We start from the raw sequence: 72,089 nt of genomic DNA on the forward strand, positions 1-72,089 counted from the left end.
GTGTTCCCTTGGTAATTCTGAAGAGCTTTGACATGGACTTAGTCTCTTAGTCCGGTGTGCCTTCAAAGGAATGCTCAGAACCCGATAGTTAATGTAGTTTTTGCGGGCCGGTGTTTTGGATCAAGTGATACACATTGTTTAGTTTAGTTTTGATTTTTTTCTTTTCTTAGGTTTAAAGAGACTTTCTCCATTTGTTGTAATCAGATCTACCATGTTTTGGTCCTGTCATCACTTGACGGATTACCTGACGTTGTTTTTCACCTATCGTCACTGAATACAATTTCATCTCTACACTGAATTTGGTCTTGCTCTGTTTGTGTTTCACAAATGTTGAGTGTTAACTAGGAATATCAAACATCAAAATCGTTGGATAAATTACAGTTCTCACGCAAGTCTTTACAAATGGCAATTTAAAGTTAGACTATTGACAAATCTTCAAAACTGCTGACTAGCGACCGGGTTGCTGTTGATGCTTGATACTTGCAGGTATTTCCAGCCCTAATAGGCTTTAAACAGGGCAATAGATGGGCCTGTGGGTGATGTGTAAACAGAATCAAGTATTCCAGTTTATTATTGAATAATGTAATCTTTATTATTATAATAGAATACAGTGAGACATTAGAGTAAAAGGTTTTGCTAAACGCTGTAAAGCAAGACATGCGCCTGCCATGAGCTATCTTGACTCAGTTTGGGTTTTATTGCCACGTCACTGCACTAAGGTGCATAAACATTCAGTGTCATCTTTAAAAAAAAAATTCCTGGAGTCAACAGGAACTGTCCTCTATGAGAGTGTATCTTCATTTTCTCAAGGAAGACTTAACTAGTATTACATGGTTTAGCAAAGCACGGTTGTAAAGCTACATAGAATAGTTTCTTTGATAAGTTTGCAATCAATTTACACAATAGAATGCTACTCACATATACTAACAAACTAAGAAATGGTGGCCATACGGTCCTTGCAAAGCAGTAATCAGACTAGGAAGAGATAGTTACATCTAATGAGCAAAGTACAGACCCAAACCTAGGCACGAGGAGGAGTCTGGAAGATAAAATGCTTGCACTAAACATGTTAGGTTAACGTCGGAAAATAACAAGATAAACGGCAACATGGATGTTAGAGCCATAATTTATTTTATTTTCTATACATATCTATACATGAAATGTCCTTGGTTCAGCCATTTTTTTTTGGCATAGCTCATGAAATTTAGGCAGGACCAAATCAAACAATGAAGCACATTTAAGATGAAACCAGAGATTTGTCGTTTTAGGGAAACACAGGCACTGTGTTTTCCAACATCATTGGATAGCAGCTTTTTGAGAAAAAAAAACAACATTGCTCAAAACTCAGGTGTGGATTCTAATTGTCTTACTTGGCAATTATGCTAAAAGGCTCATGTCACGGTCTTATAAGTGTGATTAGACCATGATCGGTGGATTCTGAACTAATGGTAGATATCTGTGAAAAATCTATCAGACAACAGGAGACTTCAAAAATACCTTCTTTCATAAATATTTACTTCTAAAACATCTGGGCAATCATGAAAGGCTAGAATTGTTTTTTTAAGGAATATTAATGGACCTCTTTTATTTAAAGCCCTTACATAGTGTACCTACAAATATATTGCTGCAGTATAAATGAAATGTAATAATAATATTACTCGATAAAAGCTAGTTCCTGTACATTCTCCCATGTATTTTATATTGGATGCTACACGTGGCACAGCACTTATTGAAATAGTTGGTTTCAGCAAATAGAGAAATAATATACAGTTGGTTCTCTAGCCCCAACTACTCTTCCCTATTTTTTTCTCTTTATCACAATAGCCTAAAACAGGAAAAATATGGTATGACATCATTCAAGCAGATAGCAACTGATCTACTATTGAACACTGGGCAACAGTGAAGTTATGAGCGTCCTCGGTATAATTGGATTTCATACTCAATATGGTTTAAGTGGCATCTGTCTCCTACAGGCTGTTCTGTTCTTAAATGCAGGCTCTAAATGTATTTCCATAGCATTTAACAACATTCTAACAGCTAAAAGTGGAGATCCCTCATGATATTTAAAGAACGTAAGTTTAAAAAAAAATTCAATGTACAATCTCATGCTGAATATTTACATATATAATTTATATATTCTATTTTTTGTTGGCTAGTCATAAATTTCAATCTAAAGCTTTTGATGTAGTTATATAAAAGAATACATTCAACAATTCTAGAGCTTGCAAAATAGATTTGCCCCTCTGAAAGCATCTTCATCATAAGAATAGAGAATTCTTGGGTGAATGGGCTGTGTGGGAATAAGAGTAAAAAGAAAGATAGTTTTTAAATTATCTAATTTATTTATTTATTTATTTCAGCTTCTATCAAGTAAACATCTGTGTTAGGCTGGCTCATCTCCATAGAGTCTACTGGTAAAAGTTCAGATGATAGCAATGAAGCCCATTGAAAGGGTTTTCTTTTTTCCTCCATTGGATTCAGAATGCTACAATGACAGCCTCACCTTACCCTATTTATTAGGCTTTCATACATTCTAAAATAGCATTGAACAACAAAATAGTACATAGTGAAATTTAACAAGAGAAAGCCTAGGGAATTTTTAATTTGACAAACCAAACATTAAATCTCTATATCAGCTTAAACATTGACAAATAAAAACATAAGCACACTATATCATTTGTGCGATAAAGACATAGATTTAAAGTTCATTAAACATTTGTTATTTGCCCTTTTAAACACTTCACACAAAAATATTTTTGACGGATATATTTTTTGAGAATATTTGGAAATATATATCTACAAATGACTCTGTGGTTATAGTTAAGCTCTGTTTTTCTTCTACTTTCCTCCTATCTTTGGACCTTCTTACCCTCTCTCCTCCTCTTGTCTGTCTCCTTCTGACGTGATTTTGCTCTCTGGCTTCCTCTCAGAATCCTGTCCCCGAGCTGAATACTCTGCCCTGCTCTGAACTGTCAGACAGGGGTCTCTTGTTCGTATATGAAATATGGAAATAAGGAAACCTTCGAATTCTTTTAAGACAGAGGCAGTAAAGCAGACAGGAATCACTGCGTTGAGAACAGAAAGCGATTCTCAGTGCAGAGGACTGAACAACAGAATACGACTAAAAGAACCTATTGATGGGGTGTGGGGGCTTTTAGCTGAGGCTCTCTGTTTAAATACGTGGCCCAATAGACTAAGTTAAAGATTCCAAATAGCAGCGGAAAGGCTATTCTTGACAGTCGGTCGATTTTGCTGACGCTGTTAAAGGTTTTCTTGGGTTCTGGCGGTTTTGTCTCAGGCTTGACTTCTTTCGGTTCTATGGTCGCACTTTTAGCAATAGTTGCCAAGCCGGGGTCACCCCTGGCTAAGTTAGGGGTATAGCTGGTTGCTGTAGGAGCATATGTGTTGTTTTTCTTAATGAGAGGATCCTTCACTTTCTTTGGCTGGAGGAGAAAAAATAACTTACTTTAGCATACAGTGAGAAGCAAAACGGTTTTTCTGAGCAAAACGGTAAGTACTTGCTGCAAAACCTCTTTTCTTGATTTAAAAATCTAAACTCTGTAATTTGTGACTAATGCACTAGGATCATTTGAAAAGCCAGAGGATGTTTTGTAACCTTGCAGATCAAGAGGTGGAATCTGTTTCTTCCCAGGTTGAATGCAAAACGGACTCAGAGTAACAGCAGCGATGTTACGTAAGCTTAGGATACTGCACTCAAAACACTTTTCGGCCTCAGACTTCCCCTTCTAGAAGCAGTATTCCGGACAAGAAAAGAAGCCTAGGCTAGACTAGGGAATGGCTTGAGATTGGGTACACTGTTAGACTCCCTGACAGCCAGTTGAGGCTACAGATAGGAGAGGACACCAAAGATTTCCCAGCTTTTGTGGGAACTCCAGTTAACCGTAAATTGTATGAGTGACGCCGGGTTACTTGAAAGGAACACTCCACCCACAAACACAGAATCATCAGCAAGTATTCAGGCCACTTTGCAGGCCGTCCATCAGTAGATGTTCCTAAACAATTGTCCTTTTTCAGGGTTGTGTGAGCTCACACACTTGCCATTATTCACGTTTAGGTATTGAGCACTTTAAATGTATCTAGACTAACTAATGGTATACTAGAAGAAAAAAGTATGCATGGGATTTTGATGATTTATATACATACAGACTGTAGTATAACTCCTTGATGGGTTACAACTATTAAACCAGTTTGTTTTCTGTATTGTATATACTAAAATGAAGTATAGCCCTCATTATTATTATTAAGAGTTATTTATACTTTGTTCAAGGATTATTATTGTTGATATCATCATCATCATCATTATCATTATTACTACTTTTCTGAAATAGTGTATGGCTACATAGCTTTGGTTATTATCAAACTCATAGAGATCTGCTTGCTTCCACCAATCAAGTGCTAGAATTGAAGACACGTGTGCCAAGGTACCTGGTTGCTTACATTTTTAAAATAAGGCTACTAGAAATTGTTACGTGATCTGTGTGGCTCCCATTTGTGCATTACAACATTTCCACAAGGCAGCAGCTATAAGATAGTGGTTCTGATTGATACACAATATATCAAGGGAATGTCTGTTTGGGACTTGGAAGGTTTGCCTATTCCTGACTGCAATGAAAGCTGAGGATAGTTAATTTTTCAAACATAGCCCAACTAAAACATGAAAATAATTAAACTCCTGAAAACAGCTGAAGGAGTATGCATTTTTTTAAAACTACAAAACTTATACCAGAAGAGGAAAATTATAGTTTTCATTTGCATTTGAGATCAGATAGTTAAGAAAAAAACAGAGAGGGCACATTTGGACAGAAATTTTCACCTTAGAATGCCCCTTCTTCTTTCTTCTATTCTCTACGTGCATAGCAATTTACCCAAACAACCTCCGCTATGAACAAAAGCAAAGCAATCCACTGTACTTTATCATTTACAGCCTAAGAAAATAAGAAAGGAGTCCTCATCTCTCCTCTCTCGCATCTAATTCCACAAACCAACTTACTTATTCCATTTAAAAAGCTTAAGGTCTCAGAATCCTCATATAACAAAAGAGCCTTTGTGGTGTTTACCTTTTCTGGAACCACGCTTTTGCCATCCCACGCATACCCTCTCTTGGTGAAATAGTTTACTGTGGCAAACTCAATCAGAGCCGAGAACACGAAGGCATAGCACACTGCAATAAACCAGTCCATGGCCGTTGCATAAGCCACCTTTGGGAGGGAATTTCTGGCACTGATACTCAAGGTTGTCATGGTCAGAACGGTCGTCACTCCTGAAGGGAGAAAAGGTAAATAAATATACTGGTTCTCCATAGAAATTTTATTACAGCAGATCCGGGTTCATTTCCGATCAAAGGGGAACCAAAGGCATCATATTCACATTTTAATTCACCCTGGTTTGATTGTGGTGGTGGAGACGGGATATGGCCTCAATATAGTTTGTGATCAATAGCACAACAGTATTTAGGGTCCTTCAGAAGAAATAGAATACTCTGCTAATTGAAAATCTGTTACCAAAACAGTAAACTTCATTAAATAGCCGTCATGAATGCACACCCTATATAGGAGAGGAAATAATAGCATTCAGTGTATACAACTCTTCACATAAATATCTTAGATATCTATTACCTGAGGTGCTCTGGTAATATCTATGGCACTGTTTAATAGTCTCTGTCCCAAATGTAGAAATAGGAAATTCAATTAGTCCTTGGGAGCAGAAAGGTTAAGTAACAACTTGGGGAATGGTAATTTACCACACTTGTAGCTTTTCTCATACACTAATTCTCGTTCAAAAAGAGTTCACCCATTTCCTGCATGTGTCTGGATAAATGCAAAGCAAGTTACGTAAAACTTGCCGTGCCAAATAGCGTGCACATGTACTTGCATCTAGAATGTACATGCTTTGCTTGAAATCGAATGGCTATGGGGAAAACTTGTCTTTAAACCTGTCTGATTCAAGTGTCCGTGGTCTTCTCTTCATTCTTTGCTGCCTCATTCTTCCTCCTCTCTAGGGATTTAAGCGACCTATATTCGGAGTAAAAATGGTTTGTAAGTCGGTTCTATTTTATGTAGATATTTTTATGAGATAGAGTGTGGATAACATCTTTCCTGCTGTTTGAACTACCATGTGGCACACACTGTATTGGTACCATAGAGTTTAATGCTGTGAGATTTCTTCAGAAAAAAAAATTTGCAAACGTTTAAAAATAGTTCAAAGCAAGCCTGCCAGGAAGAGTGAGAGATCACCACAGAGCAGCCTTGAGCTATTCCAAGGACCGGACCACACATTTAACACTCTGGTGAGTGGATTCACAGACCTCATCCACTGTTTCTGCAAAATGGCTGATTCTCTCTTCATTCCCTCATGGCCCATGCCATCAGTGAAATTCTCAGGAAGGAAAACCTTTGCACAGTCACTCAAACCTCATTGTGAGGATTATGTGAGAATTAGCGCATTCCCAAGGAAGGGGCTGACAACCTATGACTCTGAATCGAGGATTAGTTCCTCCTGTTGATAGTTTTAGACAATCAGCTGGACTACGCAGCTGTTGGAAAATTTTTGTAAGCGGCTTTAAACCAACCAATGTTCCTAGGTTTTCCAGGAATATCAAAGTAGATAGTCTTTTAACTACGCTAGAAAATGAAATGACTAAGAAGAAAGACAGTAGAATATTTATTAAATGGCATATGCCCAGGACTGTAGGAAATGTTTATTTTGAGATTTGGATAACATTGGGTTCAGAAAATACTGGGGCAAGTTCCTAATTACATAACCAACCTAAAGAATATTAACTAGTGAACTGCGCCCAGATTTACATATCAATATCAACTAGAGCAGATAGCAAGGTAATTAAAAGTCAGTAATTGGGGAACAGAGAAGCCCAATTCCAAATCCCAGCTCTATAATTGCCAAATAATACCTTGGGAAATGACCTTGGGAAATTTTCCCCCACAGTCTCAGGCTTCCATATTGTTGCTTTTAATTTCTTCCTCACTAATTGATTTTATTAACTTTAACACATAAAGTTATTGAGAATATTAAATAAGATAATACAATAAAAATACTTAATTCTCACTCTAACGGTTAATGGCTATTTAATAACTATGGAGAAAAATGCCTGTGTTCTTTACTATATATTACTGTGACTACAAACTCCAGTTTTCTGAAGTTCAGTTTATGTATGTAAGCAAATGTCAAGAATAATCCAGAAACTAAAAATCTTACCCTAAAACTCTGTAAACTAAGACTAGTACAGGGTAGCTTAAGGAATATGCGTGTGCATATATGTATGTGCATGTGTGTTTATGATTTGAAACCCCTACCAATAAAAATCCAGAAAGGAAAAAACCTCCAAGGGTTAGGAGTGATAATTTACATATTTTATCTTTCCTGTGTGATCAAGTTAAACGTCGGTTTTCCCTCTTTGTACTTGCATTTGACTGGAAATAGCTCAGACTAATGAAATAGACCAAAGTTGTATAGCTGTTACTGGGTTAAACTAAACCTAAAGCTTGGGCCCTTTATAGCAGAAAATTTACATGACATTGCCTGAAAATAACTGAGAGCATAAGAAGAGAAAACAATTAGATTTTCAAAGTCATAGAATAGACTTCAGCATTCTATGTTCTGCATTGCTTTGATATAACTGTTATAAATCTAGTGTGGCTGTTTTCTCTTTTCTTTACATACTAGTGACCTGCTTAGGCATTCAGGGAGCTCAGAGGAAAGTGCTAAGTTCACGCTAAAAGAATAGAATCGTGTACTGAATAAATGTTAAAGGGCGAAAGGGCTAGACAGAATGTATTTGTGATTTTTGTTGAACACAAACACTATAACTATATGACTTTGTACACAAAAATACTTGCTATAGCCGAGGTTACAGTCCTACAGCTATGTTTGCCAAAAGGTCATTGGTTGATTGTGGTATAAGATCATTGAAAATGTTACAAGCAGTATTTTTTGGACTCATAAAACACTGAAACGCTTTGGCGAATTTCCAAAATAAAAAGGCGAGACTTGGCTGGAGCAAGTGAGGAAAAAGTAGTCATTAGAAAAAAAAATGCTTTCCAAGATAATACTGGTTCATACTTTTAAAATAAAATAAAAAAAAAAACAAACCACAAAACCTGAACGCACATCGTGTCTTTAATTCAGTGTTTATTGCCTGGTAAGATAAGGGCTCAGATGGAATGCCCATACAGAGGCCAGCATCTCTCAAGAGGTCTGTCTTTAGTGGATTGAATGGTTGTTAACATTGACAAATGGCTGTAAAGAAAACTGGACCTGAAATGAACCACTTGTTTACTCTGCAGCTGGAAATCATTTCGCCGCAGGTTAATTTGGCTGTGTGCTTAGACTGTTGTCAGAAGATCAGAGGACAGATCATGTGACTTTTTCAACATGGAAGTCTTTGCCTAGTTCAGAAGACAAGGCGCTCCGAAGCAGAGGGGGCAGTCGGTGTCTCTTTTTGAGAGAACTGGTATGGCAGCGCTTGCACACTGTGGATAGTAGGGGTACCAGAATCTCTACACAGGAATTAATGGGAAGCATTCAAAGATTTTTCAGTGTGGAGCATGTGACCTTCAATGCTCACAGTAGTTATTTGTAGGAGAGACCTGGATAAACATGTCTTCCAGCAATAGACATGTGGCTATTACGTCTAAGTAAATGACACAGACCACAGTGAACCCAGTATGTGCCAGCCTAATGCAGCAGGACGAAGCAAAGGTGATAGCTCGGGGCCATTAAGTACAAGGCATCTGGAGCTCATATCTTACCTGGACTCCTCTGTACCTCACCTAGTAGCTCCTAACCTGAGAAGTATAATCAACAAAATTAACTTTATGTTCATTTGGTTTCAAGTTCACATGCTGTTCACAATAATACTGTCTAAATTTTAGTTTAAATAATATAATATGGTGAATCATGTTGAGAATGACTGGTATCAAATCACACAATAACTATTCTTCATATTTTATAATTTTATGATGATTAAGATTTCAAGTTCAACCATACATGTCATGAAGGGAAGGGTATGCAAGCAGTTTATTACTTCATTTTATTTCCAGAACACAGCCATGACTCAGTGTATTTCGAATAAAAAAGTCATTGGTTATGTGAATTGATAAGTTTACTGTTGCGAATCTTGTTTTCATTAGTCTAAAAAGTACAATTGTGCTGGTGCCACTGGGATTCCATCAGGAAACTTTCCTTTCTATGGAATCTGAACTCTAAAATAATGTATTAGTAGGTTGGTTTTCACATCAGACAAGGTGTTCACTGTTCAAATACGATTCCATTACATAGCCTTAACTTGCAATGTTGAGATTACTTTAGAGGTTCTAATAGTGAAGAGTCCAGTTCTAACTTTTGGCAGTACACTTGAGAGGTAAAAGGAACTATCTGTCTAGGGCTAGGATCACTAATGACCTCCTCTTAAGAAAATTCTGGTTTCTCGGTCCCCAGCTCCGAAAAAAAGAACAAAAAAAAAAAAAAGAAAAGAAAAGAAAATTCTGGTTTCACCAATGTAAGAAAGTAGTCTGTTGCTATTTCTTTAAGATTCTCAAAAAAATATATACTATGTAGGATTTAAAGTTTTAAGATGGTTTTTTTTAATCTAGTAGTTGCCTTTGATGTCTGTCTCACTGCCTTTTATGTCAAAATTTAAAATTAATTTTTATTAAGCAATCTATTTGTGTTAACAAAACAGTCTAATAAGGACAATAGTTTGTAAATCATATCATAGTGAAAACAATAATTCTAGAAACGTTTTCTTATTGTAAATTCAGATTTTGACAGGTAGTAACATCTTTTTTTCATTCTCCTTGCAATGACACAGTCATAAAGTGAGTGCCCTCTATACCTGTCCACATGCATATTGATTGGCACTTACCAAAGACAGTTCTTGCTGGTACTGACTCTCTGTTAAGCCAGAAGGAGACTTGGGAGAGAATGACTGTCATTATGCATGGCAGATATGTTTGAATAACAAAGTAGCCGATTTTTCTCTTCAAGTGAAAGTGAGTCGTCATAACCACATATTCTCCTAGAGGGTGAAATGCACAGTATGGTTGAATAATGTGCCCTTAAAAAGAAGTTATTCCTTAGGTTTTCAAAAGAAGCAAAGTTATAGAGGCTAGACACATCTTGTTTCCACAGGACACCTATAACCTGGAGGGAAAGGCCTTTGCCCTTGTGAGAAAAGCAACATCTTTTAATGCACATTAACTGTTTCTAGGCATAACATAAAGGGATTAAAATCTTCTAATTCTCCCTTCCTTCTTCCATTGTTCTGTCATATACAAAAGGGATAAAGCTGAGCTTATATTTCCAGACTGAATCTGAAAGCGATGTGATAGTCAATGACCCCAACAAACATAACTAGAATAGGTTTCCAGTGTAACTTGAGTGGATTGGTAGAGCACACTTCTGGAGTCTCAGCAAGGGCATTTCTAGAGATGGGAAATGACTCAGGGAGGTAAGGAGTAGTTCGATCTGCTCTGAATGTAGATTGAACAACCCAGTGGCCAAGAAGGGGGAAGCCCAAGTACAGGAACATGTACAACTCTCGGAGAGTGATTTTGCTGCTGTACTGGTTCATAGGCACTAGACTGCTGCTTCTGCAGTCCTTGAAGGTGGACTTACACTATCTCAGCTCCTGGGAGATTTAAATCTTCTGTCTTGGACTGGCATTTAGACATAGTACATCTTGTTTTGAGACACCTAGCTTCTTAAGATGAGCAGATTTAATCTGCCTCAGGCTAAGGACCTTAACTTTTTTATGGAACATATCCATGAAACCATCTAATCATGGCCAAGGCATACATTTTCCTATTTAAATATTCTCCTTAAGTACTTGTTTTTTCATAGCAATAGAAAGCTAACATACAGTTCTTGTCTCCATCTGCACCTTAGAGCTGGGACTGTCCTATAGCCCTCTGTACCCAGTCCTTCGCAGAGAGAGCTGGTCTCCCAGGAGTGCTCTTGCTCCTGGGCCTTCAGATGAGACCCCACTTTCTCTCCAATAACTGCTTAAAGAGGGAGACGCCAGGAGCACACAGGGCACAGGAACTGCAGAGTAACCTGGTATAGGAACCTGCTTATCTCCATGTGTGCCCTGAAGTTAAGGCTGTCCTACAGCCCTCCATAACCAAGTCCTGCCTGGAGAGAGCTTGTCTCCCAAGAGTGCTCTCACTCCTAAGCCCACAAGTCAGACCCAACTTTTGCTCCTATAACTCTCCAAAGAGGCACTCACCAGTATATACAGGGCAGTGGAAGCATGGAGGAGCCTGGGAAAGGATCTATTCAGTCTCTAAATGTGCCCAGAGCTAAACCTGTCCCACAGCCCTTGATACCCAAATCCCACCCAAGAAAGCTAGTCACCCAGAAGTGCTCTCACTCCTAAGACCATAGGCTCACATGCCCAAAGGAGGGACAAGCTCCAGTGAGAGACAGCAAGATCAATTAACACCAGAGATATCGAGATGGGGAGAGGCAAATTTAAGAACCTAAGCAACAGAAAAAAGGCTGCTTGGCATCATCAGAACCCAGTTCTCCCACCACAGCAAGTCTTAGACACCTCAACACACTGAAATAGCAAGATCTGGATTTAAAAATCATATCTCTTGATGATGGTAGCAGACTTTAGTAAGAACATAAATAACTCCCTTAAAGAAATACAGGCAAACACAGGTAAACAAGTAGAATCCCTTAAAGAGGAAGGACAAAAATCCCTTAAAGACTTACAGGAAAACACACCCAAACAGGTGAAGGAATTGAACAAAACCATCCAGGACTTAAAAATGGAAATAGAAGCAAAAAAGAAATCACAGAAACAACACTGGAGATAGAAAACCTAGGAAAGAGATTGAGAGTCATACATGCAAGCATCGCCAACAGAATACAAGAGATAGAAGAGAGAATATTTGGGGTAGAAAATACCATAGAAAACACTGACAGAATAGTCAAAATGCAAAACGCGGAAAGCTCCTAACCCAAAACATCCAGGAAATCCATGACATAATGAAAATACCAAAGCTAAGAATAATGGGTATAGAAGAGAGTGAAGATTCCCAAATTAAAGGGCAATAAATATCTTCCAAAAAATTATGAAAGAAAACTTCTCTAACCCAGAGAAAGAGATGCCAATGAACATATAAGAAGCCTACAGAACTCCAAATAATTTGGACCAGAAAAGAAACTCCTTCTGTTACATAATAGTCAAAACACCAAATGCAAAAAACAAAGAACGAATGTTAAAAACAGTAAGAGAAAAAGGTCAAGTAACACACAAAGGCAGACCTATCAGAATTACACCAGACTTTTCAACAGAGACTATGAGAGCTAGAAGAACCTGGGCAGCTGTTATACAGACCCTAGAATAATACAAATGCCAGCCAACTGTACTATCTCAATTAACACAGATGGAGAAACCAAGATATTACATGACAGAACCAAATTTACACAGTATCTTTTGACAAATATAGCCCTTCAAATGATGAGATGGAAAACTCCAACACAAGGAAGAAAACTACACCCTAGAAAAAGCAGGAAAGTAATCTTCTTTCACCAAGTGCAAAAGAAGATAGCAACACAAATATAATTCCACCTCTAACAACAACAACAACAACAACAAAACAGGAAACAACAATCACTAGTCCTTAATATCTGTTAATATCAATGAAATCAAATCCACAATAAAAAGACAGACTAGCAGACTGGATCTATAAATAGGACCCAGCATTTTGCTGCATCCAGAAAACACAATCAGTGACAAAGACAGACACTACCTCAGAGAAATACGCTGGAAAAAAATTTCAAGCAAATGGTCCCAAGAAACAAGTTGAAGTAGTCATTGTATTATCAAATATAATTTTCTTTCAAACAAAAATTGTCCAAAAGGTAAGGAGGGACACTTTGTACACATCAAAGGAAAAAATCTGCCAAGGTGAACTATCAATTCTGAATGTCTATGCTACAAATGCAAAGGCACCTACATTCATAAAAGAAATTTTACTTAAACTCAAAGCACATTTTGCACCTCATACAATAATAGTGGAAGACTTCAATACTCTACTCTCATCAACAGACAGATCGTGGAAACAAATTAACAGAGACACAGAGAAACTAACAGAACTTATGAATCAAATGGAGTTAACAGATATCTACAGAACATTTCATCCAAAAACAAAAGAATTGAACTTCTTCTCAGCACCTCATGGTACCTTCTCCAAAATTGACCATATAATCAGTCACGAAACAGGCATCAACAGATACAAGAAGACTGAAATAATTCTATGCATTCTATCAGATCACCATAGACTGATTCAGGTCTTCAATAACAACAAAAATGACAGAAAACCCCCATACTCATGGAAGCTGAACAATGTTCTACTCAATGGTAACATAATAAAAGCAATATACAGCAAACCAGTAGCCAACATCAAACTAGTCAGAGAGAAACTTGAAGAAATGCCTTTACAACCAGGGACTAGATAAGGCTGCCGATTCTATCCGTACCTATTCAATATAGTACTTAAAGTCCTAGCCAGAGCAATTAGACCTAAAAAAATGGTCAAAGGGATACAAATTGGAGAGAAAGAAGTCAAAATATTACTATCAGCAGATGATATGGTAGTATACTTAAGTGACCCCAAAAATTCCACCAGAGAACTCCTAAACCTAATAAACAATTTCAGCAAAGCACCTGGATATAATATTAACTCAAACAAATCAGTAGCCTTCAACCTCTCAAAGGATAAACAGGCTGCAAAAAACATTAGAAAAATGACACCCTTCTCAATAGTCACAAATAATATAAAATACCCCAATGTGACTCTAACCAAGCAAATAAAGATCTGTATGACAAGAACTTCAAGTCTCTAAAGAAATAAATTGAAGAAGATCTCAGGAGATGAAAAGATCTCCCATGTTCATGGATCGGTAGGATTAATATACTAAAAATGGCCATCTTGTTGAAAGCAATCTACAGATTCAATGCAATCCCCATCAAAATTCTAACTCAATTCTTCATAGAGTTAGAAGGAGCAATTTGCAAATTCATTTGATATAACAAAAAGCCCAGGACACCAATGCTAAGAAGTGCTTGCTGACAGGAACCTGATAGGAATGTCTCCTGAGAGACTCTGCATGAATCTTACAGATACAAATTAAGATGATTGCAGCTAGCCATCAAACTGAGCATTGGGACTCCCTATGGAGGAGTTAGAGAAAGGACTGAAGGAGCTGAAGGGGTTTGCAACCCCACAGGAAGAACAATGTCAACCAACAAGAACCCCCCAGAATTCCCAGAGACTAAACCACCAACCAAACAGTACAAATGGGGAAACCATGACTTCGGCTGCATATGTAGCAAAGAATGGAATTGTCTGGCACCAACAGGAGGATATGTCCTGGGTCTTATGAAGGTTTATTTTCCCAGTATAGGGAATGCCAGGGTGTTGAGGTGGGAGTGGGTGCATGGGACGGGGAGCATTCTCATAGAAGCAGGGGCAGGGCTGATGGGAGAGGTGGGAACCGACAAAGGGGATAACATTTGAAATTTAAACTATCCAATAAAAACTATCCAATAAAAAATACAAAGCTAACATATACACCCATTATCTACATCAAAGTCTCTCACATGTACAATTGACATTTTAGACTCAACAATTGTTCATGGCTAAAGCCTGTCTTGTGAATTGTGTGTGTGTGTGTGTGTGTGTGTGTGTGTGTGTGTATCACTATCTCTATCTCTATCTATCTATCTATCTATCTATCTATCTATCTATCTATCTATCTATCTATCTATCTATCTAGCCTGAAACAGGGAACTCTAAAGCAAGAGGCCACGGAATTAAATTTACTCAATAATTCTATACCAAAGGAGAAAAGACCTATCTAACACTCTGGTTTAAAGGAGGGGGGACTTGCTTCCCAGAAGGAAATCTCACAGTGTTCTGACAGCTTATCTCTGATTATCACTAGCAAATTGGCATATAGATATATCCATGTCATTCTCTCTATAAAATTGTAGTCCTGTTAAAGGAGAAACAGTTGCTTCCCAGGTCTAGCCACATCAGTTTTTTCCTCTGTTATCAACTTGTGTTTTCATATTTCTTTGGAATATTTGAAAAAAGCTTCTGTGTTTGTGCAGCTAAGCACCAAGTAACATATCTGCCAGATAACAACATCTGGTGATCTTTTCTTCCGTGGGATGAGGATGAAAATGGTATGCACTACACACAGTAGAGAATAAACTCTTTCCTGTAATCAAAGCTTTCTTATAGCACAGACTTAACATGCAATACAGGCTCATATCCTTTCATACATCTTAACATCTTTGTACCTTGGCCAAGCAAACGCTATATGACTTCTGTTGCTAAACATGTTCATGAATGGATTGAGAACAGCCCAAATACCAGATCCTCAGCAGGGTAGCCAGAAATATCCTAAGGGGAAATTTTATTAGCCTCTGAAGAAAATGAGTTTGAGTTTAATACTCAGATCTATTTTCTTGTTGTATAGCCTTGGGCACCTCAAGTAGATTTTTTTTCCTCTGAGTTTTCTTGTCTATAAAATAGTAAAAACATGATGTGGCTGAAGGAAGGTTAACTGCTCAACCAGGACACTCCATAAAAATGCAAAAATACCTTTTAGTTACTTTCTCCACGTTCTTTACTATTCACTCGCATCAGAATAGAGAGAAGTATTTGTAAAAGAAATACAGTGTTATAGAAGAAAACCATTCTTGCATTCATCATCAATTGGTATTAATGGCAACTTCCATTTATGGAATGTGTACTAAGTACTTTATACTTTAATTACAGCCCCTCTTTATACTCATTAATAACATGTTTGCATTTTAATATATATATATTAATTGTATATTGCTGGTAATGACTTCAAGGTCAATAGAAACAAAATAAGTGATCCTAATAAGATAAAAACTCATTTTTCTGAGACCTTTGCTAAAACCTATAGCCTATGTTCCAATGATAGGTTTCACCATCCCAGAGGTATGCTTTATTATTCTTAACAATTCATTCCATTGTGATCTGAAAAATGTCATCAGCGTCAAGGAAAAACAAATCCCATCTTTCATAAAATGTCAGGAAGATGAATATCTACATATATTCCATCATCTTTTGTTATTTGCACTGTGACATTTTTGTGAAAAGTATGTAAAGAATATGGTTCTGGGACTTATTGTTTGACATTATACATATTATAAACAACATATTTTTCGGAGTGGTTGAGAAAGAACAGAAGGGCTTCTACTGCTTTGAAAGCATTTTAAATTAAATAAAACCTAAAGAACATTGGCATAAAACCTTCAAGTAAGTTACAGAAGTGACAGCAATAACAGAATCAAGTTGTAATAATTTGAAAATCAAAAAAGAATGAAAGAGAAAAGCCCATATCTTAATATTCATTGAAAGTCTAGACAACAAGTGTATATGCGCTAAGCATATCAAATTAAAGAATAGAAGGATTGTAATATCCTGAGAGAAGCTTATAAATTAAAAGTGACAATATTTCTGATACATTACAGAGTAAAATTTAGGAGAATGTAAGAAAGAAAGGAGGTTATAATTTGGTAAATTAGCATTTCAGGTCATTTTAGAGGTGGCTTTCTCAAATGTTTGTTAAACATTTGATTGCTTTCCTTGGGCTTCACTCTCCTATTCCCTGGGATGCTATGAAGCGAAAATTTAACAGCATATATGACCATACTTACTATACTAAATCGTATTGAGATTTATAGTGTAAGGATAGAGTAGTAGATATCTAATCTCATTAATTAGGGAAATGAACATTCAATCAATTTGTAAAATGTTATTAAACACATAATCTAAATTGAAGGTTTTTTTCCACATTCCACGGAAGTAAGAAAACATTTAAGCACTAGAATTTTTAGCCTAACTATATCTTTTCCTTCGTTTTAAATGTGAATTATTGGACTAGGAAACCACAAAGTCGTCCCTGGAGATCGTGTTCTAGCCATTATGGATGCTCCATTATGATCCACTATCAGATAAGATGGTTCCTGATGATGCTGATCTGAAGGTCATTGTTCAGACACCATCTAGAAAAGCCTCCACATCTAAACAAGATGATCCCATCATTTTTCTTAGTCATTTTTCTAAGGGCAAAAGATAGTGATTCAGAAGAAACAACTTACTTTCCAAGCTTATCAACATGTCCTATGACCAAATTTCCTTTGGAAAAAAAAGCACTGTCAAGTCATACTTGAACATTTTAAAATCATTGGATGAATTACTTTCTCATTCCTTTCTGGATACTGATATTATTCTTGTCCTAATGGTCAATGCAATTACTTCATTTTCTGTAAATGATTTGTAATCACTGACTTAAAATCCTGAGTATTATGGTAGTATCTCTCCCATTCTCTTTCTCCCATTATCAAAGTGATGCAGAAGTTTTTACACCTGAAGCATGTCACTGGGATTGCAAGATGTGTGTTTAATGGGTAAGAAGGACATCACTTTCTAAGCTCATAACAAGCTGTCTAAATTGATTAGACTCCTGCAAATGACATTAAGGTGGACAAAGTTGTTGTTTAGATAGATAGATAGATAGATAGATAGATAGATAGATAGATAGATAGATAGATAGATACTGGTGTTTTGTGTTTTAGTGACATCATTTTCTGGTTTCCTAGAAGGAACATGGAGGTAATTTCATTTAGTGTCATCTATCTTATGTTTCCTCAATGAGGTATGAAACATAGTCATTGATGATCATGCATAGGATGTCTGTTGCTTTCCATTGAAACCTACAGATAATCTTGATGAGCTAAAGTGGGCCCAAAAGAAGAATAATTTGGTTTCCTATTGAAGTGTTGAAGCTGAACAACACACTCAGCTACTATATCTGAGAATTTACTGTCATTATGTTTCTAACTATTTACTACTAAGGGGCTCTCCTAGTGTGTGCAGTTATACTTATTTTTCAATTACAGAATGATTAAAGTAAGCCTAACATATGGGATTGACCAGCTCAGTGACCCAGGTCTTAATTTTTATTCCTTGGCTCAGCCCCCTTTCTTTGAGAATATGTTACTTTTTTATGAACAATTAAAATATTGGTGGCATGACTATTTAGCAGCTAAATGGTCATTTGATAAAAGAATTAATTTTAAAGACATTGGATCTGGTCCTAGAGAGAGCTATCAGGGCATGCTCAGAGTCATTAGAGGTAGAACTTCATTAGAGTCCTTTGTCTCTCTACACCATCTTCCCCACTTGTATATATTATTGCATGTGCATTACTACAGTGAAGTTGCTTCCTTGACATCACCTACCACTGTCCTAATAGATTAAATGCCCCTGTATGTATGATACTAAGTGAAAAGTATGTAAAAAAAATGGCTACTGTTTTCCAACCGAGGTGTAACACTAACAATGTGAAAAGCTACCTCTGGCAGTAATCCTTCCTCAGCATAAGCTGCAGTTTCTCTTATTTACTCAAAATATTTATTCAGTGCCTTCTCTGGCACAGCTACTAAAGAAAATAATAGGGATAAAGAAAACAGACGTGATCTTTGCCCTCACAAAAACATTCACACAGCACTTAGCACCCATTTTGATAATTACAGTTTATATTTTCATCCACTCTGGACTTCACCTTCCAGGAGAGCAAGGTCTGTGCTGTGGCATCATTGAAACTCCAGTGCCTGTCATGATCCTAGATTATCATAATGCTCATTTTAAAGAAGTAAAGAGAGCATATTTGGGTGTCATTCTCAGCACATGATGTGAGATTTTAAAAAACAGATTTAGGATTGCAATGACAGTCATTGTGCAATAATTTGAGCAACAATTGTGGGATATCCCTCAGTGTTTTAACTAGAGCCCCAACCCTATTTCTAGGTATCTTTTTAGGTATAATGATAGACCAAGACGATTATGCATGCTATGCAGTAGTTCTCACATATTGAGCTACATCTCCAGCCACTATCTTGCCTTAACGAAAGGTTTGCTATTTCTGTCTCCTTAGATGAAGGAAAGATCTCTGTCTGGATAAAGAACTGGTCAAACATCCCCAAGCTTGTAAGTGACAGGACCAGGATGTTTATCCACATCTTTCTCACAGTAAAGTGAGGCTTTCCCCTATGCTGTTTGCATTTCTAATAAAGGCAAAGCTGAGGACAGATCTTCTCCATCTTATAGAACAAGAACCAAAATTATTTATGCTCCTAAAAATGGTATGGGTATGGGGGGTTTTTTGTTTGTTTGTTTTTTGTTTTTGTTTTTGAGAGAGAGAGAGAGAGAGAGAGAGAGAGAGAGAGATCTTCTATAAAACTTGAGTGGCTGATCAAAAATGTTATATTCTTAAGGTCCCAAGATAAAATCTGAAAACAGAACTTTGTTGTTATTGTTGCTGTTTTTGTTTGTTTGTTTGTTTGTTTTCTGAGAAAATTAGCATCACTCTTCTTGTACAAGAGTAGGGCATTGTCTTTCAAAATTACAAAATAAGGAGCATTAAATAAATGTAAATTCTGTAAGATGTGCTAAAACATTATTATCAGTTCAACAAATATTTTAGGAATTGACCTTGTTTAAAATACAGAGCTTTAAGGGGAAGCATAAATTCTGATTTGTTGTATCTGAGATTTAATTCATAATTACTTTTTTCCCATTATCAGATTTCAAATAATACAAGACAGTCCCTTGTATAAATCGGAGTTCCTTGTATAAGTCTTTGCCACAAACTCAGAACCTTCATGTACACTTTAATAGTAATGTTTCATGTAATTTGAAAATACCACTAGTGTTGGTTTCAACACTAAAAAGGATCACACATTATCTACTTTTAATTTAAAAATGGAGTGCTAAGTAGTGTATATAACTCATTTGGCTTCAGCTGCAGGATAGTCTTAGCTATAGGAAAAAAGCAAATTGGCTTGTGGGGGGGGGCAATAAGTGGGACCTAGAGGATACAAAACACCTAGAATTTTTGTAATAGCATTGCCTTCAAAGACTTGTAGACAATCATCTACATGGTTGATGATTCCCAACATACTGCAGAGTTATTACATCCAATTGGCAAATTGAAGGCATAATGAATTAACACAAATGTTCATCCCTCAGTTTATAGCCCAACTCCTGTTTATATCCCAGGCTGCCAAGATCTTATAGAACCAGATTCTTCTTGTACAATAAAGAGAAGCCAGAAGATACTGAACAACAGGTATAGCACTGTGGGCTCAGATTTTACATTCTGCTGCTCTATGGTATTCATCTTTCGGCAATTTTCTCATTCTCTTTTCTGACTTCTCTGTCACTGAGAGAATTACTGAATTCTTAAATGCTTACAATACATTTCCCTCTTCCTTCTATTATTTCTTGAATAATCAAATGGAACTTACCAGTACTGGACTGAACAATTCCAGAGTCAACTGTTTGCCCAAGAAGGTCATACTGGTTTAAACGTGACCCATCTTCTGCCACAACCACTGAGCGGGCTGGCTCCCTTGTCCACTCATAGACAACTTCTGCTCTTGTATAAGCATCTGAGATTAAACAAAGAAGAGTACACTTATGCATCTGTGCTATGATTCTCCTAATGAGCTGATTGTCCCATCAGCTTCATATTTCTTTCCACATTGTTGCAAATGGCAAGCTAGAAATGAAAGCTCATATTCAGTTGCTTGGTAATATAAATATACATTTTTCTGAAGTTTTCTTTCACTCATTTGTTCACTCTTACCATGTTAAGCACACAATAAGGATACAGCACTGTGCCGGTGATACAATAAGAGACATGTGCAAGGTGGGTGACTTTATGTGACTTAAACTCTTTATGTAAAAGGGTCATTAATACACAGGAAAATAAAGATATAATTCCACAGAGCAAGATAATGCATACACAGCTGAGTGAAGGAATGGAAGGAAGGCTGCATTTTAGATTTAGAGAAGCTTGGAAAGGCTCTGAGCCAACACTTTTATAAAGCACAGGACCAAAAAGAAGATCAACAGAGGTCATAAGAAAGAGTTTCTTCAATAGACATGTTTTTGTTATTGTTTATTTATTCATATTTATTTCAGGCAAAGGAGTGACTCAATTGAAGATGATTATTGTGTCTAAAGTAGGAAACATTAGATCTACAGTAAGATTAGAAACAAAAACCCTGCATTCGCATGAAGTTGAGCCATGGAAAGTGCAAAACTAACACTGGAAATGTTGCTGCAGGGCACTTAGACCAGAGGCTTACACTGGAAACCTCTTAACATTGTGTATATTTGGAGAGGTTAGCATGAGAAGTTATCTTATAGAACCTTCTTCTCACTCATTTTCATTAGGCAAGTCAATCTTACTCAAGGAATCTTTCATATTAGATTCTGGCTCATGAATTCTTAATCTGTCGAGATTAGAAACAAGTGGAAAGAAAGGAGGAAATGAAGAAAGTGAGAGAGGAAGAATGGGGTAGATGGGAGGAAGAAAAGAAGGGAGCAATAGAAAATGGAAGATTACGTAGCATTTCTATTTTCCAGTACCAGAAGACCCACTTCACATGGGCTGAGATGCTGTCCCCTGTTTAGATGCACAACAATTTTAATAATTTAAGGGGTATCAGATGAGGAAAAGTTAGCTGCTTTAGATTATTTGATGGAAGGTCACAATAGCAATGGTTGGCCTTATGATAGAAGGCTGATTCACTGGCCAGTGGCCAGTTTATCCATTAGTTACATATGGCACACTGCCCAGGGACCAAAACACTTTCTGAAGGCCATGAAAATGTTTTAATTTATTTAAAATCTAAGATCAATATAACCTAACCTGGCCTGTAGTCATCTTTAGACCACCAGTTATGAACTATAATTTCAATTATGTTTTGGAGAACTACGCTCCCCCACGCCCAAGATAAAACTGTTTCAAGCTCATTGAATTCTTAACACTAGTCTGTTCAATAGAACTCTCAAAACAAGGTTTAAGAATAGTGTACAAATATGTATTTGGCCAAGCTAAAATATTTTAAGATTCTAAATTATGGTTGCCCTTTACATGAAGGTGATGTTCCTTACATAAACAAACACTGCCTTTGAATCAAAACTTGGAAAGTCACTTTACTCTAAACTGAGTGAAGCAGAAAAACGGAGATCTTGCTCCCCCATTATATGCAGGCACCCTGTCTGCCCCATCATTAATTATATGTGTCACATCAGCTATCTCTTGAAGAAATTTGTATGGAAAATTGAGAGAAAATAATTTAATGTATTCTGAGACACATTTAAGTGGTACATGGGTAATCTCGCTTCGCCCCTGTGGACTTTTCAACATTTCCTTCTTTTCTTGTGGTTATTTTTTAGTAGGTAAAAGAGAAAAGCATTTCACTGTTGTTCAGAGTAATATAATTTTATCAATGACGAAGGTATAAAATGTGATGTTTAAAAGACTCTTAAAGAATCAGAGAAAGAACTGGAAGAGCTTGAAGGGGCTCGAGACCCCATATGTACAACAATGCCAAGCAACCAGAGCTTCCAGGGACTAAGCCACTACCTAAAGAGTATACATGGACTGACCCTGGACTCTGACCTCATAGGTAGCAATGAATATCCTAGTAAGAGCACCAGTGGAAGGGGAAGCCCTGGGTCCTGCTAAGACTGAACCCCCAGTGAACTAGATTGTTGGGGGGAGGGTGGCAATGGGGGGAGGATGGGGAGGGGAACGCCTATAGAGAAGGGGAGGGGGGAGGGGGATGTTTGTCCGGAAACGGGAAAGGAAATAACACTCGAAATGTATATAAGAAATACTCAAGTTAATAAAAAAAAACAGAAAAAAAAATAAAAGACTCTTAAAAAGGGGGCAGTGTACAGGAATTGGAGACGTATAATATTACTTACAACCCATGGATATATATTTCAACAACATAAATTTTTCTGGTCACAGCAAATCCTTGTTTTCTTGCCGAAGTAGACACTGTATGTGTGAGAGTGTGAATGGACTGAATGTGCCTCTTGGGAAAGCCTCAGTGGCCATGTGCTTTCATCACATTTTATAGAGAGCAAACTGGGCACAGAACTAAGGGAAAAAGCAGCTTACAATGCTATTTGTTCTCCATCTTATTTGAGACATGTTTTTCTCTAGAAAAATGTCCACTCTGTGCACATAAGCCAAGGAACTACATTGGTTCTGTAAATGTCAGAGAAGCTAATTCTAGCGATCAGGTCATTTTGGAACAAACCAAATCTCCTGCTACTTTATTGTACACTTGTTGTCAAGAGTGGCTAGATGGTAGCATTTTGTATCTGAGATTGTCTGTGGAATGCTAATATATTTGGAGTGGGAGATTTGGTACGCCATCTTCACTGTCTTGTGCTTCATTTCTTAGAAGTCCCATGGTGTATGGAGACAAGACAGGCCTCTGCTACAGTACAATGAAGCTTCACATCACTCAGTACTCTTGGCTTCTGCTAAAAACCCTCCCTGAATGAGGAATGCACTCCTATCATGCAAGCTGGTGCTTTATGGAAGAGAAGACAGAAGGAAGGAATCTCGGTAGTTTATTTGAATGAATAATTCTTAAATATGAGAAAACTGACAATCACATTCAATTACTTAGACAAATACTTGAGGACATGATTTCAAAATATCTAGGAAGTAATTTTAAAGACAAAATGCACTAGTTGAGGTCATGAAATAGCCTCACAGTAGTACTACATACAGTCAACCCTAGACTTAAATCAACAGAGAAGCCGTCAAATGAAGATGTGGTGTTTGTTGGCTTCGGTGCCCAGGTCTTCCAGTTTCCCCTTCATTCCCCACACCTCTTCCATCCCCTCAGAAGTTTAAATGTGGAAAAGCAAAAAGGCCTTTAAAGCCTGTTAGAACAATTTCTCTTTATTCCATAAATACTTATTTATTGAATTGTGTTACGCTGTGCCCTAGAAAATGCTAATTAAAGCATACCCGGCTCTTACAAAAGTAGTAGTCTGTAGACAGTAAAAAAAAAAGTATTCATAACACAAATAAAAATGAATACAGGGACAAATGTTATAAAATAAGTTGGAAAGAGAATCAAGAAGATCGATAGTGCTGTTTACAAATTACTACAGAATCATCAAGAGGTGCTGTCTATGCTAAGATGTGAGAGGTGGAACAGGAAGTTAGACAGAAAGGACGAGAAGAGCAACGCACAGGAAAAAGATTAGAAGCGAAGCACCCAGGTGGAGTGCTGCTTACACATTTTCCTTTAACTTCTTTCTTTTTCTACGACACACTATTTGTTTTCTCCTCACTATCTACTTCCTACAGGATAGGCAAAGGAAAATGCAGTTCATCTTACAGAGATATAGGTAGACGATTATTAGGATTTTAGGGGAAACGTTGATTTTTGTTTAACAGTCACTGGTTTCTTTTTTTCTTTACTAACTATTCCTCGTTTTCCTGAAAACAGATACAAGTGCTGAGATGCCATTTTGTGATGAGGAACCTCATGTAAAGACATTCCTTTACTGACAGGAGCCTGGTATAGCTGCCTCCAGAGAGGTTCTGCCAGAGGCTGACAAATACAAAGGCGGATGCTCACAGCCAACCATTGGACTGAGCACAGGGTGCCCAATGGAGGAGTTAAGGACTGAAGGAGCTGAAGGTGTTTGCAACCCAACAGGAAGAGCAAAAATATCACCCAAGAACTTCCAGGGACAAAACCACCAACCAAAGAGTATCTGTGGAGGGGTCCATGGCTCCAGCTGCATATGTAGCAGAGGATAGCCTTGTAGGACATCAATGGTCCTGTGAAGGTTTGATATTTCAGTGTAGGGGAATGCCAGGGCATGGAGGCAGAAGGTAATGAGAGTGTTGGTGGAGAGCACCCTCAAGAAGCAGGGTGAGGGAGGATGGGATGGGGGTTTCAGACAGGAAAGGGGATAACATTTGAAATGTAAATAAATAAAATATCCAATAAAAAAGGGAAAAAAGATGCAGCACTAAGCAGACATCAATCAATAGTGACCTGTACACATCTGATATGAAAATGTATGGTCCCTTTTCTTTAGCTGTCCACACTGCTGAAGCAAATCTTAATGCATAAAAAAACAAAACACAACAAAACAAAAACCAGAACTATAACTCATTGACCAAGTAAGAACACATTTGAAGCCTAATTAAATCTGGGAATAAAATACTTTTATCTAGGGACATTATTATAATGATATTGTGATATTGATAATGAATTAATATTGGCTCAGGAAAAATATGATGGGTGAGCTTCTCTCATCTAAGGTTTTGTGGGCTGGAAGAAAGATTACTTATAAAGCCTGATAAATTTGATGCACTATTTCATATTCAAGTTACAAATAATGGCATGACAGTTAGGAATGCAGCTACTGCTCAGGAGAAAACCCAAGAGCCCATGGTGTAAAGAGAACATTAAAATGAGAAAAGGATGGGGAAAGGTAGTCGTCTTTAAAGTCCCGTTCAGCCGACATATTCGGAGGATATTAATCCAGAGTCTTCAGGATAGAATGTGACCTATAAAGAGAGAACAATGACTCCCCATGACTAGAGCTCCTAGGCACATGAAGGCCCTTTGCTATTTTCTTTGCTTGCTGTCTTCCTACACGATCACTATTTTTCCTCTATGAATCATATTTTACCAAAATAGTTGCTCAGTCTGCTTGTCTAGTGGGAACAGTGAGCCGGTTAGGTAAACTGGGGTTGACTCAGTCCTTGTCTAAAACCCTCCTGTAGGAAGCCAGAAATACATTATCCTCACATTATGTATGCATGATAGAAATGGAAGGGGAAAGAGGCTCGGAGAGGTCAGCTCTACAGCTCAAAGCTCCTTTGTCTCCCCGAAGGTACTCCTTGATGATATCAAACAGTATGCATTCCTTAAGTTAACCCAATGGAAACAGGTCTATGATACAATCAAATTGGAACAAAAGTGTAAATAAACTAATGAATGTCATGGGACAGTCCTACTGGCCTGGAGATTACTAGAGATGACAATGACAATAAATTATTTTCTAGATAGCTACTTTAACATTCAGCCTCTATTAAGAAAAAGCATCTATACATTGTCCTAGGCCACCTGCGAATTTTTATTAAAACAATATCAGAGCAATATAAAATAAATGCTGCAATACCCTTTTATGGGGATGGAAATGTATCTATGAGATGCGAGCATCGTTTCCCTTTTCCACAAATGCCACCAGATACTATTTTCTTACTCTATGGTTTAACATGTCGTTTCCATTTTAGTGACTAAAAATAAAAGGGGAGCTGGAGAGACGATTCAGTGACTTAGAGCGTGCACTGCTCTTCTCAGGGTCCTGAGTTTGTGTCCCTGCACACAGGTCAGGTAACTCATGACCATTTCTCACTCCAGCTTCAGTAAATTCAATGCTCTCTTCTGGCTTCCACAGACATTCACACATGCATGATGTACACTCACATTGTATCCAAGTGACAGTTACTATTGCTATGATGGGCTATGTCAGGATCACCAGACCAGGAGCGGAATCATCCACAATGAGCTGGGCCCTCCCTATCAATTACTAATTTAATAAAAAAAAGCCTTACAGATCATATGCAGTCATCTTCTCAATTGACGTTCCCTCCCTTTAGATGAGTCTAGATTGTGTAAGTTTTACAGAAAATTAGCCAGCATATATAGGCACAAATACACGTACATAAACAAATATAAAATGTTTTAAAAAGTAAAAATGTAAGAAAAACATCTAAGGGCTACTACTTATAGGAGACGCTGTGTCCTATACATTGCTCTCTGTGTATTTTGACTCTCCAATAGACCATAACTACTTGGAAATCTCTTGTTTGAGTTCATAGATCTCTGATAAAAACAATTATAATTTGAAGTAAATTTACTTACAGCTCCCAAATTTTAGTGGGCAGGCATGGGCATCCATGGGAAAGTCTTCTAAGTGCATGGGGCATTCGGCTCTCACAGTCAACCTTATTAAGGGAACATAGAATACAAACAAAAGCTCTTTAGATTAGATGCTGACAGAGGAGGATGGTATTAACTCTAGCAGACAGAAAAGATGTAAGTTAAATGCATACCCGTGCCATATTCCCAATGAATGAATGAACTAGAAAGATCCACCATGACTGATTTTTCTATAATTTTGTGTTTGCTTGGTGAAAATGGACAAGATTGCATTTCGAAGATGGAGAAAGAATTGCTGGTGTTTCTTATAACAGAGAGCACCCACTAATCCACCTGGCTATGGGAATCGTTCTGTTTAATTGAACTAGATATAATCAAGTAAATAACTGCATAACAGCATATAGAAATGCATCATACAGGGTGCCCATTTTCCTGACCTTAGGTCCCTTTATCTTGTATAAACAAAACTGAATTCAGGTCTGGGCAAGAATTTCTCTGTCGTTTCCTCAATGGTGGCCCTGATTCTTTTATCCAGCTGTTTCCCTAGTGAAATGTGGATGTGACTCTACATATTACCGCTATCATTTGGAAAGGAAAGAAGGCTTTTCTTTTGTTCTATCTCTCAGATTCAACACAGAAAAACCCTCAGGTTACAGTTGTCCTGCTGACTTCTTCAGGAAGAAGGAAAATAAGAATAAAACCAGACAAGGGTCTTCTGCTCAAGTTGGCTCTATGAATACTCATTTTGAAAATACAATTTGGTAAATAAATTTGAAGCAGGTTCTTAGGTTGTGGTACTTGAGAACTCTTTCCCCTTTGCTCTGTACAACAAGATTTCTCCCATTTGGATCCCCCTGTGACCAGCACACACATCAGAAATATGCAGTGCAGTTTGAAATGCGAGGGATGTTAATGGTTGCAGAGGCTAAATATATGGTAGGCTCACCCTGGGAAATAGAAATACTTGACAGCAATGGAATGTTCTCAGAGACAAGGGGTCATGAGTGAGCTTATATGTGAACAAAATTGCTTCAGTTGGTGCAAGCTCTGCTTCCATATGCACTTATACACATTGTAATGAAGGGGGAATATTTATTTGTTTGTTTGTTTATCTATCTATTTATGAGAAGAAAACTGTGCTGATGTCTTCAGAAGACTTTGGACAATTTGATATTTTTAGTAGATTTTCATTCTATTATGATGATGGACTAGACAGCCCTGCCGATGTGTGTTTGCGTTTAGTAGAAGGCTGTGATGGAGGGCCCACCGCTCGCCTGCTGTCTTAGGTGCTTTAGATAAAAAGGCGGGAGTTTACTAAAGAAAGAAACCTTTGCTTTCGATGATTGGCGCATACAGAAAGAATTTTATACTTGTCAGGTGTAATTAGGGACAGGTACTCCTGGATTGGATTTCTCAGTTTAATGAAATGGTTGGTGCATAGGTTCTGGGAGGTTAGGATCAGAAGGCAGATGTGCCATCATATTTTAATGAAACAAATGACCGAACATAAGAAGCATTGAGTATTCCAATCAATAGTTATATTGGGTGGCCAATTTTTATTTAAATATAACAGAATTGTTTTCACAAAATGATCGAAGAATAAATCAAAGACCATTCAAAATTTCCAAGTTAAGACTATATAAAAACACATATTTCTATAAACATTAACTAACACTTTTGTCTTTGTGATTCATGCTTCCTTTACTCTATTCCTAAAATACAGTATACTCCATTTTATATCATACATACATACATACATACATACATACATACATACATAGTCTTCAGAATAAGCCAAATGATCTCCAGCTAAGAATATTATTTGAGAAATTGTGTATTTCTTCACATACATATTTCCATGTGAATTTTTAAAAAAAATGATATAGAGCCATACTTTTCATTTTTCTTTCTTTGTTGTAGAAATACCTTTGAATATCTACCATTAGAGAACTTCTAGAATTTTAACTTATACTTTATTGGACTGCAGAGAGACATGCAATTCTTAACAAGGACTTCAGGAAGGTCCTCATGCTGAATTAAAACAGGTTGAAATTACAATCCCTGCAATGTTGAATTATTTAATCTAGTTTTCATTTACATTTTATTTAACATTACATGCATGAATCATACTTTAGAGCATTATGATTGCTTAGAAGAATAAATTAATGCTTAAAAGTAGGAAAGCAAAAACCCAATTATGGCACATCACCCTGATGATTTCCTTCTTGTGGCAGAACAAAACGTATGGACAGTTTACTGCAGGAATCATGGTTGTCCTTACCTCATGGTGTACAGCAGTGTGCCATCCTCTGTGATACGCAGGAGTTTATTGGGCATGGTCATGTTGTGGGCCACAGACTTTTTTCCATTGTGGAAAAATGTATCTGGAGTCCAGATTTTACTGGCCATCAGGTTGTTCAGCCGGAGCACTGTCATGGGTCCTTTGAATTTTAATCTTTCATCCTTCCAGCTTTGGCGGAAAAACACATCTATTGTATATTCCTGTATAATTTTGGAAAACAGCAGAGTTTACAGTTTTACATATTTGCCATACAAATATCTTACAAATAAGGTATTGGAATCTCAATGTGGCTTAGATGATGTTTTTGGGACACAAACTTGTGGTGGCACTTACACCTTAGTGTTAGAGGAATAACGATGGCATTTGTAATATTTTTCATGCATGTTCATACATACATGCATATGTAAATTCACAAATGCAGACAGACAGATAAATGGACGGATGGATGGATAGATAGATAGATAGATAGATAGATAGATAGATAGATAGATAGATAGATTATAGATAGAGACAGAAAATTGTTTAATATATGGAAAAAACAGTTTATAGAAAGAAAATTATTCTCAAACAAGAAAACCCCTTTGACAGCAGTAATAATATAAAATCAATAAACCACAGCTTAAAAAGCCCATATTTGCAGGTTTTTATATAAAGGGGGTATATTTAAATCAGGGAACTTCAGCCATAAGAATAAGGCTCCCCTGTGCTCCCTACAAACTTCATATTCAAACTCAAGCCAAAATGGTGCCATTACAGACGCAAAATTTCTTTGGCTAAAGAAATGGCCTTTGTTTCTTGTTTTTACACGGTTAATGTATGTAGCTTTCCAATGTTCCTACATAGTGAACAAGAATATGAAGATGTGGAATAAGTTAATCAATTTCCACTGTTAATTTGGAGGAGTTTTTTTTTCTCCAAAGAGTAGGGAGAGAGAGAAGAATGCAAAATGTGGAGGTGTGTGAGTTAGTGATTGCATGTGTGTGTGTCACATGAGAGATGTGTGAGCCTCATCAGCATTCACAGCCAGGGAATCTATTTATTTGAACAAGCAGAGCTCTCCTTATGGCATTACCCAGAGACAAACATCTGCTCATCTAAAAACAAGCAATGTGACTTAGCAGCTCCTGGAATTGAAAAGGATAGTATTCATCTTCCTTGTGCACTACTTGCTACACTGGCACTAAATTTAGAACTCAATGGTTCGAAATAAAGATTGCCATGTTCTCCATTAATCTTCGCATACTCAAAACCAGAAGGGGGCTAGCTGAAAAGCATTATGCCATGTCTTTCTAATCTTCTGAGGCCTGATGCGTCTGAAAACAGCTGCTCTTAAATCCTATACATGTCATTCTCAGGACATACAGAATAAATAATGTCTGGCTTTAAGCCTTTTGTGCACGGCTTAAATACCTGTCTCTTTCCTATGATTTAAACAATACTTGGTAAAGTCTGAGTGTGTACTTGCCCTTCTGGCATAGGTGTGATATTGGCCAATCATTACTGATCTCAAATTACATCATTTGTGAATGTCTTCTAATGAATCATGTGGCTAATTGGTGAGTGACATATATGCAAAATGATGCTATTCGGTTGATGCAGGTCAAACAAGTTACCATGCTCGTTGCTTGGGCTTTTCTGCGTCAGGAAGTGTCAGGTGAAAGTCACTGTGATACACGATAGGAATTCATTCACAGCAAACATTTGCTAAGCATCCATTAAATTCAGCAGAGGGAGAAACTATTAAACCCTAAGTGTTACCAGAAGAACACATGGAGGAGGATTATGGATTGGATGATAAGACAATACTACATGAGAACAATTGCTCATCATTCAGATATATCTAGCTTGTTTGTGTATATGTGCCATGTCTGGATAACAGATAGGCTTCTGGGTCAGGGATATGATATCTGATGACGGTTCGATTTTTCTCTATCTAGCTACAGCCAGCTATTCTCCATACAACTGAATGAGTTCAGATTGGTCTAGACTGCAGAGAATGTTTACAGGTGAATCAACATACCAACCATGCTTAAGGAAACCGTGTTTCTAGAAATCAAAACACTTGATTCATTTGCTAGCGATAGAGAGGGTTCTGGTTTTGGTTTTTTGGTTTGGTTTGGTTGTGAAAGCATAGTAAGTGTTCAATGAAAGTTAAACTTAAAATATATTTAGTTGAAATTTTCAACAAGATATGTCCAAAGGTAATGACCCCAAAAATTATGTCAATATGTCCCATGTCCTAACATTTGTGTGCTCTCTTTACATTTCCATTGGGCTTTTAGGCTTTATTTATCTGTTTCATTGCTGACGATGAAACCCCATTGGTTTGAGACAATTCTTCAAATGTAACACACACACACACACACACACACACACAAACACACAACCAACACTACTAGAGGTAAAATATATTCCCCCTTTTGTCTGAGTAGAAATGAAACCTAACAAAAGCAGTCGATTGCGGTCGTATCCTGCCTAGCCACAAACAATAATACTCTCTACTCCTGTTTCTGAATCTGCCCACATGGTAGAAGCAGACAGCTTCCATGGTTTCCTTATACAACATGTTTTAGCCTCCATGACCACTATGTGTTTGACTAAGAATGGACATTTGAACCAATATGAGCTATGTTTCCCTCTCTAGGAAGCAGGAACAAGGCATGGCGAAGACCCATACTGTTAGTAACTGCGGGTGTGGAGTCAATTCCTATTATTTTTTATTAATTTTATCAACCCAATTTTAAAGTAGGCCTCTTTACATCTTGGGATCAAGTGGTATTTGGAAAAAGTAACTTTGGAAACATATCGAATGGCAACTGTAGATCTCTCCTGAGAGACACACCCAGAGTACAGCAAATACATAGGCGAATGCCAGCAGCAATCCACTGAACTGAGATCAGGATCCCTGTTGAAGGAATCAGAGAAAGGTCTGGAAGAGCTTGAAGGGGCACGAGACCTCATATGAACAACAATGTCAACCAACCAGAGCTTCCAGGACTAAGCCACTACCCAAAGACTATACATGGACTAACCCTGGGCTCCAACCTCATAGGTAGCAATGAATAGCCTAGTAAGAGCACCAGTGGAAGAGGAAGCCCTTGGTCCTGCCAAGATTGAACACCCAGTGAATGTGATGGTTGGGGGGAGGGTGGTAATGGGGGGAGGATGGGGAGGGGAACACCTATATAGAAGGGGAGGGAGAGGGGTTAGGGAGATGTTGGCCTGGAAACCGGGAAGGGAAATAATAATCGAAATGTAAATAAGAAATACTCAAGTTAATAAAGATAAAAAAATGAAAAAAAAAAGACACAGAGAGAGAAGTCCCAGTCAAGCCAGACAAAAGAAAAACACAAAAGATGGGACTCTAAAGGGAAAAAATTATAAGCTGAATAAATGCAGTTTTGCTGAGGGATTTATTCAAGTTTCAGAGTTACAGCTCCCACCTCCACAAGAAAAAATTCTCCCCAAGTTTCTCTGCTTAATAGAGTAGTTCCCCGGAGAATGTGAACCTTATTCTCAAGATCTGGAACAAAACAGTCACTTTGTACCTAAATAAATATTATATTGAAGTGTTCCGGTTCATACCATTTTTTTAACCATCTGTGTGTGCCTTGACTTAATACATTTTAAATACTATGGAAAGCCAGGCTGTGTGGCTGTGCAGCCTGGATATTTCTGTCAGAACCTAGTGCCTTGGGAATGTGCTGTTTGATGTCCAATTAATGGTTTTTAAAATAAGCTTAGGGAGTTGACCTCATTTTGTTTTGTATTCTAGATGAAGTTGGATGCCTTGGGAGCCAAGCAGTCTTCAGGGATGGGCTGCCCAGGTTTCAGGTGCTACTGTTAGCTACTGGGTCACTTTCCTTTCCTGAAAGCATGCAGAGAAGAATGCTATTGAGCTGAAAGGTTGGAAATGAGGATAAGATAAAATAAGATTAAAAAGAATTCAGAACCTCGAGAACACTGAGTAATGGCAGATGCATATATGGTTACTATTAATTAGATATTTTTATTAGTTTCTACTTTAAAAAGAGGCAAAGTTTTTGCTGTTTTCTAAAGTAACCTTATTAAAAAAGAAAGAAAAGTAACCTTATCATTCTGCCATCTAAAACTCCTTTTTATACTTAATTTCCCTTAATACTATTTAAATAATTAGTCTTCTGTAGCAAGACATCAGGAACAAGTTCCAGGACCCACTTTGCAAAAACCTAACGTGATCATAACACAAACACAAGTCAAAAGCTGTTTGAGAAATGATAGGCAATGAGGAAGATCATATGTGAGACATAGCTTCGACTGCTTTAGGAATAATGATAACTAAAAGTGTCCTCTTATGTACCTTTATTTTTAGCCAAAAGCCTAACCTCATTGGTCCTTTGACTCTCATCTAAACTGAGCCAATAACTCAGAAGCAAAATCAAGTCAATTCAAATCCATCACGGAGGTGGGGCGCATAAAGTTTTAGCCCGATTGCCGAAGAGCCATTGGCAACCGATGTCCCTGGGGCGTGGGGAAACAGTTTTCATTCGAAATCTGACCCGTGCTTGGCTGCCTGTGCTCTGGTGGATGGCCCTGCGAACATATTGGCAGAACAAATTGGACTCGGGGTTCAAACTGAGAGTACACGGAGTTGAAATTGAGATGCTGTTGTGTGGAATTGGTAGTAGTTAAAGGGGAAAAGACAGAAACCAGAGTGCATTGGATCAAAATGCATTGCGTCCGTGAATGAAGTTCTTAAAAAATATAAATATATTTTAAGATAAAATATAATTAAAGTCTATTATATATTTGGAGGTCATTTATTTATCCAAATACTCAGAACTCAAGGACAATTTGTCTTTCTCTGAGCCACAAGATTCATTTTAGTAGGCACATAGACTGTTAGCTCTGTCCTAAAGCAGCTAGTAATTCATTACTCCATTTAAATGAGGGAATACGCTCATGCTATGACCTCAGCAAGACAAGTTCGTCCTTGCAATTTTTGACATTACTTTAAGGAAAAAAAACACATTAATTTGCAATAAAAAATTCATCAAGTAGTACTGTACATTTGGCCAAAAACTGTGTTGAATTTTATGTCAATGAGTTTCACCGAAATACAAATTGGGGGAGTTAATTTGATATTGTGTTAATGATAAATGGCTTTATTAAGCCTTTCTTTCTCAATTTGGTTCCCTGTGGAAATATAGAGCTTACATGAGTGTAGAAATGAAAAAATGCAATAGGTGTGTGTGTGTAAAATGTGTGCAATGTTTGTATTTGTGTATGTGAATGTTTGTGTGTATGTGCATGTTTGTGTGTGTATGTGCATATAATTTAAATCATGTATACTCTTACATGAATGAGTGCCTATAATAACACAGACATCTGAGAGACAATGGGCCTTTGTTTTTTTTTAATTTTTACCCAAAATATTTAACATTCTATTTCATTTTTTATATTGGCTTTCAAGGACAGACTTCTACTGGTGATGAGACTAACTCTGCCAGGCTTACTCCTAGAACTAAGTTTGATAACTCACTGTCTGTATCACCTTATAGTAATCGGGGTTCTCACAATGACAACATGCAGGTAGTTAAGCCTGTGACGGAGTAGGGGAGAGTGACAAGACAGAGTATGCATCATACAGAATACAGGCAGAAAAATTTGAGTTTCCTTTTAAACCAGAAAAAAAAATTCAACTTTTATCTGATTTTTCTCAGAGCTATTAAGAAATAGAAACCACCTACAAAAGAGTACTCATGGAGGAACCATGCTCCAGGTGCATATGTAACAGAAGATGGCATTGTCTTGCACCAATAGGAGGAGAAGCCATTGGACCTGTGATGGCTCATTTCCCCAGTGTAGGGGAATACCAGGGTGGTGAGGTGGGAGTGTGGGTGGGTGGGAGTGGGAGCATCCTCATAGAAGCAGGGGGAGGGGGGATGAGAGATGGGGAAACTGGGGAAGGGGATAACATTTGAAATGTAAATACATAAAATATCCAATAAAAGTATAAAAAGGGGAAAGAAAAATAGCGTGGAGGTTAAGATTACCTGCTACTCTCTCACACTATGAGATTTTGTTTCCCAGCACATATGCTGGGCAGCCTACAGTCTTCTGTAACTCTAGTGACAGGGAATCTGACCTGTTCTTCTGGCTTCTAGGTACATACACAGACACATGTAAACACAAACGTACACACACACACACACACACACACACACACACACACACACACCCCACAAGCAATTTTTTTAAATGATGAAAGAGATAGGGTATATAAGTATTTCCTACTTAAGGAATATTTGTTAATTTCTTTTGGAATGCTACTTAAACTGAGTGGTGGCTTTAAAAAACATTGTTGTATATTGAGCTCTATCAAATAACATATTTCAAAAGTATTCATTCAATGCATCTTGGGACAAAACTCATTTTCTAATGGGCAATTTTCACATTTTCTAATTGAGGACGGGATATTGCTTAACAATTTCCTGCGAACTAGAGCAATGCATCCTGGACCGAGCTAAGACCCAGGAATGCTCCAAATCTCAGGAATTTACTGAAATGCACAAGATTTGCAAGGCCCCTCAAAGAAGAAAAAGAAATCGGAACATATCTGCATTAAGTGCTAACAAAGTGGCATTTGAAAATACTAATACATATTTAAAGTATACATAGTGGTGTGTTCTAATGGCCTCATTACAATGGTGTGGTTATACTGATGTCAACTTTTATGTTTTCGAAGATGTTCTATAAGAAAGGGAAGGATGGACACCCACAGTTCCACTCTTAGAAATAATTTGATGAGCATTTTGCAACAAAGTACATGTCTCTCTCCTGTATTTCTCCCTCTCAATTATTCTTTTCTTTCTAATCAAGGTAAAGTATTTGCTCAATTTTGATATCCATTTTTCATATACAGTCAAAAAGCACCCAGACATGGCATGGCACAAATGCCAGCTTACTCTGTAATAGCAGTGCTTAGCATCTGAAAGCATGGTGTCCCAGAATCACCTAAAGTGAAAGGTTTGTTAATAGATACAAATCCTCTCTCTCTCTCTCTCTCTCTCTCTCTCTCTCTCTCTCTCTCTCTCTCTCTCTCTCCCTCTCTCTCTCTCTTTCTCTCTTCTTGTGTGTGTATGTTAATATATACATATGTATTTATTGTAATACACACAAAGACACAAAGTTATGACCAACAAAGGCATTTCAAGTAGTTTCTCCAATATTTTTTCTTTTAAAACATGCATTTTAAAAATACCAGAAATAGCAACACTAGAAACGAGGCAAGTGTCACTCAAGGAGTCTGCCTAAAGAAGACCTGAAGAAGTCGTGCTAATATAGAAGGGAGCAATTCTCACAAGGCCTTAACCACTGAGAAAGAGCTACAGGCAACTGGGCTGTGCTGAAGGAGGGGATTGGTCTACCCTAGGTATGAGCCCATAATTTGTTATCCAATAGCAAGTGGTGATCTCTAAAAATCACATACATACAAGTACCTCTAAATGGGCTAAGCGGCGTATTTATATCCTTAGACATATAAACAATATCAAGGAAAAGGAGAGCATGATTTCAAGTAGGAACAAGAAAGTAGAGGGTACTTAAGGGGGAATGGAAGGAAGAAAGGGGAGGGGAAATGATATAATTATTAAATCTTAATTAAATACCTAAACAAAACCCAAGAAATTAAACACTTAAAGTCACTTACCATATCGTGGTCTGACACGGGTCCGAAACTGGTGACAAAGATGTCCGTCTTCACTTCAGTTACACGCTCTGATGCAGCAGGAAATGGTACCAGTGAGTGTCTATCAACAGCCGCTATTAGAGCTCACTATCACAAACTCACACCCAAATGGGAAACTTGCTGGCTTTGACTAGCCATTTCTGGAATTGGTCTACTGTGTAGCTCTGATAATTGACTGCTTGCACGTGGAATTTCACAGTTAATATTTTCAACGGGGAAAAGATCCTAAATATGCCACCTTGGGAGGCTGACTGCCCAGAGATCTCGGCCTCTTCCTAATGAATTTTTAAAAGCACGGACACACTTGCCTAAGTGATACTGAACCGCTTTCCATTATAATAAGAAATATGTTACCATAGTGATATGCCTGAAGTTTAAATATTTTTACATAGACAGACCTTTCAGGTACATTGTTTACCCTTGGGAGGTGTAGAGGAAGTCATAGCCGGCTTTATGGATTCTTTAAGGTCTCCAGTGTCTGCTTTACAAATGATTGCTTTCTGTTACTAGATCATAACTGAATTATCCAAATTACTCCCTAGGAAAAAATATGACAAATATGGAAGCATTTTCAGTTTTGAGGATGAGGTACATATCGTGGCATGGAAAAAGTTAATTTAGTATGCTTTTTCATGTTGAATGCAATTTTATTATAGTGGCCTCTGACGGCCTATAGAGAAAGCAATAAACCATATTTCTTGCAGTTTCGTGACAACTTAACACAGATATTTCTAAAGGAGCACAGTTACTACCAAGAACAGGAAAACATGACTGGCTGAAAGGAAATGATTTGTTGAGGAGTGAGAACGGAAAAGAGGGTTATATAATTTTCATCTAATCTCTGGAAAACGACAGTCTCGTCTCCTAAGGGCTCTAATCGTGTGCGCTTCCGTTCTCTCTCTTATCAGAGGACACTGAGGACATCACCCTGTCTCTGTAGCAGTGAAGTCTTTTCATGATCAAGAGCTACCCTATCTCCTTCAGCGATTAATTCTTGGACACTCAAGACTTCAGTGTGAACTGTATTGCAAAGATGTTAATCTCATTCAACGAAAACAATTAGAGGAGGAAATCTTGCTTGAGATAACCATCTCAATTTTTCTTCTCTGAGCAAAACCATTCCTGTGGTACTGAAACAATCCAATAATCATAACCTCCGGTTTACTCTTGAAATTTTCTTCATAGTGTGTCACCAGGCAACAGAATTGTGTGTGTAGATCATACTTCAAATCTCAGCCTCGCCATGCTGTGGTGGAAGAGGCACAGGGGCCAGCAATGCATCTCAGTTCTGTTTCCCATTCTCCTCTCCCATTCCTGTCTCTCTGTCCTCTCGCATCCTTCCTCATACAACTGCATCTATCAGAGATATTTCTCTCTATGTATTTTAACTATGATTTTTTCTTAATTTAAAAGCTCTCATTATTTTATATGATAACTAAAACTTAGTTATACAGTGTACTTCACTACGTTTTCATGAATGGATATTTTGTTCATATTAAGATTACTTCACTTAGTCACATTTTATTACAATGTAATGAACAATAACCAAGGGAAAATCACTGCCACATATTTAGAAAAGCAAGAGCATGTGGTACTATGTAGTATGTTTTTTATTTTCTCCTAATCCACTTTTTGGCTGTTAAATCCACTGGAACTGGTCAGTAGGAAGAATCTGTAACTAAATTCGTTCTTTGGATATATAGTCATTATATGATCTGATATTCCTGTTGTGCTTTTGTTTTCAATCAATTGAGTCAAACTCACAGCTTTTCCAAGGTTCAAGTTTAAATATTATGGTGAATATTAAATATATTATCTATATAAATTATCTCATATAACCTAGAGACATGTGGAATCGAAGTTATGTCTGCTTTTACATTTGACTTTTCACTTTTGAGGAGCATGCTCATTTCAGGAATGCTGACTAATTTGTCTGCAGTTTGGCATACACTGGCCAACCTGGGGCACCCTCCTTTAAATCTATGTCACTAGTATCTGTTGCACAGTGAAGTGGCCCAAAAGAGTAAAATGAGAATTTACAAAATTTACAGGGTAATATTTGCCCTCCATTATTTTAAGAGTGATGGTTAGTAGGTGACCAGCTATATAGTCAAATTTTGAAGGTCTAAAATCTTATTTATAAAGACCACTGTGCCAAACAAATAAAGCAGGACACATGGCTAGATTTAGGTTCATCAATTGCCATGCATAGTTGTACCCATGCCATACAGAGAATGTAATTTACAAGAATGACTAGAATTGCATTTTAAAATCTATTTTCTCATCTCCCTTGGCCTGAAACTTATTTAACATATCAGTTCATAACTTTTAGGCATTTCACTGTATTCTTCTCTAACAGCCACTTCCCTCTAAGATTTGCTCATTTTCATTATTTTATAAAACAAGAAATGTGACCTTAAATCTCTGTATCCTAAGAATCTGAAATGACTTTTTTAGTATTGTTTCTGAAAATTCTCTAATCATTGGTTTATCTTTTAAAAGTTCACGATGACGAGTATCTGATATTTTCCGTTTTAATCCTCCAAATAGACAGGAAACAATGAGAAAGAAATGAAAGCAGACAGATGGAGGGGGAGACAGAAAGAATGGAGGAGGTAAAGAAGGAAGGAGAAGAGAATGGAGAAAGAGATCCAAAGGAGGAAAGGAAGGGATGAGAAGCAAGACAATGAGAAGAGGAAGAGAAGGGAGGGCAAGAAGGAGAAGGAAAGGAAAAGCGAGGGGCAGAAGGGGATGGGAGGGGAGGGAAGGAAAACAGAAGCTGCATACCTGGAGAATACATGCCTGCGAGGGGTTACAGAAATTAGCAGGAAAGGCTAAATGATATAATGAGAGGGAAGGTGCAAGTCAAGTGAAACTCGGCCTGCCACTCCGTTCTTGAGAGGCATAAAGCAATCAAAACAGGAAAATAAACACTTCCCCTGCCTTTTCCCATCTTAATGTCCATAGGACACTGTTTTAAGTAAATCAGTCAGCCCTACTGACCTGTTTGTTTCCCAAAGTTCTTCAGGAATACTCTTTCAAAATCATGCACAAGTTTTATGTTGAGTATGAAGCCAATATAATAGATGATGTTTTAAGCTAAAACATCAAGTTTAAAAATCTCAAGAAGATATCAAGTGGCTACATTTAAATTATATTTTCACTCATCTGTGACTATCCTCATAAAATACTTCTTTCGTCTCAGCCTAAATTCAGAGGAAGAACAAACTCTTTGACCAAAATGGACCTTTCACAAGTAGCACACCCACTGATTTAATACCACACTAGCATGTCCTTGGGCATACTTGGATGATATCAACATCTTTCTAGAGATCACATGAAAAGAAACCAACATCTTTTATGTTTCAATGTGTTCTTCTCAGCATATATCAGCAGCCAGGAACCTTAAATAAAATAGGTAAAAATACGTAAAACCAAGCCAAAACCAAATATGACTGAAACCCTTATGTAACTAAAGACTTGGTTGAAAAATATAAATCAATTAAAATAACTTGAGTGGAAGAACTGTTCAAAGATATAAATATTCCACCAAAGGTGTTTTCCTTGTGAAGGCCTTGCCAATGTCAACGTAATTGAAATTCTATGATTTTTAATTATAAATGTATGCATATGTTCATATTTTCAAGGAAAAAATGTACGACTACTTTATCGAAAATGGAGTCACAATGATGAATATTATTACCTATTTGGACAACCTAATGATAAATCAAAATAATCAATTTACATTTAAAAACCAGTCCTTAAACAAGCCTACCTTTCGTTGCTGTACCTGAAATATACAAGGTTTGCATCACCTCACTACCATGGAACAAATCTCTTTTGACCTGAACTTTCCAACAATGCCAAGATCCTACTGAAAGGATTGAAATAATAAAGGCTTTCAAGTGATATTTCAAAAGGACAATCAGTGCTAGAGGGACAAGGAAGAAAAGCACTATAGGAAAGTTAGAAAGACATGCATTCGACTGAGGGTCTAAGGGGTCCGATTTTAACTCATTTCCTTGTAGGAAAGTTGTGTGATTTCAGGTGCCCTTCCTGCGTCTTTGTCAACCTATCTTTGTTTTGGTTTATAAGTGAGTAGATAAGAGCTGAACTGAAAATTAAAGTGATTTACCTTTTTATATGTATGAATTGAGCTTACCTGTCCTTTTGTGTGTGCTGAACAGACACAGTTCTGTATAACAGCAATAAAGCAGTGAGAAAAAACCACTAATGCTTCTGTCCCGTGGCACATCTGTTATCTTTATAAATGAAAATCTATTTAAGCAGGACTTGATAGATGGGTACTAGATAGACAGGTGAGTGGATAGATGACTATGTAGGAGACAGGAAAACAACTGACATGTCTGGAATCTGGAGATGCTGATGATAGAAGAGAATGCTTTGAAGTGAATGAGACGAGATTGGAGTGGATGGCAGAAAGCAACCGACCTTTGTCCCAATGCCACAGAAAGCCTTTGGGCGTAGAAGTGACATTATTGTACTTGAACCTCCAGAAAATGACTGATTCTGTGTAAATATGTAAGAGTGTCTATAATTAAAAAAAGAATAGGGAGATAGGAGAGTTGTGGGCAACGCGTTAGCAATACCCATCACAACAGCTTGTTTAATGGGGCATTAGCCACATGTTCGGTGAAAATGCTGTCAATTGAGCAATTCAGAAATATTCATCGGAAAAGTTTTCGTGCACTCCTAATTTATGAAGTACAATTTCGAGACCAAATGGATAACATTACTCAGCATCATAAAATAAATGCAAAACTCTTAGTTTGAAATGGTCTTATTGAAGAGCTGGCAATATCCTGGGATCCCACACAAATACCAATGGGCAACATTTATCTCCCAGTCTTACTATACGTCTAATGCCATAGGGGAAAAAAAGGAACTGCTTCCCTGGTTGATTTGTAAACCAACCTTACTTGTTTGCTTTTACCAGCTAAAACTGCATAAACAGTAAAGAGTTGTAACTTAAGACATCTACTAAGTCCCTGACAATTTAGTGGTCTGGGGTTTACAGACCTCAAATGATACAAGCATTTATGCAAAAGAAAGATTAATTTTATTATCAGGCATGATATAAACCTCATTTCCACTGAAAATTTTCTTCTTTTTATTGTTTTAGGAATAGGATCTTCTGGAAGAGGGCTCATTTGAAGGAGAGGGTGTTCATGGTAGTCTTGGAAAGATAACTTTCTTTATATGTATATATCTATATAAAGGGTTGGTGTTTCTTGTAGTTTTTGAGATCTATGAGAGCAGCATGGCGATAGCAAGAAATATCCCACCACATAGGAACTAGCTCTCTGTTAAATCCAAAGTGGTTCTCTGTGATTTGTAACTCTCAGGATCTTCTCTCAGGAAAAGAATATAAATTTTCATTTGTAGAGTTCACATTCTACCATAAAATGAAATAATCCACAGAAAACATTTTAGAGCCTCAAGCACAGGACTGGAATAGAGATGGGAAGTGCAAAGGTTAGGGAAAGATTAAATACAGGGACACAGGAAATTACCCATGAGTATAGTCTCAGTGGTTTCCTTTTATCTCTAAGGAAACTTCTGGGCATTGGTCATGCAAATGATTGACATACAACAGGAAAGACCAGAATAGAATGTTTATAAATATGCTATAACATTCCTTAGTTAGCTTTGAGATCCATTATGTAAGTTAGATTTATGAGCCAACTGGAGATCTTAGCGAGTAAAGATTCAGAGGGATTCTCTGTTCATTGAACCATGTTTCTTGAGGCTTTGGTAACTGTCTTTTTCTTGAAATACAACTATGTCACCGACTGTCTAGTTCTACTATTCCTGTGGAAGGGTGTTGCATTTGCAAACATCTGAACATCTGTTCCAGAGCTTGCATTCAAAGTAAAAAAAAAAAAAAAGACTATAATAAATTTAAAGTGAAGGATTTGAAGTGTAGAAATTTTAAATCCTCTATAAGATCATTTTCTTATAAAATAAATATAACACCAATGAGAAGAGATTAAATAAGCAGAATCTTTTAAATTGCTTTTCTGATATTTTTAGTATATATAACCTTCTTAATTTTATCTAACACTATTGCATTTTGAAAGATATATATAAGCTGTTTGAAATTCTCCCAAACACAAATAAAAAATCACTGCTTTAGTATTAGTTAAACATGAATATAATTTTTCTCTCTGATCTCGAGTCTACTCAGGAAACCAAATAATCATGAAAGGTTTTTCTAGTACCAGCTATCTTATAAATTAGCCAATTAAATTTGATTTTTAAAAAGAATTAAAATAGTCATTCTGAGGCTGTGGCATTTCACATTGGATTCTACTTCTTCACTATCAAATCTATTTTTATGCACTTATCCACCACCAGAAATGAAAAATCTCTGACAGAATTAGAATTCGAAAAACAATCTCCTTTAGGAACTTCTGCACAACTCAGGTCCACCACCTAACTGCACAGTTCAGTGACGTGTACTGTCTTTGGGTCAGGTTAATTTGGAGTGTTGAAACTCATTTTATTTGCAAATCTTCCTTTAAATAATGAAGTTCATGAATTAAAATTTTAATTAAAAATAAAAGTAAATTTTAAAGAAAACTAAGCTATAATATTCTCCTCATTTCTAATGACTTAAACTTTTAACAACCGCACAAAATATACAACAGTCTACTCATTTTTGCTTTCTTTTAGTTTCCCACTTTTCTCATATTTGAAAACATAACGGAATGCACATATATTCCCTAAGAAACAAATATTAAATTTTTCAGTGACAAAAAAAACCTTCAGGCCACTTGGCTCTTTCAAACTGAGTCCTTTTGTAATCATTGTGTTAAAAATTAGTCTAAAAGATTTTATATGGGCTTGACTAACTCAAGACCGGGAAGTTATTTTGTTTAAGTTTCTTAGTTCATTTTGAAGCAGGGTTTCTTGCAGCAGAGCTTGCCTGAATTTATTTTGACACGCACGGTGAGTTTGAACTCCTGATTCTCCTGCCTCCTGCTATCAAGAGTTTGGATTAAAGGCTAGGACCAGGAAAATCTAATGATAAAGTGTACTGTTTCTGTTAGATTGTCTACAGCTGTAATAACCACCATGACCGAACAAAGGTTGGGGGAGAAAGGGTTTATTTCAGCATACATTTCCACATCACACTTCCTCACCAAGGGAGAGCAAAGCCAGAAGTAAGTTCAGGCCAACATGAAGGGAGCAGCTGATTCACAAGTCATGGAGCAATGTTTTTTATCGGCATGGTTCCTTATGTATTGCTCTGAATATTTTCTTGCAACATGCAAGGCCACCTGCTTACGATAGAAGCCCCTGAAAGCTTCTGCCTGGATCATCAATTAAGATAATGCACCACACGGAGGGTACATGCCAGTCTAATGGGGAACATTTGGTCAACTGAGTTTCCTGTTTCCACATAACTTCCTATTGTTTTAAGTTGACATAAAAGTCACTGGTGAATGTGCCTAGAAACAGAGATTCATTCTCCAGCATGATATTTCTAAAATAGTTTGAGCACCTTGGGCTGCTAATGGCTCAATGAGTTGCTCAGACCCTTATTAACTAGTTTTTCGTCTAGCAGTGAAATAAAGTAAAATAAAACAAGATGAAAACCATAGAATTTAAATAAATTACTACTTCAAACACAGATGAAAATATTTAACTACTGTTAATATGTAACAGGGGTACAATCACTGTCTAAAAGCCTATAAACTATAAACTTTTCTAATCAATTATTTATGCTTATAAGATTAGAAATATTGACATATCTCTTTCATTGGCTTTCCTTATCTACATGGTTTGGTGATGAAATCTTTGAGAGCTATCTATCTTTCCATTCATTCTTTGTTGCGATTAAATTTAAAAATAAAATTTGAAATTGTTAACACCATTTCCAAGGAACACCAGAAAGCAAAAAGGGGAGAGTGGAAAAGGAGTTTCTGTGTGCCATTAGGTGTGACTTCACTAAAATTTTATAGCCTGTTCTCTCTCTCAGTCATGTTCTAGTTAAACATGGGTTTAGTGGAATTTGTTTTTGAAAGAGTAAAATGAATTTGTTTTTAGATGAAAGCATATTTTAAACAGGCAGCTGCCTGAAACATGAGGAAGAAGACAACTTTAGGCTAGTGAGGAGACCTATACAGTACAGTACATTCACTGAATGCCAGCCTGATGCACAGTGGGACTGAAACACACCATAAAATGGAAGGGGTCTCCTCCATTTCTATGAAAGGATATACCCAGAAGGGCATTACTTGTATTGTTTGTCCTTAAAACCTCTGAAACTTTTCTTCAGCGTTGAGCACTAGGTCTCTCAGTGAATTATTGTTTGACAATTCCAGAAATTGGAATGGAGCCTATATAAAAGCAAATCAAATTTCACCCAATTCTCTTCCATTGCTTACTTGGGGGAAAAGTCGAGAACATCCAGCCATCCATAGTTCATTTTAACACATGGAGAAAAGAATTAGAAAATAGATTCATTGAGAACTTTCAGTTTGTTCCTGTTTATAGACAAGCACAAGTTCCATGTCTCTACTTCTGTCTAGCCCTCCCTTCTCTGCTCCAGAATTGTCTCCAGTCCTGTCCCTCATTGGATGCTTCGGCTACCCATTCATTCCCAGTCCCTGCTTCCTAGCCTCTGTCTGCTTTCTACTTGAAGTTATCTTTTCTTATCTCCCTGTTCTTTCTGGTCTTCAATCTTTATTTCTCTATGTCACTCTTTTAGACTTGAACTTGGTTTATTCAAACACTCTTAGAATACCTGGTGGAAGAAGATTCTCTTGTTTTCTTGCCACAAAAGCAAGAGATTATAAATGAGAAAGAATCTAGTAATTATTGATGATTCTATAAATTTTCTAGCTATGTATAATTTTAACCCAATTTTCTGCAATTATTTTGTATTTGATGTACGTATTTCACTGGCTCCTTAATTTCTTTTTGTTTTTTGTACATCAAGGACTTAGTGTTGCCCTTGTTCTAATCTATTTAAATTCACCTAGGTGCAACAAAAAAAATCACAATCCCTGTCAGAATATTTCTCTTCATGTTACAGTTTTATTTTGTCTTCCTGTGGTTGACTCTTGGTCCTAGCCTTTTACAATAGTGTCATAATATCCTCAAGTTAATTTCCAATACCTGAATCTTTGAAGTAATGAATTTCATTTCTAGTTACATCCTGGTATACACTCCCAAGTAATAAAACTGAACAAGTCATGGAGGACCTCTATACGGAGGAATTGTTTACATAGTGTTATGGTTCATTATCATTCTGTGAGGATATTCAGGACAAAAACCCTTGTCTTTTTCACAGTGTTTTACCATAATGAAGAAGACAGCAGGGCCTTTTTTCTAGAAGAATGTAATTTCAGATACAACCATGCACAAACTACCAGAAAACTTTTGCTTCATTTTTCACGTAAGATAAAGGTTCTGCTTGAGACTTGATGCGCCAGGGGTTATGGAGAGAGGGCAATACTCAGGGGAGGCCCCCACCCTCTCAGGGGAGGAGATGGGTACGGGGAAAGGAATGTTTGAGTGGGGGCCAAAAGGAGGTGGGGGGGCAACAATCAGGGTGTAAAGAAGCAAATAATAAATGGAAGAAAAAAATTCTGCTTTTCCTTTTTATAGTCTTTGCTTCTGAATATAAATGAGTTATGTCAAAAATAATAATGATAATATAAATGGGGAGACCATATTGTTACAGGAATTTACTATTAACTATGCCATGCTTGAATTATCTGACATTTATAGCAAACATAAAATTAAATACTGTACACACACACACAAAAGAACATTTTGATTTAACCAGCCAGTATCAACGCTATCCATTTTCCATAAATTCATAGTTGACTATATTACAAAAATCAATGTCTTGGAAGTTTATTTCATATTCTAACTGCAATTAGGTTCAAAATATACATAGATTGTTTTAATCCTAAAGCAATCACATATTTGTAAGAATGTCATCAAAATGTATAAAATAAGGTTAGGCAATATGAAAATTTAAGATAAAAGACCTCAAATTTTATGCTTCTAATTTCATGGTATTCCAGGCCAACATTTAAAATACAAACAGAAGAAAAATTTCACCATAGCATTGTATAATTCAACATTTTCAAGAATGAAAAATAGCCAAATTAATTCTAGAGATTAAAACACTTTATTTTTTAAAAAATGTGTTTTTCTAGATCCTGAATTTCTGTTAGCTTAAAAAAAAAGTATACCTAATCTTTATGGGATGAACCATTATTTCTGTTCCCTAAACCACAGGTCTGTTTTACCATTTTCAGAGATTAAGTGATTATATAAATTTAAAAATATTATTCTGATAAATGAATGTTTCTTAAAGAAACGTTTAAGAAAATCCCAGTGGGAGGGGATGCCCTTAATCCTGTGGAAACTTGATGCCCAAGAGAAAAGGGATGCTGGAGGGGGTGAGGTGGTAGTGGGTGGGCAGACGGGGAAGCACCCTCTCAGTGGCAGCAAGTGTGTGTGTGTGTGTGTGTGTGTGTGTGTGTGTGTGTGTGTGTGTGTATGTGTGTGTGTGAAGAACTTGAGGAAGGGAACCTGGAAGGGGGCAACTTTCAGAATTCAAGTGAATAAAATAACTTAATTTAAAGAATCTCCTGATGCCATAGATCTCAAATTTTTACATTAAATATATATTTTGGGCTGTTTCTTCATTTGCAATACATGGCTCTCTGTAGTTTAAGTGTGTGTAGAATACATTTATTAAAGAGTAAGTATATATGATTAATAATAATATGTATTAAAATCAGCAGTTATGCCTTGTTATTTAGACTGTAATAAGAGTACAATCACAACTGATCATTAAAGCAGATGTGTGTGTGTTTATATAAAATCCTCAAACTGAAAGCCACATGCGCACCTTTAAGAGGATACTCAACACACATAATAAAGTATCAAATATGATTTCATAAACGAGAATTAATGCAGATCTGGCATATGAGGTTCATTCTACTGCTACTGTAAGGATTGACCTGGGACAGATCGGACATTCAGTAAAGGAAATGTATATAAAATACGTCATCATTTTCAGAAGCCTTCACTTCTTAATCCATATCAACAACCCAGTGAGTCCTTGGTCCCTTATCCCTAGTCTTTGTAGTTTATTTAAACTGCATGCAATGAAAGCAATTTTTTTAGCATCAATCCGGATGCTCCGACATACAGTGACCTTATATTACTGCATTATGAATAGAGACATGCTGGCCATTTTACCAATACCCCATCTCAATTTTAAGGTTTTATTTTTCTTGACAGTGAGTCTTCCTATGCTCCCTAGACGGTTTTTGAAACACTGGCCTCTTTCCTCACATTTCTTGGTATCTGAGTTTATGTATAATACATGATATTATACTCAGCAACTTAAGAATAATATTTTCTCCCCAAGAAGTTAAAAGGACACAAGGTTGAGACCAAATCTAAAGGAATACCATGTTGAAAAATTAACATTTGAATTTGATAAGAAAGTACACTTGATAAAGATATATATAGTGTTTTTGCAAATATATGCATAAAATATTTTATAAACAAGATACGTCTAGCATGTGCCAAGCCCTTCGTTCTAGTCCCATTTCTGAACAACGAATGAATGAACGAGTGAATGAGAAATTCTAAATGCATGATACATTTTGTTTGAGTTCTTAAGTTTAGCTTTCTGTATCAGTTCTGACTAACTTGAAAGGTGGCATTTCATACTGGTAAGTAAATATTACTATTGGTTTCTGCTGCTTTGAAAAAAGTGACGAATCAGCTCTAATGTAGAGTCATGGAGTGGATTTCAATTTCTTTCCTTGCTTGCCTTGTTTTACTTTAAGGCCAATATTTTGATGTGGCTTCGTTCACCTTTACTCAAATACATGAGGTTGAGCGTTATTTTTTGCAAGGAATATTGTGTGTGTATACATATGCATGTATGAATATCTATTACATATGTATATACATAGAAAACGTTATTTTCTCCCCAAACAGAAATTCATTAGTCAATTGATCAATTAATTATTTTTAAAGAAGCACTAAAATTTACTAAAGAGAACTAGGGAATTACATCCAAATGCATAGTTTATAAATAAAACATTACCATCTATTTTACTCACTTTTGATTATAGATATGGGGTAATATAACACAAAGATATGATTGGCTACACAATCGTCTAAATTAAGTATTTCTAGCATAGAATTAGAGTTAGCTTTTTGAATTCAGTATAGTTTTAACAGATGAAGTTAATAAGTCTTATACTGAAAAGGAGACTATTATGTTCATTTTTACACAATGCATTTCTTAGACAGAAAAACAATTGTGCTTGTCAAGAATATGCATCCCTTTTGTGTAATTGTGAGAATTTTGTGCCTATCCATCACTCTATATAACTATGTGCACAAAACAGTCCTAGTAAATTGGATTAGCACTGGGTGGACTATTAAAATAGGGCTAATTATCCGTCAATATGCTAGCATGTTTGCTAGCTTTTTTATTTGCTGCTTGAAGAGAAATTAGAGATAAATACATAAATGTTTGGTAACACTAAACTTTCTCAAAGAAAAACCGTGAGAGTGTAACTCACCTCCCAAGCCTGGTCTCAGACGATTGTCATAACCATCCAGCAGTCGGTCCAAAATCCTCGTGAAGACAGTGGTGTTGTCCTTAAGTTCATCTTGGGAGGGCTGTCCATAGCTGAGAGGAGAACATAGAGACTAATAGCATCAAACTTCCACTAAAACCTCTTAGGATTCAAAACCTTCCTCAGAGTTTCTTAATCTCCTTGCTGTTGGGAGTTTGAACGTCATTATAACTCTGGTCCCTGTCTCTCCTGTGTGGCCTCGTTGGTGGCAGGCTTTTAATTTTAATATAGAAAATGATTTCCAACTCTGCATTTTCAGTCCTCAGCACAGCAAGTTCTAGAAGAGACATATCTTCTCTGAGCAAACCAGACTCTTAACTCATATTGCACGAAATGTTTTGAAGGCTTTGATCTAAATTATATTTATCTACGTAGGTACATCTATATGTGAATTGCACAACTCGTTCAAAGGTTTCTTTTTTAAATGTAATATGCAAATTTTTATGTACCAAAGCTCCTTCTTCCATTTCCTTCCCATATATTTGTGCTTTTGATTTTTTTTGGGGGGGGGTGTTCTTTTAAGATATTTAGGAAAGGAAGATACATAAATCATTTATTATGTTATTCATACTTTTATGGGTGTGTTGATTCCTCTTAAGATGTATGAAAAATGAACATTTATTCAAACCTTTATTTTCTTTAACTTTGGTCGTTTCTGGGTTTAGACATGGTAGAACTGTTGGGAAAAGCGACATTCTTGATGTAAGACACCCTTTAGATGTAAAGTGACTTCATGTTTTAAAACACAAGTACTTAAGGGCAAAGCAGAGGCCAGGAATGAATTTTTTTCACTTTCTGGACCACGAGCTTGTTTCCAACATTCTGCAAAGGGACAGCCATTCCTGTTCTTTTGTTTGGGGATTTGGCTTCTGTCTCTTGGTACTATTTTCTAGTTTTCAACCATCTAGGGTTGCACTCCCCATACTTGGTGATTCTTATGCCAACCACTTTATTATCTATGCAGGATTAATTGTGTTTTATGTAACGACTGGCGTGACACTTCAAAATCCTTGGAGAGAAGCAGTTTCTATCTCAGAAAAAAAAATTACACTTGCTGACAAATTTCACCGAAATCTCTGACCTTGAGTGCAAAACTCAAGTGGGTATAGGGTGTAAAACAAAGAGAGGGTAACAAACCTATACGCTGGACATTTAAATTTTAGCATTCCTTTTGCTTCACTTGGAAATCGTTGTATGGTTAATCAATAAATGTAAGCAAAATAATGGTGTCTTAAACCAGAATTCACTTCTTTGACAGGGACACCCAATATAATCTATTATCACCTCAGAAACAAAAGCAGTTTTGCAAGTAATTAATTTTGTACGAGCCAAGTTCAGATCATTTCTTTCTTTTTCTTAATCTTATAAAATTTTATGTAAAACTTGAAGATAAATAAAACGTCACACACCAATTTAACCAGGCTAAAGAGTAGGAGACAAGGAAGGACTGACTGCAGATAAGAGGCACTTTAAAGAGGCAAAGTTAATTTGTATTTCTAGTTCCGGTTCTTTCATGGATAAATGCATAAAAGATATTCAATACTGAAAGTATAAACTTTAATGTGACTCCACTGCTTCTGTTCTGGCTATTCTAACTGTAGAGACATTAATTGAGTTGTATATACTTCTTTTCTGATAAAGTTTTAATTCAATAGTTATAAGTAAAATTTCTCTGTGGTGCTAAATATATGGAATTTATTTCCACAAGACCTTTTTTTTATTCCATTAAACTAAACATTAATCCATTCACCTCACGCAGATTGAGAGCTTACTCTCACTTAGCAAACATGAAACACCTTGCTGTTTCATTTTGTTTTTTAAATCTAGTTTCCTCTGAGCTTGTGACTTCCTGCCCGTCTCATTGGCAGATGACAGCAGTAAGGCAAAGCAAGATCTCAGTTCTCTGAGAGTGAGTACTTGTCAAAATTCATGGTCGCAAAACCAAATGCCATCCATCATCTTCCAAGGACATTGGAAGGTCGTCTTGATAAAGACAAAGAGATGCGAACACACCTAGGGATTCAGGAAACTGTCCCTAAAGAAAACTTTTAGGGAGAGAGCAATCAATATAGGAAGAAGGTGGTGATGGGTCAGAATAACACCAGAGGGTGGTTAGACTGTTACCACAACCTTCAGAGTCCCTGGTATCTGCTACCTTTATCTGTGCTTGTGTTTCCACAGCTTATGTAAAATGCAAAGAAAAATTCTGTTCAGCTTACGAACCTTGCCTTCAGCAATTGTTCGAATCGGAATGCAAATACCAAAGAGACCAGCCCCATCCCAAACAAAACCAGCCCTGCTCTCCCATTTGGAATGGAAATCTTTCCTTATTGTGATTTTGTAATCATGCTTCTTCAGCCTTCCATCTGATTTCCTTTATAAAATCACAACTACCACAGAAACTCTAGAAGGATTAAGATAACTTGGGGGGGGCGGGGGATATGAATACTAAAAACAGCATAGAGTACCCTAAAAAGAATACTCGTTTTGAAGAGAAATGTCAAGTTGCTGAACCTGCTTTTGATTCCACAGGAACAACTCTGTAATAAAACACTGTACACTAACTCCATCTACAGGTCATTATAATAGTAACACTTCATATAATTTTTCAAAAATCACTGATCACTTAACTCCTCAAATTAAAGATTATCAGAGTAATGTGTCTTGTTCCCCTGATATCTGTTTATGAGATAATATTAAAAACAATGCAGTCAACGTCTCATTTAAAACTAATCCTCAGAAATGTCTGCCTTTCCAGTTGGTTCCTTATCTCTGATTTCAACTCATGAAGATTCACTTCCTAGTACACTTAAAGGAGTTCAGGATTTTATTATACATAGAATACCTTTTAATGAGGCACAAGAATAGACTAGACAAATAGCTATTAAAGCAGATAGAGGACAATATAACATATTTGATCATTTAGATAATTATCACAATATCTCGTATTCTCTATTGGATCGTTAGAAAATATATTTACTATTTTGACTTACTGAAATTTATTCACCACACTTCCTCCTAGGGAAAAAAATGTTAGATTATCACACTTTAATTTTTATCTAGTATTTTACAAGAATCATCTGGCATATTCTATCCCTATTTTATTAACTGTGGTTTAAAACACAATATGCATGTGTTTATAGACATGTGGCATTCAACATATACATATTATTTTAACTTATTTTATTTTAAAATATTATTTTAACTCCCATGCTTTTGTAAGTTACTCTATGATTTTGCAAATGGTTAGAATATTTCCTGTTGAAAATTTAACTTAGAACTTGCAGGGCATACAATAACTAATCTGGTAACTTTTCACCATAAATTCGGAAACTACATTTTTTCCCCCTCAGTTACAAATGAAAACTGAAAAGTTCAATTTCAGACTTAAAAGTTGAATTCACACATTTCCTAGTTTAAATTTTTCTTAGGAAGAAACAAAAGCTTGTTAAGTGTATTCTAGCGAGGATCCAAACAAGAAAGTTATTTTCACGGTCTATTCTTCTTTAGTCTTAGCTGACATTTTATTGCAGTAAAGTTTTCTGAATTCCCTTAGTCATGAATTCATCCATGGGCAATTTTCTTCCCCCTGATGGAATAAATGAAAAATTACAGAAACTGTCATGCAGATTTTTAAAGAAAATGCCCCCACCTTCTTCCCGAGAGAGTGCTCAGAATGAGGGTCCAGGCCCAAAGATAGTCAGAGAGACCCCGACTTTTCTTCATCACGGGCTTGTCCAGCTGAAAAGTGGAGTAAGTAGAGATCAATGTGTCTTGCAAGAAACATCAGGTTATAACCACTAGGGCTGACTGAGGCAGTTCCGATGAATGCTTTGAAGTCAGGAAATGACCTCACTGGAATATGACAGTCACTGGAAGCAATGGAAACCTGGACCACGCACTCTTTACCTTCCGACCCACCTCTCCCTTCAGAAATATACCAGTATCTTCATTTACCCTATAGGAGTCAAAATGCTTTCAAGGGGACAAAATTGCTCCACACAAGAGCTGTGGGTTGGTTTCCAGAGTAGCCCTCACCTTACCATTACTTGCTGGTTTATCCCATGTTGCTGTTGTTTAGTGTCTGAAAAAAACCTGACCTTTTTGATTTGGGTCCCTGTGGCAGATCTGCACTGAAAGGTTTCAACTTGGTGCCTCTAACAGGAGGGCATGTGGGTAGGTGGGACCTGGTAGGCTAACACCTCTGTTGGCAGAACACATCTCTGAATCCTGGAGGCACCTTGATTTGAGAAGCAACTGGATTTACCTCTTTATAAAAACCATTGGGAACACACTGTTGAATGCCAAAGTCGTGCCTCTCTGTGGTTGTTAAATATGCTCACTAATGTTTCTGTGAAGCTAAAGGATACACTTTAAAGTCAGGCCATGTGCTGCGCTCTCTCTCTCTCTCTCTCTCTCTCTCTCTCTCTCTCTCTCTCTCTCACACACACACACACACACACAGACAGACAGACACACACACACACAGACAGACAGACAGACACACACACACACACACACACACACACACACACACACATCAATGCACACAAACATGCCCACACATATCTTGTAAGCATTCTCTAATTTCTACCAGGTTGCTGCTAGAAAACGGTTCGTCTCAAACAGATGGAGGCTTAAGTGGTTTGCTTTGCATGGCAAGAAGGGGATATTTATTCCCACTTAGGTAAAGTGCAATCAATTATTATCTCATGGCTGAGCTTGGATATGGTTGGAGGATACTGGAGGAATAAATGAGTACGGAATGGAAGAATTATAGAAATGTGTGTGTGTCTGTGCGTGTCTGTGTGTCTGTGTGTGTGTTATACATTCATATAATTACGTGTGTATGTATATTATTAAGCCAAATTTTGAAATCCTGAGCATTACCTGGCTAAGAAGCAGATATAGTTACATTTTTAAATGCACTGAAAATAATTCCAGTCCTCCTATGAAAACTATTACATGTATTTTATTTCACCACTTTCCCCAGTCTTGACTCATTAGTAGGGCCAATCATGAATAGATGGAAGCTTTATAAAACTCATTAATTTTTTTTTACATTAAGCATTCTCTAGTTCCATGTGGTATGCCTTTAAATACATCAACAAAATGCTTTCCACGCTCTCCCCGATCATCCCAATCAGTTAGAACCATCACAGACAGTCATGTAAGCAAGGAAGCAGAATTCGTTTAGAGTGAAATGATGTAGAGATAAAGACTGTGAGCTTCCTCACAGCGTTCTCTTAATTTAGTGACTGGTTTTGATACACAGGAGTAGAAAACGACAGGGGCATCTTGGATAAATATCATTACGTTAAAATATTGCATCCAAATGGCACAATGATAATTCTTCCTTTAAAACATGTTTGTTTTTTGTTTTTGTTTTTTTAACGTCTGTTTTGAAGAGGGAAACAACTTCTCTTAGCCCTATTGATCCCCACTGATTCTAGAAAAAGAAAGTCTTGAATGGGTGAGAGAAAGAGATTCCCAAGCCAAGACACCATAGCTTTTGCACTCTTGTCATATTTGGAGAAAACCAAACCTGCCTTGGCACTTCAGTTCTGGAGGAAGAAAGTTTCTTGCGAATACAAACATAATAGTTGAAAAGGAGCCCGAAGCTGCCTCTTGCCCCCTTCCCACCTCCATCCCTCCCCTCGCTAGAAGCATGCTCCACTACCCACCTCCCCTGCGACCCAGATCAAATAAGTTCAGCATTTCATTTCCAGAATGCGAGAGACCCCTACACCAGAGGGCATTTCAGCTGTGGCGTCTGGAGAGGGGAGAAGAGCTGTGTTCAGGCAGGGTGAGCCAGTCTTCCTTAGAATGAAACTGCGTGACAGGTTTTCTGTCCTAACCTCTCAACTTTAGCTGATGGCGACCCCCAGCGCCCCTCCCCAACTCATCGCAGCTCCCCTTGGACAGAAAAAAAAAAAGAAGAGGAAAAGAAAAGATTAAAAAAAGAGAAAGAAGAAAGATCAAAACAACATGTCACCACCCACCCCTCAGGGTACATTCAAATCTGCCTCAAAGAGGAGAGAGGGAAGAGAGAGAAATCTACTCCTATAGGGCTGCAGTTTTCACCCTGAAAGAAGAAAACATTCCTTATTTCTACCTGCTCCCAGCTTCAGCTCCTGTCCTGCTGCTCCTGCTCTCTTCCCCACTAGAACATCTCTGCCTCTCCAGCTAGGACAAAGGCAGATTGCAAGCTGTGGGCATTCGTGGTCCGAAGTCTCACTTACCTCGGGGCCCCCTCTGGGCACCGGATCGCTCCAGACCCGGGAGAAAAGTGTGGGAGAGAGGATCGCGGTGAGCCGGAGCTGCGCGAGTGTGCGAGCGCGGGCGCGCCGGGCGGAGGGCGTCCTCGCGCCGCGCTCACTCACACGGTTTGAGCCATCATGGACTCTGCGTGCTCCTGCACTAGAGATTTCATACCCAAATTTGCTTCCCAATATCCAATCTGCAGCTATACAACAAAAGATTTCTCTGTACCAAGACAGTAGTAATACGTCCCAGCGCAAACCGGATGTGAAATAGGCGGTGACTTCATGCCAGAGAGATTTTATTTTAGAAAGGAAGGTGGTACCAGCCACTGGATCTGGACACCAATCCGCCCATTTTTTATATGCAGCGCAATTTAACTTGCACCACTCTGGCCCTAATCCCCGTCTCTGTAGCTGCCGGCTCAAATCCTTCTTCAATCTGCTGCAAGCATTCCTCTATTTTGGGGGGGAGGGCGGCTGGAAAATGGGGGAAGGGAAGGGTAGAAAGGGTTAGACATGGGGGCTACACTTAGGATCTTTTCTCTCTTGAGATTTATGAGCACACTATTCTAAGGTGTGCTCATTAAAGCACAACCGATCCTTGTAACTCTGCTACCTCTGATCAAATATTTAACCACTGCATTCATATGAATGAACGCAAGCTACGAAGCAGGGAGATGTAGGCTTACACGTGTGGGGAGCGCTCTGTCCTCTTGCTCTCCCTCGCTCACTCCCACACATATGTCTAAATCCCTGCATGTTGCAGAACCAGGACTAGTTAGGGACAGCAGGAAGATTCCCCGTCTGAGAGGGAATGGGCCCCTGAGCTTAGAGTCCTTCGTACTTAGTCAGATTCTGAGTGCCTTGCACCCTGCCTTTCATCTACAGCATAGAGGACAGCCAGACAGGCTTCGGAACTGGTTTTTAACCTTTGCGTGCGTTGTCCTGAAAAAAGCACAGACGCCCTTAACTCCGAATTTTGAAAGGTTTTCGAACGTGGAATATTTAACTTTACATAAATCATTTCTGGGTTTGAGAGGCATATCTCCATTTCCGGAAACATGCCTTTGCCCCGAACTCCATCATTTTCGGTTCAGAAAAATGGGAGGAGGGGGAGGATTTTTAGAAGTCAGTGGGGGAAAAGCTTCTACTTTCTTTTCTTCTTCTTCTTCTTCTTCTTCTTCTTCTTCTTCTTCTTCTTCTTCTTCTTCTTCTTCTTCTTCTTCTTCTTCTTCTTCTTCTTCTTCTTCTCCTTCTTCTTCTTCTCCTTCTTCTTCTCCTTCTTCCTTCTTCTTCTTCTTCTTCTTCTTCTTCTTCTTCTTCTTCTTCTTCTTCTTCTTCTTCTTCTTCTTCTTCTTCTTCTTCTTCTTCTTCTTTCTCTCTGCTCTCTTTTATTACCTTCCCCGGGAGTTCTCCACACACAGTTAATTATACATGCAGAGAGAGAGAGAGAGAGAGAGAGAGAGAGAGAGAGAGAGAGAGAGAGAGTTTGACATGTTCCTAACTGATTTTCAGGGACTGAGTGATGACTGGTTTCTTGCTCAGGATTTGTGAATGGCTTCTAGCTCGGGTCATGGGTGCTGTCTTCCTTAGGGTGCTGTTAGACAATGACCAGCACCTCCAAGAACTGCTTTTCAGCATTTTAAAACCACATGGGGAGGAGGTGCTGAAAATATGAGGCATCCTCAGGTCATACTTCTGTTAGATCTGTTAGATCTTCATCTGTTAGATGAAGTCTGAGTTTCAGTAAGCCCGCTGGTCATTTTCTTCTAGTGGACTTCTGGCCGAGGAGAAATTTGAAATAGAGGCTGAGTGTTGTCCAAAACATTAAAAGGAGGAGAAACTAGTTAGCAAGACCCAAACACTTCTGTATTTAGTGTTCTGCAAGTTGTTCTTGGCTTATGCTGCAAGGAAATCAGGTTATACGATGAAAACTTAAGCTAGGCTGTTGCAGTCACCTGATCTATACAGGCAAAGACACAGTCATAATGTGACTCTGTTCTCTGGCTTTTGGGGGTGAATTACTAACAATTACTAACAAGGAATATTAGAAATAAACATTTTGGAAGGTGCATCTCTCTTTAAATAGTAATAATTGCCAGGAAAGCACACAACAAGGGGGCCGATGCACTCTTAAACACCAAAGAGCACTGCTGTTCCCTTGTGTGAAATAGCTCCATTTATATTTATTTATTAGTTTCCTTGTTCACCGGGCAGCTTATAAAGCAACCCTGACTTTACAGAAGTTCTGAAACCCCGTTACCAACTCTAAAGCATTTCTGTATCTCTCCACAATATGCTAAAACTCCATAGTTTCAGTGCCTTTAAAGAATAGCCAATAGTCGTAAAAAGACGACATTTTGAATGTCCTCCCTTCTCCTGACAGAACTGCGGTCGCTCCTTTGACAGTTCTCCACAAATTGGTGGACATTTTGGCTCTTGCCATCTAATGTCACGCAACGAAACCTCTCCATATATCACGATTTTGCAGACACTGGCCCTGAAAGGTTACCATTTGAGAAATTTCTCTGAGGACAATTTCAATCACAGACTGCTGTGTGTACCACTAGAACTGCATGTAACCATACAGTATTTTCATACACCAAAAAGAAAAATGAATTAAAAATTATGGAGCTAGAGTGGGAATGCAGAAATGAAAATGCTCCTTAGAATAAAATACAATATAGATAAGATTGTATCATTCTCATGAAATGTATTACTTAAAATACGGAAACTTGACAATTCTCCAATCAGTACCCAACATTGTAGACAATGCATTTATAGTTTCCTATGAGATACTAATTATCCCCATAGTTCTAGATATTAAAATACAAAAATAAGAAGAAAACTATTTTATAATATCCCATTCCATTAATGTTTTTGGACAGCTGCTGGTGTTATACTTTTCCTGCTACGTCTTGAATTAATCCTTTCAAAGTGTGCATACCTGAAAAAAAATAAGTAATTGAATAGTGAAAAAAATTACGATTTCTAATATTTCTGAGAGTTCACTTTGTAAAATTATATCCCAACTGTTTAGCATACCTCATTCAACTTCATTCTTAAAGCGAACCTTAATACAGCCATTTGACAAGTCTTTCATATCTGTGGACTACAGAGATCAAAACATTTGCCCAAGGTCGTATGGATCATGAGCTACCAATTTTAGTAAGGAAATTAAATTTAGGAATTCAGGTTCACTCGCTCGTTCATACTTACACATGGCTGTTTCTTCACCGTGAGTCCGTGTGCTCCTACAAAGGTCCCTTTCACTTGTCTGAGACACACTTGACCATTTAGATCAGCCACAGATATCAAGGCCCATTTTAATTTTCAAAATTATCCAGTGCTAAAAGTTAACGGAAGGTAGGAGAGTAAATAACAAGAGTGTTTATTTTGAAGACCAGTTTGTCGAGAAACAACGTACAATTTCACTTTTATTTCAGATTTTTGTCGTTATTTTTCATCGTTCTCATGAAGCCAGTGGCCTAGACCCTCATCACAGCACTTTTTAGCAGGAGAGCACTGAGTTCAAACCCAGGACCAGAGATGATAGGCAGGCCGGACACCTCCATCTCTAATGCAGCAGTCTGCTCACATTGCTTTTTCTGTCATTTTAAATGGCAGAAAGTCCTGACCTAATTGAACACGTGACACTGAATCTATCAATAGAAAATTGCTTTCACTTCCCCAACGAAATGGGTAGTGAGGGAGAACTAATGAGTGCTTCCGTTTATTCAGTGAACTTTTTTTTTTAACATTTACAAATAATCTGAGGTAAGAGTAAAATATAAGTAAAAATAAACCAGCTTTACTAACATTCCAGAAAGATAGTGGCACAGCTCAGATATACATGTGCTGAAATTATTTCTCAATATTAACATATTGGAAAGCATGGTTAGTAATCCATAATAATAAACATAAAGGTTGCACTTGCATATCTATAATTATCAATACATAAATGAATGACCATATACAGTATTTCCAAACTTACCAATTTCCCTAATACATAATATAGGATACCTTACTTAATGAACCATATAAGCATATTGTGTAGAATATTCCTTCTTGTATAATTGATACTGAAATAAAAATTATTTTTAAAATAGGATAATTTTGTTCTTTAATTGAGGTACACTTGTCACCCAAGACAGTATCTTTTATTTCCAGGATAGAAGCATATTTCGATGTTTGCACATATTAAGAGGGGCATACATGTAAATATGTTGTAAAACCAAAGATAAAATTGTTTTCCTTTGACTCACTGATGTCTTGCAGTTTGAAGGTACAGAATAGTTACTCCTCTAATAATGGCAAAACATCATTTACCATCATTTACCAATAATATTTGCAGAAAAGGTAAGTAATTATATATATATATATATATATATATATATATATATATATATATATCACACCAAGGTTCTTCAAACCACATTAATTGAAATTTTCTAGCACAGCAATAGTACCTCATATTTAAGTTGCAGCATTGTGTGGGAAAATATCACATTTGACTCTTGTGTTCGAAGCATAAACTGTTTTTTATTGAATGCACATTTCTTTTCAGTTTATCTCTTACTGTATTTGTTTGGAACTTGGTATGCCTTTGGAAATACTGGCCACATAACTCATAGTACTGCTCATAACTCATAGTATTCACTTTTGTATGAGAATGAAATTCCAAAAGGAAGGTCATCACAGAAGATATGTGGAGAAGTTAACTCTCGTACTATCTGAATCCAAAGACTATGTCCTCTTTCAGAACATGTTCTGATAAAAATAATGGTTCTCAATACATCTCCTTTTTAAAATAGATTGTTTTTCATAATTCCTGAAGAATATGAGGCCTCACAGAACCCTCATAGCACGTGGTCTATCCACAGCTATTTCCTGTAAACACTGACTTTCCCAAGGATATACCTAAACCACCTTTGTATGATTGAAAAATAACATTTATGCATGTGCAGCAGCATGAACAATTTCATAGTTAAGTAGGGCACTCTTGAGGTTCCCTTTGTTGATCATTTTCAATAGAGTGACTCACACATCATAACCTGGATTCACCCATTTTCTTTATAAAACTTCTCACAGCTGTTAAATCCATCAACTCGAGTAGATTAAATTCAGATTTATTTAGAATTGAATGAAGTGATAGGCTGAGAGCAAGAAGTGATTTTATGCATTTAAAAATAAATACAGTCTTCGTATTGCCCAAACTCTGAAGAAGGGTTTTCTCTGTTGGAGATTCACTTGGTAATTTGAAGACAATAAGTCAGAAAGAAGGTATGAGAATAGACAATTATTAAAATGTACACTCTGCATGATATTTTAAAATGCAATTTCAGACACATAATAAATTACCTGACTGAAGAAACGCACGTTGTTAGTAGAACAGTATTAAGATAAAACCAAGCAAACACATTTCAACTGTAAGTATGGATGCACATCTATTTCTCTTTGTTGGTTCTTAGGCAAATGAGATAAATAAACACTCAATTAACAACATGTACTAAGTGTCTACTATCCAGGAAAGAAAGTTTAGGGTCTTCACTTACCAGAAATAATAATAGAAAAATAATAGACATGCTGGTTTCAAGAGGTTACACTGAGGTTAGGTCGCATCTTCTGGTAGGATTATGATAGGTCTGGCATACAGTATCTCGAAACTTGAATGTGCTCTCATAATTCTGCGGGACATCTGAGTTTACATACTCGCCCACAGACATGACACATACAAAAATGACCTGGACATTACAGCCACATCTGAAAACTATTCCTCATGCCCTCGGTGGTCATGGGATTTGTGGAAAGGATATGCAATGGAAGGATTTACCGGGAACAAAGATCAAGAATTAAGACACTAATGCCCCATCTGTTCAACAGCTCTCAGGTCTTGATGCCTATGATGATTTTGATTTGTGGAATGAAATGAAAACAAGTGTGCAGATGTGGAGGCCTTTTTACTACGATTATACGCAAATACATCCAAATATAAGTAAAGCCCTGTGTTAAATCTGGGAAGTGCAAATTAGATTTTACTTTCTATAATTTTCATCCATACAGCTAAGATCTTTAACCTACCTTGTTTTCTCCTTTGCTTATAAGGAAGTTCACAAAATTATTTCTTTAGAGAAAAGTACATACTCTTGTTGTCCTTCTCTAAATATGTGTGTACTTATGTTTGCATGCATAGCTTACATGTTCATATGTACGTTTTTGTACATATATATGTATATGTATATATATATACATATACATATATGAAAGCTTCAATGGAGGAGTGAGGAAATTAAACAGCATCAAATCTGAGTGCCAATGACTTTTGTATAATTATGTGTGAAACAATGACAAGCCTAGACAAATTTCATAAAAAAGCAGACAATTCACCCTGGTAACTTGGGATTTGGCCCAGAGAGCAGTGTTACGGATAAGTACACCCAGACACACACACACACACACACACACACACACACACACACACACACACACACACCCTGAAACCATACACTCCAAAGCTAATTTAAGATAAAATAGTCTTGATGACAAAAAAAATTGTCTGTTTATTAATTCTTTGAGAATTTCACACATTGTGTTTTGATCAGATTCATCATTCTTCTCCAACTCCTCCCAGGTCCACACCCCATCTGATACTTTCACACTTGGTGATGATGGAGATCAGCAGAGGACATTGGAAACCCAGGAAATGGAACTACAGGTGCTTATGAGCTGCCACGTGGGTGCTGATTAAAAACAAAAACAAAACCAACAAAGACCTCCACTCAACTGCAAGAGCAGCAAGTGGTCTTAACGGCTGAGTCAACCCTCTGGCCCCTTCATTCTGCTCTTTAATATACTGAGTCCAATTAGGATTACCTATCTAGTCTGGAGTATCTGGTCATCCCCTCGATTAGGGTCAATCTACCAGAAACCGCACCTTTTTTCATTAATTTATTCATATTACATCCTGATTGCTGCTCCCCCACTCCATGTCCCCCCTCACATTCTGGCCCCCTATCCACCTCCCCTTTCTCCTCTGAGATGGTGGAGGCCTCCCCTGGGTATCGCCCTACCCTGGCACAAAGTCTTTGTGGGGCTGGTTGCATCCTTTCCCACTGAGGCCACGAAGCAGTCCAGTTACAGGAACTGACCCATGGACAGGCAACAGAGTTAGAGACATGTAGCCACACTCTTAAAGAAAACTTGTGGGGTTGGGGATTTAGATCAGTGGTAGAGCATTGCCTAGCAAGCGCAAGGCCCTGGGTTCGGTCCCCAGCTCCAGAAAAAAAAAAAGAAAAAGAAAACTTGTTTGCCTTTTCGTGACGCCCATCACTCAGCCTTAGTTCCATAGGTATGAGTGGAACTTTGCATCCACCCCTCTCTGCTATTTTTCTGGCTTGCGTTTGCACAGATATTGTGGATCCTGCCTCACCCCTGTGAATTTATACATGCACTGCTCTGTTGTTTCTGGAAAAACATTGTTTCTAGCACCTTTGGTTTACAGAGTTACTGCTCATAGAGATGATAGTCACTGAAACGCATAAAGTGAAGGAATGAGAGCCGTTCAGAGGACTTGCAGTGTGTCTCTACTCCCATTCAGAATTCTGATCCAGTGTAAGGTAGCCCATTTTCAACTACCCTTAAGAAAAGGACGGAATGAGTTTCAAAATGATAGTTTATCAGTTCATAGATAGGATTAGCTTTTTTTAGGAGCAGTAACATGCCAGACATTGAGAAAAGGTTTTCTCCAATATATTTTTTCAATTTTTATTATTTTATTTATTTACATTCCTGCTGTTCACCTTCCTCAGTCCCTCCACTCGAAGTTCCTTATCCCATTTCTCCTTTCCCTTGCTTCAGAGAGGGGGCTACCCCTTAAGTAACTCCCCCTTCCCTGGGGCCTCAAGTTTCTCGAGGATTTGGCACATCTTCTCCCACTAACGCCAGACCAGATAGATCTCTGCTATATTTGTGCCAGAGACCTAGGACTGGCTCTTGTAGTCTCCTGGTTGGTGGCTCAGTCTCGGGGAACTCCTAAGGTCTCTGTTAGTTGAGACTGCTGGTCTTCCTATGGGGTCACTCTCCCCTTCAGCTTCTTCAATCATTCCCCTAAGTCAACCATAGTGGTCCCGAACTCCAGTCCAATGGTTGGGTGTTAAGTATCTGTCTTAGTCAGTTAGTGATAGGGCCTCTCAGGGGACAGCCATGCCAGGTTCCAGTCTGTAAACACGTCATAGCATCAGTAATAGTGTCAGGCCTTAGTGCCAGTCATTGGACGGCCTTTCTTCAGTCTCTTCACCATTTTTGTCCCTGCAGATTTTTTTAGATAGGAACCGTTCTGGGTAAGAAATTTTCACTGTGGGTTAGTAACCCTGTCTCTCCTCTTTAGGTCCTGTCTATCTATTGGAGGTGGGCTCTTTAAGTTCCCTGTCACCAATGTTGGGCGTTTTGGCTAAGGTCACCTCCAATAAGTCCTTAGAGTCCCTCATCTCCCTAGTTTCCAGTACTTTCTAGAGAATCCCCCCCACCTCAATCTCACTCCCCCACTGGATGCTGCTTATCTCTATTCACTCTCTTGGCCCTCTGGGCAGTACTATTTACAGATAGAAAAGCTAGATTCAGAAATTATACAGGACTTTCTTAGGCATGCAGACCTAGCTTTGTTGCTTTCAACCCTGTATTAAACAAAGCAGTGAAGGAAGCAGAGGGGTGATGGCATATGTCTTTAATCCCAGTGCTTGGCAGGTAGAGGACTATGAATCTCTATAATTTCAAGGCCAGCCTGGTTTACAGAGAAAGTTCTGGGGCAGCAAAAGCTCAAAAACAAAAGAAAAGAAAGGAAAAAGAAAATAAGGAATCAGAGAAAGGACTGGAAGAGCTTGAAGGGGCTCGAGACCGTATATGAACAACAATGCCAACCAACCAGAGCTTCCAGGACTAAGCCACTACCCAAAGACTATACATGTACTGACCCTGGGCTCCAACCTCGTAGGTAGCAATGAATAGCCTAGTAAGAGCACCAGTGGAAGGGGAACCCCTTGGTCCTGCCAAGACTGAACCCCCAGTGAACGTGATTGTTAGGGGGCGGGAGGTAATGGGGGGAGGATGGGGAGGGGAACACCCATAAAGGGGGGATGTTGGCCGGGAAACTGGGAAAGGGAATAACAGTCGAAATGTAAATAAGAAATACTCAAGTTAATAAAGAAAAAAAAAGAAAATAGAAGAGTAAGAGAAAAAAACTAATGAACAAAAGAAAGAGGAAAAAAGAAGGTAAATGCCTTTCATACAGTCTTTGAAGCTTATCACAAATTATTATCTATTTACAACCAAATATAGTTATGGGACTAATGGTAACAGTCTTTCATAATAGTTAGCAAAGGAATGTGGAGGTGGATCTATCCTTTCTTCTAGCCTTCCTTCCATCCTTTCTTCCCTTTTTCTTTGCTTCTTTCTGTTTCTTCCTTTCTTCTTTTCTCTGTGACGTATTTGCTTTTTGATGATTTCTTTAAACTTCAGCTTTCTTATTTTAAAAAGAAGATTCATATATTCATCACATGTGAAATATCAAATAAGTTAATTTGTATATTTAAACACTCTTAACAATTGGTGGCTATATTTCCTGTTACCACAGTCTTTGAAATATATGACATTTTGTAGACAGTAACATTTCTTGGGTGGCTTATCATACTTCCAACACTGAAATTGGGTTTGGGGCTGTTATGATCAAACCAACAGAGGCTTTGCAGTTGAGATGACATACTCACATAAAATCCACAAATACCAAATTGACTATTTAGTTTCCTTTACCATATAGTTGTGGCCTGAAGCAAGGAAGAATTGGCCTTTGCATGGATAGCAAAATTCATTATCGCAGAGAAAGTCAGCAGGTGGTCAGATATAAGATATCAAATGCTTAAGGCAGAAAACATAGCAAAATGAAACTATAACCCTACAACAGGAGGTAGAACGTACTCTCCACAAGCAGTGTCTACTCAACTATGTTGCCAACAAAGCAATAGAAGTTAAGTGACAGAACAGGATGCTCTTTATTGGAATCAATAAAATGGAATAAACATAAGTGACATAAAATAATGAATAAATCAGAAGATAGGAGATGTAACCAACTCTTGTTTCTTCTTATTCTTTTTCTGACAGTTGGACTAGATATTGCTCAAGAGAGTAGCAATTCAGTAAAGTCCAGAGCACCACTGCAAAACAGATCATTTAGACTAAACTCACTCAGTAAATCAAAAAGCCACTTTTTCTACATAGAACTAAGGATATGGGAATACTATTTCAGAGTTCCCATATTGTTAGTTTAAACACAGAAATGTTTTAGCAGGGAATCTCACACTAAGTTGAATCAAGAGAAACTTATTGGTGGCCTGAAAATGAAATTAAACACACAAATATAAATCATTACACTGAAAATAAAAAAAATGCTTTTGTTTTCTTTTACATTTCATTATGTGTCCTAATATAAACCTAATATGTCTGTAGTATTCTAGTCTTTTAAGGTGGAAATGAAGCCAGAATATGGAAAGGATGTCTGAAAGGCATCTCACTGAAGTGCTGTTCTGTGCTTTCCTTCAGAGGCAGGTCTTTGAATCAAGTCAAAAACACTCTAGTTCCTCTTCCGGTGACCTTGAGACTTCATACCTCTAGGAAAACTAGCTGTTTTACAGATTGAACTGTCCTAAGTTAGTCTGACAGCCATATGTTTAAATCATGATTTCATTGCCTGAAGAAATTTTTTGTCAGGCTCCCAAACAAGTCATCGAATTTGGTGGAATTGCCCTGTGGCTTGGAGGAACATGGATGGTGAAGGTCAGACAAGGTTCAGAAAGCCTTTGTCAAAAGCTTAAGGGGGGCTCAAGTAAGGGCCTGGCTTCCAGACATACCATACACATGCTCAGAGTGGAGCCCACAGATTTAAAATAGTCCACTGTAAAACACTGCTGCCTCTGTTCATATTTCCACTCTAAACAGTAAGCAACAACACAGGAAAAGTAAGAACAGTGGAACTATAACAGAAAATCGGTCAGTATTTCCTTTGTTTCAAGATGGAAAGCTCTAGAAATAATGAGAATGAGAGACCCATAAGTAAGCACTGGATAAGTAAGCTCTGTAAACTACTGAATGTGTCATAAAACCTGATATGGTCCCTAAGGTTCAAGGCAGTCTTTTTTCCTTTTGAAATATTATTACTTTAAAATTGATCAGATATGAAACATTAATATCGAACTAGAAACATTTTAGACTATATGTTGTCAAATATTTACTAAATCAAATGTATAAAATACAAGAGAAAATATGATCGCTAGATAACACAGGTAGTTATTAACGCATATCAATTTTATGTAAAGACACTTCAGTAATTGTTTTTTAACAGAGTTTTTTAAATCTAGCTACTAAATCTAAGCCTAAATTTGAGATTTACCCCATGTAGTTATAAGAAGATGGATGCCTTGTCAGGACCTTGGCATTATTTTCCATTGGCTCTTATAAATATCTTATAGATTTTTATTGCTTTAGATGATCCACTACCCCATTCATATGAAATAAAACATAGTGATTTGTTTAGTTTGTTTTTATAAAAACCTAGGTTGATTAAAAAGTTTACTGAAAGACTTAATGTTAATATGAACATTATCAAGAACATTTAAGGTAGGGAAAATGGAACATATAATTTGTTCTATCTTATACAAAAATGTGCATGAAATTAAACTAAATGGACTTCAGTGCTTATGTTACAGAAAGACTTGGTCAGCTATAAACCAATGAAGACTCTAAGTTCCAGACAACTATATAAAATTAGATTCTATATGAATAGTTTTCCAAAGAAAAATAACAAAAGAACACACATGGTATGTACTCACTGATAAGTGGATTATTAGAGCAAAAGCTCAGAATACCCAAGATACTACTTATAGACCACATGAAGCTCAAGAAGAAAGAAGACCAAAGTATGGATGCTTCAGTCCTTCTTAGAAGGGGAAACAAAATACTCACGGGGGAAATACAGAGACGAAGAGTGGAGCAGAGACAAGGAAAGGCCATGGAGAGACTGCCCCACCTGGGGATCCATCCCATATGTAGCCACCAAACCCAGTCACTATTGCTGATGCTAAGAAGTGATTGCTGACACAGAGCCTGATACAGCTGTCTCCGAACCCCCAGTGAACGTGATTGTTGGGGGGAGGGCAGCAATGGGGGGAGGATGGGGAGGGGAACACCCATAAAGAAGGGGATGGGGAGGGGTTAGGGGGATGTTGGCCCGGAAACCGGGAGAGGGAATAACACTCGAAATGTAAATAAGAAATACTTAAGTTAATAAAAAAATTAATAAAAAAAAGAGGCTCTAGCAGAGTCTTACTGATATAAATTAAGATGCTTGCAGCTAACCATCAAACTGAGCACTGGGACCCCCTATGGAGGAGTTAGAAAAGGACTGAAGGAGCTGAGGGGGTTTTCACCCCACAGGAAGAATAACAATATCAACCAACCAGATCCCCCAGAGCTCCCAGGGACTAAATTACCAACCAAAGAGTACAAATGGTGGGACCCATGGCTCCAGCTGCACATGTAGCAGAAGATGGCCTTTTCAGATATCAGTAGGAGGAGAGGAACTTGGTCCTGGGAATGTTTGATGTCCCAGTGTAGGGAAATGCCAGGGCGGGGAGGCTGGAATAGGTCGGGGGAGGGTAGATGAGCACCTTCATTGAAGCAGGGAGAGCAAGGATGGGATAGGGGTTTTTCAGAGGGGAAACCAGGAAAGGGAATAACATTTGAAATGTAAATAAAGAAAATATCCGATAAAAAAGAAAAATAACAACATTTTACATTATACATGGAGTGAGACACGGATTACAAAGTAAAGTATAAAAACAAACAAACAAACAAGAGAAACCCAACTAAACACTTTAAAAAGAAATTAAGGTGGATCCCTAGTAAATGGTAAGAAACTTCAATTAGTCAAATGAAAAATCTAGGGTTCGAAACAATCAATTAACAAGAAGTTTATGCTAAGGCTGATGAAAACAAATGAACTTTTGGCCGCAATTTTGGTAATGGAGATGTAAACTGAAGCTATATGATATCTGTCAGAAGCCATCTCGGAAAGGCTAAAGGCATGCAAGAGATGTTCTGGAGATGACACATCGTTTTGCATGGCTGCGATGGGTAATTCCAAATTGCAAGGCTTTCAGAAATCTCATCTTGAAATTGATTTTTGCAGCCGATATGCCTTTCCTATCATTATTAAATTAAAATAACAATTCCTGGGCATTAGTCCACCGTATTGGGCAGAATTTCTGCAGATCAACAAAGATGTACTCTTCTGTAGTAATGCCATGTAGACAAATAAATCATTTCGTAGTTCCTAATAATGATTCTATAAATTTCCTAAATTTATATAAGTAAATTATGAGCCCTTTATAATATAAGGCTGCAGATAGGGCTCTGTATACTTTCATCTGTGACGAGATAATTGCACTAAGGTAGAAAGCAGACTTGAAACCGATTGAAATCAGAAAAAACATTTATTTTATACTGTTTTAAACCATCATCTGCTAACTAAAGGTCATAAACTAGGAATGAACAATTTGTTGTAGGTGTAAGGACCAGAGATAAAATATTGACTAGATTTATCTATAAAATCTCAAAATTAATGAAACACTAGGCAGATTATTTACCTCTCAACAAAACCATACTAACTTAATGACAAAAATTATTGTTTTAAACTCTTAATGAACCTATGGAGCTACAGTCAGATAATGAATGTGTAGTTAGATAACTAGTCTTAAAGAAATTCATGTAAAAATCTCTGTTGTAACTCCTTATTCATTTTATGGTTTGAACTTATGTTTGAACTTGTTGTGAACGTTTTTTTTTAAAAAGATGCTTAGAATATTATGTGATCATGTATGCCAGAAAAGTACAAGAATTAGGGAGAAGGACAAGAAGAAAGGGAGAGCAGAATCAGAATAGAGGGAAAATAGAAGCAGATCGGTGCTGAGCAGAGAGAGAGCAGAGGGAGCAGAAAAGAAAGAACAGGGCAGTAGAGCAGAGAGCACAAAGACAGGGAAGCCGAAGCAGAAGCAGAGGGAGAGCAGAACCAGAGCAAGCAGGAGAGCAGGCAGAGAGAGCAGAGCAGAGAGGAGAAGATAGCAGGACAGAGTAGAGAAAATAGGCAGGCTTCTTCTTGCCACAAGACAGGGTTTTCCTTACCAGCAGTTTCTCACTGACAAGGAGAGTGCTCTTTTTCATATTCAGTAAAAAGGTAGCTTTCTCTTCTTTGTGCAATAAAGTTTGGAGTTTATTTTCACCCACATTGAGTTGTTTTTTTCTGTGTTGGTGCTTGCTCATTGGAACCTGCTCATAGGCTTTTATTCCATCCAACATATATATATGTGTGTGTGTGTGTGTGTGTGTGTGTGTGTGTGTGCACGCAAATGTATATATGCAAATGTATACATGGAAATGTATATATTACACACGTATATGGCAGGAGATCATATATGTAATATATGTAAATATAGATATATGCATATATACTTGTGAAGTGGATGAGACAGGTGATCTGGCCTAACAGAAATGTGTATAAGTGTGTATCTATGTATATCTGCTTCTGTAAAGGCTTTTATTTTTCTCTGTAAGCATGATGTTCTTTTCCTGGCTCACTAAAAGTTAATTGCTCCAAGCCTCCCTCTTAACTGGCCAGCAAGCAGAGAGGCTTCCAGGCAAGAGAGAAAGGAGCCTTAGCAATAAATCCTTTACTGAATTCTCAGCTGTTATACAGCACAGCATACATTAATTGCCAGAGAATTACAAGGAAAGTTTATAAGACAAATAAGAGTTAGATTTTCCAGCTCTGATTCAAGCAGAGAATTTACAAAGCAAATAATAAGAGAGATAAAGAGGTTATGTTTCCCCAGTTCTTAATGAAGCTCAGAACAGTAAGAAAGAGTTAAATTTCCCACAAGGCCAGACATCATCAATCTTTTGGTCTGGGTCCAAGGTTGTATCTTGCTTCAAACCATTCAGCTAGGCAGGCACCCAGAAGATGCCATGGTTGTCTAAATTAAAATAAAATAAATAATAAAAACTAAGAATTGATGGTAAACAGCATATATCCTTAGTGGTAAGCTGGTTGGTCAGCGTACATGACAGTTTACTCAAAAATCAAAACCTACACCAAACTTCAGTTATTTAATCAAACCCAATTCAAGTTTGGAAGCCCTTACATGAGTAGAACATTAAATTATGTCTATCATTGGAGCTTCCAAAATGCATAAAATAGAAGAATTGTGAAATAATTTGGATATATTTACATCACTAATTCTATGTACAACCTTATAAATGATGTAAATCTTTATTCATTGTCAAGAAAAACGTAGGTACAATGCATTTTTGTTCAAAAGACAAAAAACTAAGTACAATGGTTGCCAGTTCACAAAATACCTACAACATACAAGTTAGGCAGGGCATGGCGACACCTATCTCTCATCTCAACTTTCCAGTGGTGAAGACAGAATTATGTTAGATTTGAGCCAAGCCTAAGGTATATATTCTGATATCCAAAACTGTCCATAGTTATGTAGAGGTTATTGTCTTACTTGTTGAGATTATTTTTATATATGTGATTGTGTGGATAGGTGGGTTGGTTGAAAGGTGTACGTAAATGAGAGATCAGGTGTCTATGGAGATCAAAAAAAGCACTTGAGATCTCCTGAAGCTGGAGTTCCAGGAGGCTGTGAACTGATCCCTCTGAGTGCTCAGACCTGAACTAGCATCTCTGGGAGAGCAAGACATGTACTTAATAACTGAGCCATCTCTCCAGCCCCAGCCCCCCTCCTCTTCTTTTTTTTTTCTATATGGTTAGTGCATATATCTTTTGTAAATTTAAAAACAAAAACAACAGCAAAGTAAGATAAAAAAATGTAATTTAGACTTCTGGATACAGAAGTAACAGTTCAATGACATACAGGGTTCATTTGAAATTCCAAAAGTCTGAACATTTTGCAAAGACGGGTTTGTTATAATTATCACCCGGGGAGAGCTGGCTTCGCAGAACTGCTGAGATTTCATACACTCTGAGAAGTTGAGGAGGAAGTGACTGAACAGTGCTAGAAGCTCATACTCACTTCCTTTGTCTTCCCAGCTATGAACGTCATCCAGGAGTAACACATCTCTCAGCAGTAAACTCAGAGCAGAGTCTCAATGACTCTCCCAAGGAGCATGCTCGTAGGTCCCC

General features: G+C 37.5%; 1 protein-coding gene across 3 annotated transcripts; it reads right to left on the minus strand.

Moving 5' to 3' along the window:
• Nucleotides 1–566: 566 nt before the first annotated feature.
• Nucleotides 567–56,399, minus strand: Gabra1 (gamma-aminobutyric acid type A receptor subunit alpha 1). 3 transcript variants are annotated; one of them, XM_006246124.5, is made up of 10 exons: nt 55,690–56,399; nt 53,227–53,315; nt 49,518–49,627; nt 36,880–36,947; nt 29,169–29,389; nt 26,870–26,952; nt 20,402–20,545; nt 9,902–10,054; nt 5,079–5,281; nt 567–3,443 (listed from the first exon to the last, which is right to left on the minus strand). In XM_006246124.5, the coding sequence occupies exons 2-10, from the start codon at nt 53,298–53,300 to the stop codon at nt 3,132–3,134; spliced, it is 1,368 nt and encodes a 455-aa protein (XP_006246186.1). In that variant the 5' UTR covers nt 53,301–53,315; nt 55,690–56,399; the 3' UTR covers nt 567–3,131. The 3 variants fall into 3 exon arrangements, with proteins under 3 accessions (XP_006246186.1, XP_006246185.1, NP_899155.1); XM_006246123.5 differs by lacking the exon at nt 55,690–56,399 and adding an exon at nt 55,259–55,485; NM_183326.2 differs by having other exon boundaries at nt 1,113–3,443; nt 55,817–56,025.
• Between the last annotated feature and the right edge of the window lie 15,690 nt (nt 56,400–72,089).

Source organism: Rattus norvegicus, chromosome 10 (assembly GCF_036323735.1).
Source record: "Rattus norvegicus strain BN/NHsdMcwi chromosome 10, GRCr8, whole genome shotgun sequence".
NCBI lineage: Eukaryota > Metazoa > Chordata > Mammalia > Rodentia > Muridae > Rattus > Rattus norvegicus.

What these genes read in the sequence shown, in the direction of transcription:
- Gabra1 (XM_006246124.5), bottom strand. Translation starts at nt 53,300, where the DNA reads ATGAAGAAAAGTCGGGGTCTCTCTGACTATCTTTGGGCCTGGACCCTC. An exon ending in CCCACTAAAATTTGGGAGCT is followed by an intron (nt 20,546 to 26,869) that starts GTAAGTAAATTT and finishes GTTTAATCTCAG; the next exon opens with ATGCTTATACAAGAGCAGAA. An exon ending in AAAGCGTGGTTCCAGAAAAG is followed by an intron (nt 3,444 to 5,078) that starts GTAAACACCACA and finishes TTTCTCCTCCAG; the next exon opens with CCAAAGAAAGTGAAGGATCC.